This window comes from Arachis hypogaea, chromosome 20 (genome assembly GCF_003086295.3).
Source record: "Arachis hypogaea cultivar Tifrunner chromosome 20, arahy.Tifrunner.gnm2.J5K5, whole genome shotgun sequence".
Classification (NCBI taxonomy): Eukaryota; Viridiplantae; Streptophyta; class Magnoliopsida; order Fabales; family Fabaceae; genus Arachis; species Arachis hypogaea.
The window spans coordinates 18,650,389-18,722,477 of NC_092055.1; the positions used below are offsets into that span (position 1 = coordinate 18,650,389).

A 72,089-nucleotide genomic window follows, 5' to 3' on the forward strand; every position below is an offset into this window, starting at 1 on the left:
CAAGCACAAACAAGCAGTTATTGCAAGTAGAACAATTAGCAATTAATCACATAGGCACACCAAGTATAATATGCACACCCAAACAATGTCACATAGATGCATATGATGCATGCCTGTCCCTAGTGGCTGATGATATCATCTGTCGGTTATATAGCCAACCCGACACGTCCTGGTAGCTAACCATGGACAGAAACACCCATCGCAGAGCAAGTAGGTTTGAGCTACAACCCCATTGCTACTACCCGCTCAACCCAGAGCCAGTGGAGTAACCACTACTGTGGCTACTACCCAGGCAGGTGTTTAACAGCTCAACCTGGAGCGAGTGGAATCACCACTACTACCGCTACTACCCAGGCGTCACAGTCTCTGACCTGGAGCAAGTGGGACGAACCACAACCCTTGCTACTACCCAGGTATCTCAAGCATATAATCATTCAGTCCCAGCCATGGATCAACATCCATCTCAGCCATCCGGCTTAAATTCATAATTCATAGTCAGCCATACGGCCCATAACTCATTCGGCAATCAGCCATAAATCAATATCATACACAGCCATTCCGGCTCACGGTTCAATCCAGAACCAGCCAATATTCATAATCATACACAGCCATTCCGGCCCATAACAAAACAGCACTTTCACCATTCAACATCATCAAATTCATAAAACCGGCATTTAAGCCTCAAATCACTTTTCTCAAGCCATTTCACTTTGAAATCAAATTTCAACTCTTTTCAGCCTTGGCTTTAAAGATCTCATTTCTCAAATCATCTCAGACTCATAAGCCAAATTTACTCAAAGTAAGTTCCCTTTTTAAAACAAAGCCGCTCTCGACATCCTCTTTCCAAGACTTCCAAAACCATGGAAAGTTAAAGATTCAATTTGGGAACAATCAAAATCACCCATTTCACAATGGGATTTTATAACAAAATTTCTCGGCAGAGTCCCAAGTCTTTAGGGGAGAATAACATAACTCATTTCGCCAAATTCATTTAAAATCATTAAAACGTTGGCTTTCTGATTTGAGTAAGAAAATAGGATTTAAGCCAAACCGAGTCATGTAATCATTCACTTCTTTCAAAGCCGTTTCCTTTACTTAGGCAAAACCAACTTCAACCCCCATGATAATTCTAGAACGTTTCAACTATTCAAAATTGTTTTAGTCTTGCAAGAATTCAGAATTCAAAGAGTACTTAAAACCTTTCTCAAAACATTTCAAAATGAAACTTGTCAATAGACATTCAGGTTCTTTCAAAGTCATTGAAACTTCTTTAATTGAAACCCCCAAGTCAAATTCAAAGGCATAAACCCTTTTCACATCCAAACAGCTTTAAAACACAAGTTTCATCTAAATAACTTTCTCCTGAAAGAGATACAATGCCTTTCTTAAGAAGCAAGACTAAATCACAATTTTCTCTTTATTAATTCATTTCGAAAGCATGAATCATCCTTTTCTCGATAATTCAAATAAAATAGTAGAAGTCTTTAACTCATCATTTTTCAGACAACATTTCAATAAAGACTCGGATTTTATAGAAATTTCGGCAGCACCTCCCCTAAAACTTGGACTTTTGCCACCCGGTTCGGGTCCCAACTAAACCGTTTCTCATTCCTTTTCAACAACTCAAACCAGAAATCAATTCAAAAGCAAGCTAAATCCAACAGTCGCCTCATTGGCATATCTCAAGAAACCATTTCAAAGTCAACTCAATATCAACCGATTTAACTCATTTCCAAAGCTTTAAAGAAACGGTTCAGTAACAAATCATTTATCCAAGATCAAGTCAATTAAGATAAACCAGGCTGAATTCAAAAGTGCATTCGACTTTTCACATCATCAAATAATTAACTCAAATCAAATCAATCCTCAACGGATTAAACTCAGATTTCAAATCTTTAAAGAATTAACTTCAAACATTACATTTCACAAGCCACACAACAATTCAGCCAAACCAACATCCATAGTCATTCGAGTCAATCAATTGATACATAAGGCAGATACAATCACCAAGTACACAATATCTCACATCAGTATCCATATGTAATAATTCCAATAATAAACTATAGTTTTTGGAAAGCGCCCCTACCTCAAAACGCAATTCCATAGCTCAAACGCGTCACATAATCCTTTCCGCCTTGACCCGAGGTCAACAATCAAAATCCCGACAGCCAAAACCTCGGTTCCAAGCCACTTTCGCAACGGTCTCAACAACTCTAATCGCAACATACAACAATCGAAACTCAATCGTATAGCAATTAATGCCACAAACCTCAGCGTATGATAACAGAACAGTAACAAAAGGGCTTTCAAATCAAAACGCTTACCGAACCGAAGAAAGAACGGTTGAACCGAAACAGTGGCGGTCTCCGAACCGGTTCGGCGGCAACCCGGCAGTCAGCCCCAAGCAGCAGCGGCGATCTGAACCACACGCAGCGACAATGAAGTTCCAGGAAACTCAACAGAAGGGAAACTCAACTTAAAAGCCTTACCGGCAGTGGAGCTCGGTGGCGGCAGCAGCGTTCCCGGCAGTTGAGGCTCGGCTAGAAGCTCCGGCAGCGGCGGATCTGAACCCTCTCCTGACTGCGGTTCAACTAACCCATCACCAGCAATGGCGAGCTCAGATGGTGGCAGTGGCTATGGCCGTTCCGACGGAGGCGGTGGTGTCCACGACGACGGCGCAGCTGTGGCGCTGGTTCTTCCCAGCTCGTCGAGGCTCAGGCCCAGTCTCTCCTTTCATCTGGACTCGACGGCGACACGGGCTTCAGGGAACGGCGACGGTTTCCCCTGCGGCGGTGAGGACACAGCTGGCTTTGAGACTCCCGCTCCCTCTTCGCGTCTGTCTCTGGCAGTGGACTGAGCGGCAACGACACGGCTCCATAGGATGGCGACGCTCCTCCTCGCACGATTCTGGAAGCGGCTCGTTGATAAACTGAATGACGGTGGCACCGAGACAGTGGCGTGGCGGCGAGACGTGGGTCGACGGCAAGGCGCAGGTCCATCTCTCCCTGTCTCGCGAGCTCTCTCTTCTCGTTCAGAGCTCCCCTCCCCTCAGTCAGCGACGGCGGCGACGGTGGCAGTGGCACCCACCGCGCCGCCTCCCTCTTCTCCCCTCTATTTCGTTTTTCTTTTGCTTCTGTTCCTTTCTTTCATGAAGAAAGAACAAAAGGAAACTGTGCGTGCTATGGCTGCTGGGCTCAGGGGGAAAAGGGTAGCTAGGTTAGGGTTTAGGCAAAATTAGGTTTAGGGGTAATTTGGTAATTTCAAATAAAATTGGGTATAATATAATAATTGAAACTCAAATTAAATCCAACACTAGTTGTATATAGAAAATACTATTTGCTCATCAATTTCACAAATTATTTTCAATAAAATGCCCAAATCTAAAAATTAGAAATAATATACTTAATTTCTTCATTTTTCCAAAATAGCAGTAATAATATTTAAATATTACTTATCTAATCCAAATCTTATAAAATCCTTATTATTTCATAACTATCAACCTTATACTTTAAATATAGAAAATAATCCAATAATTATAAAATTGGATAATAATCATAACTTATCTCAAGTTCAATAAATCAAAACTTGCCTTAATTATCCTTAATAAAATAATCTCTTAAATTAAGGCTATAAATAACTGTAGGATTTGAGACTTGATCATAATAAGACTTTTCAAAGATTCTGGATCTTACATTCTCTTATTTAAAAATTTGATGAAACCAATTTTCCTGATGGTTCTTTTAGTAATAGAACTGAATTTTCAATAGCTTTATATTTTGGTATTTCTGTTTTTACAATTTTCTGAAATAATTCATCGACATAAATTCTTTCTCTATTTTTAAATATTATACTATGATGGCTATTTGTTAAAGCATAATTTATTGCATATGTAATTGAAAATGGTTCATTATCTTGTTCCATTAGATTCTTTCTATGAAATTTATAAGCCAAACTTACAGATCTTCCAAGATTTTCAGTTGATAAAGGTATAGCATATCCAAGATGGGCTTTAAATTTAACATTTACGTTTGCCAAATTTCCATGAACAATTCCAATTATTTGATCTATTGGGTCATCAGTAATTCTTTTGTCACAGATTGCTAAACTTATTGGTGAATTAATTCCTTTCATATATGTAGATTTAATTAAGACTTGTATAGTACTAATATGAATCCATCCAATTTTAGATCTTTTTTGTTGATCCTTAATTTTCTCAATCTGTTTACTCAATTCTTCATTATTTATCAAAGCTATTTCAAGTTCTCCATTGGCAGATTTTATTTTTATAGGAGCTTCAAGTTGAATTTTTCCATAGTATATTATATTTTTTCTGTTAAAAACTTCTTTTAAAAGATTTTGTTTATTAAAATTTTCATTTGATTTGAGATTTAATTCTGTTTTTAGAACAGCCTGCTTTTCATTATCTAATAAAGCAGTTAATCTATAATAATCAGATTCTTCTGTTAATTCTAAACTTTCTAAATAATTCATAATTGAAAGACTAGAATGAAGATGTACCTTTCTGGAGAAAAACTTCCTTTATTCAGTATATTTTACATAAGGGGTTTTTATCTCCAGAGGGGAGATTGTAGATACTAACTCCAGAGGGGAGTTTAGAACTATTTTTCCCTAAGGGGATTCTTCCTCAGACTATAGAATCGCCTCGGCAGCTTCCTCCTTGCTCTCCTAGCATATGAGTACTCTTAGCCTCCTGCTTCCTATTGTCTGATGCCTTTACAATTGCCTAAGCAGCCTATTTATAATAGTTGGGTTTGATGGACAATTCCCATCCTTACCCTTCTTATGACGTCATTGCTTACGTCATTGTTTGTTCTCTTTCACCAGCTACATTGTTGGTGCTCTATGACCTAAGTGCTTACGTCACTATGCAATAATGTTGAGAGATGCTTCAGATGTGCTGTCCTCTTCTTTTATCATGTGACCGTCAGATGTATTGTCTTCTTCCTTCATCATGTGAGTTGATTCCGTTTCATTATTGCTTTCTTCAGATAACTCTGAGGCACATAGCTGGCACTTGTGGTCTTCTCTGTCTTTTATCAAATAGCAGAGATTCCTCTTTATCCCTTCAGGGAGCTTTTCTAAAAGTCCAGATAAGTTGTAGAATGCTGATTCAAATTCTACCAAGAGTCTCATCTCTCTTTCTTCAATTTCATTTCTTTTACTGGACACAAGCAGAGTATTTCTACTTTTATAATTAATCCTTGTGTGAGATTCCTTCGTTATTTTTTGAGTTCTTTCAAAGACCCTTGCTAATGTGCTGGCTAGCCTTCCTTCATGACTGTAAATTGTTAAATCTTGAATTTGATCAATTGGTTGAAAATTTCCTGGGAAGACGGACATGAATATTACTTGGTGTGCTGGAACCAAGCATTCTTCTTCTTCATTAAAAATAGGTTGACTGTTTGTAAATTTTAGGGATATATCCCTTGGATTTACATTATCAATCATATTTTTAAATCTCTTTACTGCATCAACGAATCCCGCAAGAAACTCACTAATAATTTTTAGATCATTAAAAATTAAGATTGTATCAAGTAATCCATACTGAAAAAACTGATAGGTGTCAGATGGGGACACTACAAAAAATTTTGGTAAAAACGGCGGTTTTTTTTTGTATTTACGGCGGTTTGAACCGCCATTATTACCAAGTACGGCGGTTTTGAAAAGCGACGTAATTCTGGGCGCCATTCTGGTTATTACGGCGGTTTTTTGAAAACCGCCACAATTCCCTGAGGTTAAAACGGCGGTTTTCTGCTGGGTTAAAACGGCGGTTCAAACCGCCATTATTTCCAGGTTAAAACGGCGGTTTTTTATTGGGTTAAAACGGCGGTTCAAACCGCCGTTATTTCTAGGTTAAAACGGCGGTTTAAGGGTTGGTTAAAATGGCAGTTTAAACCGCCATTATTACCCTCACAGAATGGCATTTTAGTCGGTTAAAATGGCATTTTTGAACCGCCGTTTTTACCCTAATAGTGGCATTTCAGTCGGTTAAAACGGCATTTTTGAACCGCCGTTTTAACCCTAACAGTGACACTTTTTTATCGTTTAAAAATGCAATTTTTACCCTCGTTTTTATCGTGTTAAACAAATAATATTTTTTATTAGAAATCATAATCCATAAACAAAATATTATATAACTCAGAAACAAAGTATTAAACATAATATATGATTTTTTAGTATTAGAAATCAAAAGTAATAACTCTTATACAAAGTATCAAACATAACATAATTTTTCAACTATAAATGTCATAACATGTAACTCTTAATACATAAAATCTCCATCATATTTCATGCTGCTCTATTGCTTGCTCCAGAAGACCTACTTCCTAACTCTTTTGGCGATGAAATCTCACTCTCTTGATTCAATTCCTACAACAAAAATATAATTTGAAAATATAATAAACAAAATTACCCTTCTGATATTCAAGGCTTCCTAGTAAAGCTCTAGCTTCCTATGAGAAAAGGGTCATTTACTCATTTAGTTTCATCTTATAATGAAGAGACATCTCAATCAATGAAATCATCAAGAATATATTAAGAAAGGAAGCAGATTTTCTCACACAACATTCTGCTAACACAACATTTCATAAATCATAACCATCACACTGAAAAGAAAAACAGGCCTTCAATAATGTCATTACAACAATCATGCCATCACCAGTTACCTACCAAGCCCGAAATTTTGCCTGTAAGTAATATGCATGCTCCCAAACATCTATGCCTCCTTCCTGTAAATAATGAAGCATTAAGCAAAAGAACTACTTAAATAATGAAGCATTAAGCAAAAGAACATCTATGCTCTCTGCAAATCAAGTTCTCAATTGGTTCAATTCATCAAAAAAAGATACTTCAACCAGAGACGATGTCTTTGTACTTATCACTGTCTTTTGTTCACTTAAATTGAAGAAAGCAACATACAGTTCACCTAAACACGTATATATAGTAAGGAATTAAGACTCTATTAAATGCTTGAATGATATATTGATTATTAAGATTCATCTAAAGTGTTGGTTGGCTATTCACCTCTTCTTCCTTTTGCAATCCAAGAGCAAATCCCACCAGGACTAATACCATCTGCATGAATGACCAATTTGGATTAAGAATAACAAAGAAGCACCGTAAAGACTTATAAAAGTGTTATCCAATTGAGAAATGTTTATAATTTCACAGTTTTACCTTTGGCAGATTCTACTATTACACACAGACCGGAGTAATTTTTTACCATGGTCTCATTTGGATTTAGCTTCCACATCTGTTGGAACACTGGATAGATCAGCTTTCAATAGAATCTATATATATCAATCAACAAATACAAATTGGGCCAATGCAGGCTTCTATACTTATTTCTAGAGATTAAGGGCCACATGCAAATCTTGTATGTGAAATATGGAGTAAAGCATACCTGATTTGCATCCCATCTTCTATACCTTGTTGCGCTTCTTCTTCTTCGTCGTCTTCAGAAAACATATTCATATTGCTGATCTCTGCAACATTATTTTAATAAGAACATGTAAGAATGCGTAGGATAAAAGGGATATATATAAATAACAAGAAAAACAAGGGCATGCAGGTGGAACTAACAAGACCTTTGGATTAAGGGGAATCTGCCAGTGAAGGTTGAGAAGGTGAGGAGAAAAATAGCAAGGGAGAAGTAGGAAGAGGAAGAGAAGCTAAAAAGAGACTGAGACATGGTTAAGGAGTTACCAAAGAAAATTATACTTGAAAAGTTGCAATAAAAATTTAGAATTCTTACTTGTATAATTAGGAGTAAGCTTAGTGCAGGGTAGAAAGCCATGATTTGGTGGAGGCTTCCACAGTTTCTCATAATCTGAATCCCATCTTGAATCATTCAACTGTAAAAAAAAGAATCAGAACACTGAAGTTGAAAGTTTTGTTTGCCATGATTTATAATATTCACCAAGATACACAACACTTCAAAATAGCTTAGAATCACAGCCTCAAAACAACTCAAATTTTAAAAGGTTTAATGAGTGAAATTTAACCAACTTTAATTTGTTTATAACAGTAACAGTGCATTCTAATACTTGTTATTAATTTGATCACATTCTCAGCATCCAAAAAAATCATAATAAATCAGCTAGAAAGGTTATTAATGACAAAAACCTTGGAAGCAGCAAATGATCCACAACTGATGGATACTAATAAGCATATGACTGATTTCTACAACTGAAAGTTCAGTAATGAATCTAAAGTGATGACAAAGCCAAACTTTCTAATTAATAAACAGTCACTGTACTACCAGGGTATGCTAATATACATGTATGAGTTACACTTAGCTAAGTCTAACTATTCATCTAGTATAACTAACTAAACAGCTTCTAACTACTTCTAATTCTAACTGAATGAGCTGGCAGTTGAGTAAACTACAATCCCTCAAACTATCATGAAATTATGATATAAATTGAAATTATTTACACTTAATACAGAATAAACTTCGAAAAAAGTTAATAAATCCTCACTTTAAACCAGTCTTGGGCATTAACTAAATCTGAACACTCTATTAAGATGTAAACCACTAATCAAGAGTATCAATTTTGTTTCAGGGCAGCATTTAGTTTAAGCTTTCAACAAATTAGATATTAAACAAATATTTAAATAGTATTCTAAAAGAAACTATAAAAAAAAATTATAATTACCTCTTGTCGCCGAAGCACGTGCACAAATTCTTCCTTTGTCAAATTCGTCATCTATTTATTATTTTACACAACACACCACCGTAATGTATCAAACTTGGAGAATAGAGATGCAAATCAAATGAATGAATTAATTAATTGATGAATCACCTGCTTCAAGTCTTCTTCGTAGTCTTCTATGTTGAAGTTAATGTCAGCCTCCACTCCGTGGAACTTAATTGCCGCTCTATCATAAGCACTGTCCAAAGCAGAAAAATGAATTAATACAAAAAGAAAGAAAGGTGAGGAGAGAGAAATATATATATGCTGGCTCGCTCACTCACCCAGCAGCTGCATGTGCGGTGTCAAATCCACCTGCACAAATTTTACCCAGACAAAAGAGAACCAATTACTTCAGCCAGCATATTCATTGCAAGCATAGATGCAATAAAACAATATCTTTGTGTATGCATCAGTTTATTGCCAAAAAATTTGGAGGAATTTGAAAGTTAAATAGAATGAAAAGTGGAAGCTAGTAAACTACTTGTCAGGGAACAACAAACCTGAATATGGTCATCAGGAAGTAAGACTTTCCGCGCATTTAGACATCTGCAGGTTGAAATATAACAGGATTCCAGATATAGCAAAAGTTAAATCCAACGATATAACAAATTAATAATATTGGAATAACCTTTCAAAAAGTTCTTTTGAATCTTTTAAATTGCAAGATGCTTGCAGGGTCAGAGCTAAAGATTCAGCTGCAACAACTAGACAACAAAATATATATTTAAATGATTCCAATTTCTAAGAAGCAAAATAACAAACACATAGAGTGCATTATTACAAAATAATGGAAAATAGGGTTATTATTGATGAGCCTTTGAACCTGAGGCATGAAGCCATTGAAGCTGAGCTTGAAGAGACAAAGAAAAACCTTCAAAAAGCTAAAGAAGAAACCATGTCAATGGCGCATTGTCTTTCTTCATTGCAAGAAGAGCTTGAACTCACAAGGCAAGAGCTTCAACAATTGAAGCAAGAATCCATGGGCAATAATAATAATAATAATAATAATAATAATAATAATAATAATAATAATAATAAGCATCATCCCATAATGCAAGAAGAAGAAGAAGAACCGGTTATTATTGAAGATGTCAAGGACATGGAGAATAATAAAAATAAAAATAATGTAACAAAGTTTGATGATGATGAATTGCAAAAGAAAAGGCATGTGACTTTTGCAAATACACCCTCATTAACTCATATTATTTCACCGTCACCACAACTGCTTACACTTGAAGTTGAAAAATTGAAGAGGCACCATTCATTTGGGAGTGAGAAGAAGAAGAATAAGATCAAGCCACTTATTCCACTCATTGGTTTTGGAGGTATCTTTTCAAAGAAAAAGAGAAATAATTATTAAGAGAAAAATAATGCTTTCCATAGACACCTTGAATTTTATAGCTTTCATTTGTGTATTGCAAATTGTCACCTACCAATTAAAATTCAGATAATAATGAAATATCACTCATGTCAAAATTATAGGAAAAAAGTAAAAAAAAAAAAAAATTGACGGTCTACATTAAGTAGTTTTTTTTTCATTCTCTCATGTCCTTTGTATTGTATTTTATATAGTAGAGGCAAAATTAAACTAATAATATTGAGTGAGAGTGAAATTGAATATATATGGCATATGATATGAATATACTTTTTCAACTTGGTCTTGTTTATACAGCTGCACCCTTTCAGAATATCATTACTTTGAGTGACTTTCATGCCACTTCAAATCATATATATTCAAGCTTAGCTTGTACTTATTATATATTAAATTCAATAAATCATTCATTCAGCGAAAAGAAAAGCATCACGACTTTTCTTTTATACATTTTTATTCTAGATATACACCAAGCCGAAAGAATCATATCATATTCATATTAATTCAGAATAAGAGAGAAACAAATTTATAATGTTAAATTAAGATATAATAATATGTCATAGTGTAGAGTCTATAGCTTCTTAATTAGAAGTGAAGCTTCCATTTTAATCGCAAGTAAAATAGAAGAGTGGACCAAAATCAAATTTACCTCTAAGCTTAGCGCTGAGGGCGCAAGTAAAATTAGTAACCTTAAACTACTTGTAAACAATAAATGTGACTCAGACCACATCAAATTGTTCCATTAATATATTTTTTTTATCTATACAATACTAATGCCATTGGCTCAAGAAGAACAAATACCTTCCTTGGGGCTATAAGAGTGACATCAACATCAAACAATGCAATCAAACCAGGTTTCCGGTAGCCATTTATTCTTATTAGACAGGTTGTGATTAACAAAAAAGATATAGAAGATATAGAAGATCCCACTGCTACGATAACAGAAAGTGTGGACGCTGCATTAAGGCCTCCAGAAAAGAGTCCAACGACTTTTTGTAACATCAAGTGGATAAAGTTAAAATGCATAGGCAAAATAACTTAGTGTACAAAGTAGCACATAGATCAAACCAGAAAGGACTAACTCACAGCTTGCTTAAGGCCAAGGCTGTGTGTCTCACTAACTTTCTCAAAGTAGCATGAAATTTCATAATCTTCTTGGGCAAAAGATCTTACTATTCTTATGGCACCAAATGATTTCTAAGCAGCATGCAAAATTAAGATTAGATTGGAAATGAATATCATCTCCTAATGTTGGTTTGATGGAAGAGAAATACGTCAGCAATTGAAGATGCTACTGCAGCTGCAGTTTGAATTTTGTGAGATAGTTCACGCAGCAAATGCCTAAATTTACAGACAGCAACAGAAATTACAGGCACAACAGCCAAAGCCAACACTATAAGATATTGAGGGAAGAGAGAGAAGTTAGGATTCGAACAATGGAATAAATGTATGTCTATAGTTTATGAAATAAACCTTCACTCTTCAACTACTCACATGTTAACTTCCAAGATGTTGCAAACATGAAGCTGAGACCCATAAGTGCTGTTGCTAGGTTCTTCATGGCCTCAGAAACATTGGTAGTTGCGGCATTCTTTATGATCTGTGTATCTTCCGACAACCTACTTAAGATTTCTCCCGTTCGAGTAACATCGAAGAAAGCAATCTCCTGAAAAATCGCGATTCCATAATAAACAAAAGCTTTCATTGAGCAGCAAGGACAGCTACAATCTGCAAGATTGAAAATTCCTACTCTCCAATTCATTGGACCAAAAATAGCACAGAGAAACACAATGCAAGAGTCATTGCAACAATATTAGACTCAAAGACAATAACACAAACACCTTATGGACAAGAAATTGCAAGAAACATGTTCAAACTCAACTGATGACAAAGATTACTAGAGAAATCATTTCAAAAGCAGTCAATTAACGCTACTGTTCTTTTAGATACTTCCTCTATGGCTCAGAAACAATCCATCTCAATCATATCAACAAAGCAAAAGTGAATGAATGATGACCCAAGCACAAAAAATGCATAAAGCATAAGCTCCTCAAAAGAAATATTAGACTCAAAGACAATAACACACCTTATGGACAAGAAATTGCAAGAAATTGTAAGAGCTAGTCACAACAAATATCAACTGAAAACAACTCTGAACTTTGAGTTGCACTAAAAGAAACGAAAATAGCACTCATCATTCCAAAATCTTAATGAGTCAGGGGTCCATTTCCATGTTTCAAGTTTAAACATCCTTACCAAAATCCCTGTTCTTCAATCAACTGTAACTGAAATGCAAAAATACAGCATATAAATTACGAGAAATCAAAACACTAACATTCAAATGCATTCTCATTCAATCACGTATTGTCTAGTCACAATTAGGTGCAAATGCTTGCCAAAAACCTAGGGTTCTTATTTCAATTGCAATAACAGTATCTCAATCATAATCATAATCACATCAATAGCAATCTAAAACCGCAATTACAAGTTTACAAAAAGACATAAACCAGATTCAACCACACATCTTATTCTTGTTGTTGCTGTTGATTTTGCTGCGCAAACAGTGGAACCACTCGCGATGAATCCTCGAAAACTACTTAAAAGAGGTAAGCCAACCTTTCTGATCCAGAACGAAAGGGAGGCGCTGATATTTTGGCGGAGAAGACGCAGGGGATGGCAAGGAGAGGAAGCTAGAGGGGACGTCATCGGAAGAGATCGCCGCTGGGAAAGCTGTCGCTGGAGGAGATGTCACCGGAGAAGATCTTCGTTGGAGGAGATCGTTAGAGAACACGAGAGAGAGGTCACTGCAGTAGCGTCGTACACGAGCTTCAACTTTCAACCAAGTGTTTCTGTAACTAGGAATGTTCAATGTGTGTTTTATATACAAGTGATAAAGGCGGTTCAAAACCGCCATAATGACTAAAACCGCCATCAAATACAAATTTATTACTGGCAGCGACCAAAAGTGCCATAATATCCAAATATTACGGCGGTTCTTTGAAACCGCTGTAATATAAATGCCATTTTAAACTTCTTTTTTTGTAGTGGGAAGCATCTGGAAATATAACCAGCTTTGTTAGCTGTTCTTTGGCAACAGGATAATATCCCAAAATTGCCCTTTTTTCTTCAGTCCAATTTAGGACTATGTTAAGGGTTTCTCTGAGATTAGATCTACAGACCCTTTTCTTTTCCTTGATTTCAGCCCTTGTAGGAATGTTTCTTATTATCCCTGTTCTCTGGGTTTGAATTGGAGCTTTATCTGCTCTTTTTAGGGTTTGCTCTGGATGAAGAGCTTCATATTCCTTGAAGGATTTCTTTGCCTCTTCCAGTGTTAGGAACCCTCCTTTATGAATTATCTTTGACTGGTGTGTGAATGGTGCTGCTTTTTCCCAGGCATCATATACTCCTTTCATGGGGCCATTATAAATTACATAATATTTTTTATCTTGGGTGGATTTTTTAATGATTTCAGCCATTATAAAACAGACTCAGAAACTGAGTAATAATGCTACATTTATGAGTCTGTCTCTGAGTCTGTTTTCGAGACATATTCAAAAATATAGTCTAAGTTATCATCAGATTCTTCTAATGGTTCCATAAAACAGGACTTAGCAATTTCTATTTGTTTAGTAAGATCCTTTTTATCCTTCTTTTTCGGACATTCATTTGCATAGTGTCCTTCTTCTTGGCAATACCAACACTTACAATTTTCTTTTTTATTCGGGCAATAATCACTTTTTTGTCTTTTGTTTTTATTGTTATTTCTTTTTCTAAAATACCTCTTTTTTCTCCAGTTTAGATAGTATTTTCTTTTTCTAAATTGATATTTTCTTTTTCTTTGAAAATTTTTATTAAGACCATATTTTTGAGGTATCTCTTCATTATCCTGACAGCAAATTCTAATTATATTTGCAAATCTTTTTTGAGTTGCTTCTTGCATACAACGTTCTTTTATTTTCTCTCTTATTGCAGAGGTTGCTCCACCAAAATTATTTTCAATTGTTCCTCTATTTATTTCTCTTATAAATCTTCCCATAATAAATTCATTAGCAGGATATGGAAGTTTTGTTATATACATACTAAGATAATGATTTTTATCTTCTTCATTTAATTTGTAATAATGTATTCTATATTCACATATATAAGACTCCACATTACATAGATCATATATCTGAATGTTAGCTAAATGATTTTTTGCTTCTTGATATTCTTTATTATAGACTTCTTGTTTATGATCTATAATATTTTTTCCAAAAAATTCTTTATATAGAATCATCATTATATATAATATCTTATCATAAGCTGTTGTTTTTGTTGCTAATTCTTCTATTATTTGGTTTTCTATTGATGTCATATAATCTCTTATAGCTCCTTTAGTATGAAACCCTATGTAATTCCAAATATCTCTTCCAGATAATTCATTAAGTTTTGGATTAGTAAAGGCTTCTAATAAGAAGGAATTCAACCAGTTTTCGAAAATTTCTTTTTCATTCTTTTTACAGTCTAAATCGAGCATTCTTTCTCCTTCCATTTCCTGGATTTTAGGAACGTATTTTGATGGTGTTTTTGTATATTTTGAATCTTTATTTATAAATCCTTTTTTAAAAGCATAATTATCAAAACCTGTTTCCCATTTAATTTGAGATTGATTATCCCTAGATGTTCCAGCTTCATTTTTTACTTGTATTGGAATTGCTGGTTCTTCGTCACTTGAATAATCTAGGATGTGTTCTTCATTTTCTATATTTTCAGAATTTACTAATTCTTCTTCTATCTGAAATCCCTGTTCCATAATATTATTTTCTTGAGCCATTTTTAATTGTTTAAAAAGCATTGTAACTTCTTCTAATTTTTCTTCAATATTCATAATTTTAGTGGTGGTTTTACTTTTAAATCTGTTATGTTGATTATATTTTGAAATTTTTCTTCTTTGGGATTTTCTTTTTCCTTATTTCTTTGAAATTTTATAGATACTAATATTTCTTCAAGCATATCTACTATAGAATTTAATTGTGGATTAAAAGTATGATAAAGATGTGGGGAATCATTTCCATGGTAACATTTCTTAGAAATTCCGTGTGAAAAATAAGTTTTTTCAGATTTTTGAAGTCCTTCAATAAAACTTATAGTAAAATAAAGATTTTGAGAAAAATCATTTTGTATTGATTTTAAGAATTCGGTGTCATTACAGTTAACATTAGTTAAAATCATTAATTTTTGATCTATTAATTTCGATAACTTAATTATTTCTTCTCTTAAATCTTCTAATTTACTTTTTTCCATTAGGTGACGTTTTTCTTTGTGAAGAGCTACGGTTTTAAGTGAAAAGTGTGGCTTTAGAAAGTGTAGTTTAAGAAAACAAATCTTTAAATCTGTACAGATTTAGATCTGTACCATATAATTTTCTTTTGTAAAAATAGTAACAAACGGAGAATTATTATCATGGATAGTAAAGTTTTCATCATTCATGCGGAACTAATATAATATTCGTTCTGATGAAGAGCTATACTGAATTTTATTAATTAATTAATTAATTAATTTATTAATCATTATTATTATTATTATTATTACAAAAAAATGATAAATAAGTCATTGACTTTTTTATCCACAAATATTTAAGTCTTTAAAGATTTGAAAATATATTTAATTTTCTGACTTATTAAAAATTTGGGCACATCGATCCCTCATATTCACTTGGGTTTGTCAGATTCAACGAAAAATCAAACGTGACTTCTGTTATACTGACTTGATTGATATAGATGTATACGTGAGAGAATTTTTAAAATAGGACAAATTAAATCCAGAGATCGATGTATCCAATTTTAAAAAAATTAAAAACTTAAATATATTTTCAAATTTTCAAAAACTTAAATGTTTACAAACTAAAAAATCAGAAACCAATTTATCTTTTCTCCATTATTATTTTGCATACATATGTACAAACGATTCATTGCCACCACTCAGTTTAATTTAGATTTCATGTCATTTAATTTTCACACCCAAGTCATTATTATACTATAATAATAATATTACTATCTGTTGTACGTTTTCTTTTCTTACTCGAGTCATACTATTATTTGTTACATTTTCTTAATTGATTTTTTTATCTATGTAATAACACTAGTGTGCTTCGGAAAATGCTAACTCCACTCTATTTTTTATAATGTTGATCATTTCACATATATATATTTTTTACAATGTATATTTGTATGGATTTATAGAATAAAATAGTCTATTTTTAATAAGAGTGGTAAATCGGGCCAAAGTCATCGAACCGACCAACCAAAATCGTTAAAAAAATAGACTTGGCTCAAATTTTGAATTTACGAACTCTGGCAAGATGAGACGGGCTAGCCCAACAACCCAACAACTCTTTTTTAGTAGGAAGAATGGATAAAAGTTCATATAAATTTTCACACAGTATAAACTAATATATACTCCAATATTTTAATGAGTCATGTGTATACGCTAATATCAAATTTTGTTAGTCCTTTCTATCCTTCCATCACTTGAATAACTTTTAGTATTAGCTGCCAGGTGGTACGTTATTTTTATGGTGGATATGTGCATTGTGTGATTTGGGATGGATTTAATAAATAAAAGAGTAAAGTATTATTTTTGCCCCAATGTTTGGGATAAGTCCCAAAGTTGTCCCTAACGTTTCAATTGTCCTATTTAAGTCCCTAACATTTCAAAACTGACTCAATGTTGTCCTGCCGTTAGGGATCCGTTAACAGAATTGACGGCAGGACAAAATTGAGACGATTTTGAAATGTTAGGGACTTAAATAGGACGAAAACGTTGGGGACAAAAATGATACATAAAAATAAATTTTAATTTTATCCTTCAATAATATCATTTTTTTTACTATACATAGTATTCAATTATTTTTTAATCACATCTAAGTAAATTACACTTAATCATATTACTTTTATTTTAAATAAATTATTTTTTTGATAATTTTACTCTTAAAGATTTTTAGTTATCATGAAATGTTTGTAGAATGACCAGTATATAAACTTCCAGAAAAGAAAAAAATAATATATATATATATACAATAAAATATAAATTATACCTTTTGTCTCTAATGTATCAAAATTCTTTAAAATTATAAAAAAATAAATTTATTTAAAATGAAAGTAATAATGTGATTAAGTGTAATTTATTTAGATGTAATTAAAAAATAATTGAATACTATGTACAGTAAAAAATTAATATTATTGAAGGATAAAATTAAATTAAAATTTATTTTTATGTATCGTTTTTGTCCCTAACGTTTTCGTCCTATTTAAGTCCCTAACGTTTCAAAATCGTCTCAATTTTGTCCCGCCGTCAATTCTGTTAACAGATCCCTAACGGCAGGACAACATTGAGTCAATTTTGAAACGTTAGGGACTTAAATAGGACGATTGAAACCTTAGGGACAACATTGGAACTTACCCCAAACGTTGGGGATAAAAACGATACTTTATTCTAAATAAAAATATACAAAAAAGTAAACGTTAAAGTGAAATCTTTTTAAATCTTCTTTACGTGAGTTCATATTGGGTATTTGTAAACTCTAATGTACTAGAATGTCACAATCTCAATAAAGAAATAACATACGCTAAACTTGTGCAAGTGCTTATGGTGGCTCCTCTTCTGCGAGGAATAGGAAGAACAAAAAGTTCGACTACAACAATGTCAAGTGTCTGCATGCCTTGACACAGTGGTGCTTGAGTCTGCGACGAAGTGGAATCTAGGGAGATTATTTTTTTGTTATCCATTATGGGAGGTATGTGATTTCTTATTCTGTTTACGATGATAAATGCTATGCAACTTATGTGAAATATTCTCGGATTCATGAATGTAGTAGGTTGAATTGAGGTGTGATTATTTTATTTGGACTGATGAAGTTGTTGATGCTAGAAAATTTGTGGAATTCAGGAGAAGAATGAAGAAAGCAAATGGAAGTATGTAGAAAAAAGCAAATGGAAGGATGAAGAAAAGATGAAAAAGATGCTGCAAATAATTGATGGGATTAATCAAGGATTGTAGAGCATTAGAAAATGAGATCACACAATACACAAAGCTACCAAGGCAAATAACGTGCCACCTAGCAGTCATTACTACTGCAAAAGTTACTTAGGTGACGAAAGAGTAAAAGTGGCTAACGAATTGAAGCTTGATATTAGTATATGCACATGATTCATTAAAACGTTAGAGTGTACATTAGTTCCATGTGAAAATTCATGTGTACTTTTGTCCATTCTCTATTCTTTTTATTTTGTAAAGGGTATCTAGAAAAAATGATAAAATGTAAAGAGTTGCACAGGCCACAGCGTATTAGCGTTTAGTTTTGTCACTTTCTCTTCTCTCAAATCTCATATCTCTCTTCTTCTCTTTTTGAAAATCTCAAATCTCTCTTCTTTTCTCTCAAATCTCAGTTGCCAGTCTCAGATCTCTTTTCTCTTTTGACGGTAACGCCCTTTTCTTTGCCACTCTCTTCACTTTTCGATGACGCCCTCCCAGAGTAATGTCCCTCTTTGTCAAAGTACCAGCAATGGCGGCAATGACATTCTTCATGGTGGCAGGCAGCGATGTTCTTCAAGCTCTCTCTCACCCCACTATAACTCGCCTCTCAACCTCTTCCCCAGCCCCTCACTCCAGCAATCCAGCTATCTTTCTCAACCACGAGTAGCACCGCAGTAGCTTCTCTACTAGTGCAAGCAACCATTGTTTTTTATTAAATGATTCTTTTCTCAAATTGAAATTAGTGATGATGTTCTTTTAATATTCTATGATTTTGTTATCCTGATTCCTAAGATATTCAAAAAGAGTAATGTTACATGATCAGCAAATATTTTTATTTTTGGCCAATACTTATTCAATAATTATTTGCACTTATATTTACTGGAATTTTGCACATAAAAAGTATATAGTTTGTACCTATATTTATCCGAATTTACACACATGAATTAATACAGTTTGACACACGTTTTTCAGAGTTTGCACACATAAATTAGTAAAATTTATTTTTTTTAAAGACAATTTAATATTTGTGTTGATTAAGTAATAGCAAAAACTACTAAAAATTAGTGGCACTCAATAATTTCTCATTCAAAAATGTGATTCATGATTTCTTGATTAATGAAATTTTGCTTATGATTCTTGAATTTTAGAGGGTGAATGGGTAATTTACTTTGTCTATGTTTTTATATTAATTTAAATAATTTAGAAAAATAATTTTACAGTATTTAGATGTAATATTTTGTCATTTGAATTATTTATATTTGTAATTAAAAAAAATTGTAAGTGGGCCGGTCTACTAACCTGCCAATCCACCTTATAGCAGGGCAGTTTAGCAAGTTCAGCTCATTAGTTTCGCAGGACGTGATAAGGCGAGACGAATAACCCGCTTTGCCACCTCATATTTTGTAGTCTTTATTAAGCTAATAAGTCGTCGAACACTTTACTTTTCATAATTTATTATTGTTCAATTACATGATGATGCATTTTGTTAAATTATAAGAAAAATATCTCTATTAAAAAACTTTAGTGTACTTGAAAATTTTTAAAGCAAAATTAAAAGTATTAAAAAATAAATTAAAAATCTTTATTTGAAAATAACAATTTTTATTTTTTTGAAAAATATTTTTTTTTACTTTAAAAAAATAGTTTAACATAATAAATAAATAAAATAATATTTTTATATTATTGTACTCAAATATAATTGATAAATAAAAATATTTTTATATCCAATGGTCAAATATTAAATTACTTTTATATGTTTAAAAGATCTTTTTAAAAAAAATTACTTAATAAATGTTCTTTTTGAAAAATTACCTATTTAAACACATTGACTAGACTAAGAATTTAGTTTTCCAAATGGCATTTTGTAGTTTATTTTTTAAATGGTTTATACTTTTGGAGAGACTATAACTTGATATCACAAAATTCTTAAAATTTAAACTAATGCCATATGTATCTTCTGAAACCAAATTACTAATTTAGTCTCACACATGAATGAGTTGGGGTTGGGTTGGACTTAAGTGATGAAAGGATTAAAAAAAAAATGTTACTTTACTACAGGTTAAAAACCGAGTCAAGTAGAAAAAAATAAAACAAATTAAGAACAACGGATAGAACCCTATCTCCAACCATGCTTCTGCACTGGTACCATCTTAAATTCCTAGCTACCTACGGGTATGTAGGTAAACATTCTTAAAAATTAAACAAACAATCAAAGTTACTATCATGATTTCCAAAGTTTAATATGACAAATGTTGACCCCGCACAAAATTCGATCTATAAAGAACAGGACCAGTGATACCGCGCCCAATACCACAAATGTTTGAGTAGGTTCTTTCAGTAAATTTGGAAAAAAAAACTGTTACAATAAAAAACAAAATAGGGATCAGAGGATGATCTTAACGGCTAAAAAATTTAGATATGGAAATGAGATGTGTGATATACTTTAATATCGTAATTTTAGGTGTTTTTTAAAACTGTGGAATGTACATAAATCGGATCCTCCGATTTGTGTAATCCCAAATTTTTTTAATTTTTTAAACACAAATCAGAGGGTCCGATTTGTGTACCAAAAAATCGGACGGTCCGATTTCTATACCTCTTACAAATCGGACGGTCCGATTTTAACTTCTGATGTAAGACCCGGAGCTTTTGAAAAAGTCTTATTATGATCAAGTCTCAAAATCATATGGTTATTTATAGCCTTAATTTCAGAAATTATTTTATTAAAGATAATTAAGGCAAGTTTTGATTTATTGGATTTGAGATAAGTTATGGTTATTATCCAATTTTATAATTATTGGATTATTTTCTATATTTAAAGTATAAGGTTGATAGTTATGAAATAATAAGGATTTTATATGAATTGGATTAGATAAGTAATATTTTAAATATTATTACTGCTATTTTGGAAAATGAAGAAATTAAGCATATTATTTCTAATTTTAGATTTGGGCATCTTATTGAAAATAATTTGTGAAATTGATAAGCAAATAGTATTTTCTATGTACAAATAATGTTGGATTTAATCTGGGTTTCAATTACTATATTATTCCCAATTTTAAGTGAAATTACTAAAATGCCCATACCCTTAACCCTAATTTTTGAAAATGAAGCCCTAACCCTAAAACCCTAACCCATGACCCGGTAACCCATTTTCTCCCAAGACCCAGCCATAGCACCCACAATGTGCCCTCATCAGCAGCAGTAGCATGCGTTGCTTTCCTTTCTTCTTGAACGAAACAGAAGGAATGGCAGAGGGAAGTGGAAGAAGAGAGATGTTTGCCGGCGCCACTAAGTCTCGCCACCACCGCCGATGCCTCCGAGTGAGACGCCGAGCTGCTACACGCGGGGAAGCGTCCTGCCACCGCGTCCTGCCCAGTTGAGGTCGCCACCGTTGTTCGCGGGCCGACTCTGTCACAAATCGGGGCTGAGGCGAGAGGGGAAGAGACTGACGGAAAGGCCTTGCGAGGAGGGTCCACGCCGTGCCGCCGCCTCTGTTCGTCACACCGTCACTCCTAGCCGCGCCGTCGCCAGTCGCGCGAGAGAGAGACGCGCCGTGAGGAGGGTAGCCACCGCGCTCAGCCGCCATCACTTCCTGCCACCATCGAAGCTCGCGTCACTGTCACTCATGGCCGTCACTCCTACTGTGCTCCATTCGGATTCTGGGTTGAGCGCGCCGCTGTTGCCGTTGGAAGCCGCTGCTGAGGCCGGGTTGCTATGGTGGTTGCTGTCCTTGTCAGTAGCGGGAAAGGATGAGACGCGATGATGGTGGGTGGTTCCCCGCCCTTGCTGCCGTGCCGTCAAAATCTGCTGCCATGGCTGCCGGAGCTCCGGGCTGAGTTTCTACCACTTGAGACCCTGCTGCCACCGTGTTCCACTGCCGGTAAGTTCTTTGAGTTTGGTTTCTGTTCTGTTGGAATTTCGGAAAGGTTGTTAACGCCGCGTGGTTGTTACAGTTACCGTCACCGGGGTTTTTGCTCGCGATTGTCACTTGGGGTTACTGACGGAGCCACTGCCGGGTTAATAGGGAGCTGCGACTGCTTCGTTTTGTGATTTCAGTGAGTATTTTGATTTTCGAAAGCCCTGCGTTAGTGCTCTGTTCCGTGTAATAAAGTATTTGCGATGTTAATGGTTTTAGGAGTTAGAATCCGGTTTGCTTATGCCGCTTGTAGCGGTTTCTGCTTTCGAGAGAGCAAGCCGAGTCGGGTTCTGATTGTCGGTGATTTCGGGCAGAGCGAAAAGAGTTCAGTTGACACGCTTGGGTTAAGTTTTTCTTGTTGAGGTAGGGGCGCTTTCCAAAAACTATAGTTTATTATTGGAATTATTACATATGGGTACTGATGTGAGATATTGTGTACTTGGTGATTGTATCTGCCTTATGTATCAATTGATTGACTCGAATGACTATGGATGTTGGTTTGGCTGAATTGTTGTGTGGCTTGTGAAATGTAATGTTTGAAGTTGATTCTTTAAATATTTGAAATGAGTTTAATCCGTTGAGGATTGGTTTGAATTGAGTCAATTATTTTGATGATGTGAAAGATAGAATGCTCTTGAAATTCAGCCTGGGTTGCTTTAATTGCTCTGGCTTTGATAAATGATTTATTGCTGAACCGATTCTTTAAAGCTTTATAAATGAGTTAAATCGGTTGATATTGAGTTGATTTTTGAAACTTCCTTGAGATATGCCACTGAGGCGACTGTTGGATTTAGCTTGCTTTTGAATTGATTTCTGGTTTTGAGCTGTTGAAAAGGAATGAGAAACGGTTTAGTTGGGACCCGAACCGGGTGGCAAAAGTCCAAGTTTTAGGGGAGGTGCTGCCGAAATTTCTATAGAATCCGAGTCCTTATTTAAAATGTTAATTGGGGAATTTTAAGTTTAATGCCTTTCCTATCTATTTTGCGGATTGTGAAATTATGGCTTCTTTTATTACCTTTACTTAGAACAATTAAGAAAGCAATGAAGTTATGCGTTGAAAGAATTATTGAAAAGAGAATCATGATTTCTCCTTATTTTCCAAGAAGAACAGTATGTCTTTGGGTACAAGTCATTTGAAAGAGAATTTTGCTTTGAGGCTGTTTTAAAAGGTAAAACGGGTTTATGTTTTTCTCTATTAAACACAAAGATTGTCCCTTGGGAGAGTTTTCGTGATTTTAAAAGGAATTGGATTTCGAGTGATGAGCCTCATTATTTTGACGTTTTAAATAAGATTCAAAGTATCTTTTGAACTCTAGTTTAATACAACAAAAAGGATTCTCTTATCAGTTTGAAACGCTTCAGATTTAATTATGGAATTGAAGCCGGTTTTGTTTAAGTAAAGGAAATGGTTTTGAAAGAAGTAAAGATTACGTGACTCGGTTTGGCTTAGATCCCATTTTCTTACTCAAATCAGAAAGCCAATGTTTTAATGATTTTAAATGAATTTGGTGAAATGAGATATGTTATTCTCCCCTAAAGACTTGGGACTCTGCCGAGAAACTTTTGTTATAAAATCCCATTGTTGGATGGGTGATTTTGAATATCTCAAAGAGGCTTTTAACTTGCCATGATTATGGAAGTTTTGGAAAGAGGATGCCGAGAGTGGCATTGTTTTGAAAGGAGAATTTACCTTGAGTAAAAGTGGCTTATGAGCCTGAGATGATTTGAGAAATGAGATCTTTAAAGCCAAGGCTGAAAAGAGTTGAAACTTGATTTCAAAGTGAAATGAGTTGAGAAAATGATTTATGGCTTAAATGCCGATTTCATGAATTTGATGATTTTGAATGTGGAAGTGCTGTTTTATTGAGAGCCGGAATGGCTGTGTATGTTTATACATATTGATTGGTTCTGGATTGAACCGTGAGCCGGAATGGCTGTGTATGATATGAATATTGGCTGGTTCTAGAATGAACCGTGAGCCGGATGGCTGAGATGGATGTTGATCCATGGATGAGATTGATTGCATGTTTATGCTAAATCATTGATAAATGTGAATGTTGCACTTCCACTATCTGAGATACGAGTTCCCTGGGTAGTAGCAGTGGCTAGCCACCACGTGCTCCAGGTTGAGACTTGATACTCTGTTGACCCTATGTCGTAAGTGTGGTCGGGCACTGTGAAAGCCCCGGATGAGCTCGCCCCGTAAATATTCACCAGTGAGGGTGATGGATATGGATCATGATTATGATCAAGTTTATGATGAGTATAACTCGAGTTGGGGATGCGCGACAGAGGGACAGTCCAATGGTTAGCTACCAGGACTTGTCGGGTTGGCTCTATAACCGACAGATGATATCATCAGCCACTAGGGACAGGCATGCATCATATGCATTTATGTGACATTGTTTGGGTGTGCATATTATACTTGGTTTGCCTATGTGATTAATTACTAATTGTTCTACTTGTAATAACTGTTTGTTTGTGTTTGCATCTTCCTATTTGTGTTTGCTACTGGGACTCTGTTGGACTGTGGTGATTGGTTGATGGTTGGATTGTTTGGGCCTAGGGCCGTGGTTGGAATGAGATGAACCGATGGTTGATTTTGGTTTTGTGTTTCTGGTTTGGAATAAAATATGAAAGGCTATTTTGGTTCAGCATAGATAAACCGTTTTGAAAGGCTTTTGAGTTTTTGAGAATTGAACTGTTCCTCTTTCAGAAAAGATTTCCGATTCCTCTTTTATTGTAAACCGTTGTTTTTGAAAAGAGGCATAAGACGGTTATTAATCACTGGTACGGTTTATCTTCATGTATCCTATTACAGTAATTCCCAAAAACCCTCTACTGAGAACCCTTTCGAGGATGATGTTCTCACCCCCCTACATTTTTCCCCTTTCAGGATATGGGCGCAGAAGTTACGAAGAGTTTATTTAGTTATTGATATGTTCTGTATTGATATAGATTATTTATTGTACCCTCGCCTTTATCTTGATATATTCTGTGAGAGGGATAGGGATTGTGTTGGTTAATGCTTGTAAATATATATATATATATATGTATATATGGATGTACTCTTTATGAGTTTTGTAAGTTGTATGGTATTTATGGATGTACGTTATTGAACGAAAGAATTTTTTGGGAGCGGTATTGCGGTTAAAGTTTTAAACAGGCTCATATTTTAGTATTAAATAGCATAAGTGTCGTCGTAATGTCCGAGCTATCAGAGTCGCGCAGCCGGAAGTGTGAGCTTTGGTAGTTAGGGTGTTACATTATGGTATCAGAGCAGTCCTTCCTGTAGAGCCTGAGGAATGGACCGACTATGCTTCAGTTGCATACTCTGAGTGTTTGTCATGCATTAGGTCTTGTCGAAAGACGAGAATTAGAGCTTTATGCACATGACAGTCTATTGATTAACGCCGTTAGTCTTGCGTTGCATAATTCCTGATATTAAGTTTGGCCGGCTTAATATTAGAGAATTATGTATATGAGAGCACTAATGGGTTATCATAGATGATATACGAGTTTTGAGTAAAGCGAATCGCGGGTTTTAGGAACGCTAGAAACTATATCTCGAGGCTATTCAGTGGTGTGTCTTGAATTCTGTTCGAGTCGACCTGTTCTTTCGTATCCTAGCTTGAAGTTCTTGGTTGTTAATCCTTTTGAAAAGTAGTTTGATTTTTCAACTTTATTCCTCTATTCATATGCATTCTTGTTTAATCTTAATTGCATATGCTTGTTTGGAATCCTTGTTGCATCTATCTTCCTCTGTTTGAGTTCTTCTTGATTCAAGTATTCTTTGATATAGCTTTGAACTTGTCCTAATGCGCTGTGCATTTTAACTCTGGGATTCTGAGTCCCTTATTAGAGAGATTGTTGATTCAGTTTTTCTCTTATTTGACAGTGAGCACAGCCAATTTTGAGATTTTTATGAAAATTGCTGTTAAAAAGATATATACTTTTCTATAGGTGCAACTTCGAAGATTTCTTATACAGTTTAACAACTATCTATTTCTAATACCTCGTCTGTACTTTTACTTGTTTACGGAACTGCATTCACTTTAAAATTACAATTTGACTTTCTAGTAATTTTACTATAGTTCCAATGCACATTTTCATTTGATTATGTATTTGGATATTTTTCAAAATTTTGGGAAGAAAGAATTTTTCATTTTTATCCCGATTGAGTTTCGTTTGATAAGCTTTACTTAACTTATTCTGAATTGAGTTTGGTTTAGCATACTACATAGTTTATGCCATTGTTGTTCTTTTGAAAATGTTGGACTCATAGCTTTCTTCTTATGAACGGACTAGTTCCTTCTTAAGCTTTTCACCTCTATGAATGTCATATGTGAATCTGTTTCTAACTGATCTTTTACATCTTGTGAACATTACCGTTGACCTTGGTTTGTCCCCTCTTGTGAATCTCATCCTTATGTGGGTCAGTTGATTCGTTTCAAGTTAGTGCATTGTTTATTCTCCCATTATCTCTACAAGAGTTTTTAGTCAAAGATTTATCATTGAAAAATTACAAATGATTGAGTTGTCTTTTTCTATGACTTCTGTATTCTTTTGGATCAATTGAAAGCTTATTTGATGCCCCATGCCTAGTGTATCTTGTTTGAACTATTTAAGATCCTTTCTTGCAAGGCTTGACTCCTTTTTAGTACATCTTAAACTTCTTGAATGTTCTCCTGAGATGGTGATTTTAAGAACACTTTTGGAGTCTTGTTTTGAACCTTTTAAAGAAGTTTCGAATTCTCTTTGACGAAATATTAAACGGAATTTATTTTCTGTTGTTTGATTGAGATTAAAACCATTGTCCAATTTTTACGAAATCAATTTAAAGTTGGCATGCGCCATTTTAAATGAAGTTTTGGAAAGCTTCCTTGTTTAGTGGAAACCGGTTTGTTTGAAACACACCATTTATTTCCTTACCAGATTGTGTGCAAATTTTTACCTTGGAGTTTCTTTTCTAAAAGGAGTTTAATTTTCTCTTTCATCCTTGCTACAAATGTTATACACGCTTGTTTGAATATGAACTTTGAGAATTTTTGAACAAGCCTTTGATTTCTCTCCCGAGTTTTATAAACTGCTTTTGGTTAAGTTGCGCATCTAATTATCTTTCTAAAATATTTGAAGAAATATTTTAGCCTTTAGCCAAACCCGTGTACACCTTGTTTTTAGAACTCGACAAAATCTATTTCAACATGAACTTGCATTAAAGCAAAGCCACAATTATGCTTTTATTACTCTCTTGAAGGATGTTGTTAATTAACCTTTCTTTTAGATTGCGAAGTGGTTTTTATGCAAGTTTCGGTTCCTTTATGAACAATGTATTTGGAAGTACTTTTAATCGTGCTCTTGAGTTTTGTGAGCTTTGTCTTGGGTTTGAAATATTCTTTTCTGTAAACCTCATGCTTCCTCGACTCAGCTTGAGTTTGTTTCAAACTGATGCGTTGGTTTTCTTCTTATTGATCCTATTGAACTTCTTTGATCTAAGGGTTATCTTTGAAGTTGTCAATTGAATTATGTCTAGCAAACTTTATTGCTTGAACATCCTTGTTTATCTGGGATTGGATATATTCTTTCAAATCTATGACTATTGTCTTTGACATCCGTCTCTCCTTTCTAAGATCTCATATTCTTCTGAGTAGACTCGAGAATGGTTTTGATATCACGTGTGACTTGTAGACGTAGTAACGCGATACGTTAGTTCTTTAAGATGTGATGTGTATACGGAAGTTGAAGCGGTAGGTGTGCAACGTATGAGTTGTGGGCATTTTGTTCCTTGCGAACGGGTTTGTGATTGTCAGGCTTGTGATCAAATTTGGGGTTTGTAAGGTGCTTGATGGAATTGGAAAGTTGAAACCTTGAGGTTGATATAAGATTAGTGTGCGGAGATTGAGCACATCGTTTTAACTCCATCCTGTTTGATAGCCTTTGATGCCTTGCCCCACTATCACATGATTGACCCATGTTAGCTTTTGCATTGAGCCGATCTTGTAACTTTTGCTTTGCAATCACACTCCTACCTTTACATCCTTATGCTTATGACAATCAAAGTATTTGAAAATCGTATATATGATTATATTTTGAGATATTTTTGCTTCTTCCTTAAATGTGTTCAAGGGTGAACTGTTATGGAACTTCTTTCGTTTTGTATCAATTTTCGAGGGCGAAAATTTTTATAAGGTGGGTAGGATGTAAGACCCGGAGCTTTTGAAAAAGTCTTATTATGATCAAGTCTCAAAATCATATGGTTATTTATAGCCTTAATTTCAGAAATTATTTTATTAAAGATAATTAAGGCAAGTTTTGATTTATTGGATTTGAGATAAGTTATGGTTATTATCCAATTTTATAATTATTGGATTATTTTCTATATTTAAAGTATAAGGTTGATAGTTATGAAATAATAAGGATTTTATATGAATTGGATTAGATAAGTAATATTTTAAATATTATTACTGCTATTTTGGAAAATGAAGAAATTAAGCATATTATTTCTAATTTTAGATTTGGGCATCTTATTGAAAATAATTTGTGAAATTGATAAGCAAATAGTATTTTCTATGTACAAATAATGTTGGATTTAATCTGGGTTTCAATTACTATATTATTCCCAATTTTAAGTGAAATTACTAAAATGCCCATACCCTTAACCCTAATTTTTGAAAATGAAGCCCTAACCCTAAAACCCTAACCCATGACCCGGTAACCCATTTTCTCCCAAGACCCAGCCATAGCACCCACAATGTGCCCTCATCAGCAGCAGTAGCATGCGTTGCTTTCCTTTCTTCTTGAACGAAACAGAAGGAATGGCAGAGGGAAGTGGAAGAAGAGAGATGTTTGCCGGCGCCACTAAGTCTCGCCACCACCGCCGATGCCTCCGAGTGAGACGCCGAGCTGCTACACGCGGGGAAGCGTCCTGCCACCGCGTCCTGCCCAGTTGAGGTCGCCACCGTTGTTCGCGGGCCGACTCTGTCACAAATCGGGGCTGAGGCGAGAGGGGAAGAGACTGACGGAAAGGCCTTGCGAGGAGGGTCCACGCCGTGCCGCCGCCTCTGTTCGTCACACCGTCACTCCTAGCCGCGCCGTCGCCAGTCGCGCGAGAGAGAGACGCGCCGTGAGGAGGGTAGCCACCGCGCTCAGCCGCCATCACTTCCTGCCACCATCGAAGCTCGCGTCACTGTCACTCATGGCCGTCACTCCTACTGTGCTCCATTCGGATTCTGGGTTGAGCGCGCCGCTGTTGCCGTTGGAAGCCGCTGCTGACGCCGGGTTGCTATGGTGGTTGCTGTCCTTGTCAGTAGCGGGAAAGGATGAGACGCGATGATGGTGGGTGGTTCCCCGCCCTTGCTGCCGTGCCATCAAAATCTGCTGCCATGGCTGCCGGAGCTCCGGGCTGAGTTTCTACCACTTGAGACCCTGCTGCCACCGTGTTCCACTGCCGGTAAGTTCTTTGAGTTTGGTTTCTGTTCTGTTGGAATTTCGGAAAGGTTGTTAACGCCGCGTGGTTGTTACAGTTACCGTCACCGGGGTTTTTGCTCGCGATTGTCACTTGGGGTTACTGACGGAGCCACTGCCGGGTTGATAGGGAGCTGCGACTGCTTCGTTTTGTGATTTCAGTGAGTATTTTGATTTTTGAAAGCCCTGCGTTAGTGCTCTGTTTCGTGTAATAAAGTATTTGCGATGTTAATGGTTTTAGGAGTTAGAATCCGGTTTGCTTATGCCGCTTGTAGCGGTTTCTGCTTTCGAGAGAGCAAGCCGAGTCGGGTTCTGATTGTCGGTGATTTCGGGCAGAGCGAAAAGAGTTCAGTTGACACGCTTGGGTTAAGTTTTTCTTGCTGAGGTAGGGGCGCTTTCCAAAAACTATAGTTTATTATTGGAATTATTACATATGGGTACTGATGTGAGATATTGTGTACTTGGTGATTGTATCTGCCTTATGTATCAATTGATTGACTCGAATGACTATGGATGTTGGTTTGGCTGAATTGTTGTGTGGCTTGTGAAATGTAATGTTTGAAGTTGATTCTTTAAATATTTGAAATGAGTTTAATCCGTTGAGGATTGGTTTGAATTGAGTCAATTATTTTGATGATGTGAAAGATAGAATGCTCTTGAAATTCAGCCTGGGTTGCTTTAATTGCTCTGGCTTTGATAAATGATTTATTGCTGAACCGATTCTTTAAAGCTTTATAAATGAGTTAAATCGGTTGATATTGAGTTGATTTTTGAAATGGCTTCCTTGAGATATGCCACTGAGGCGACTGTTGGATTTAGCTTGCTTTTGAATTGATTTCTTGTTTTGAGCTGTTGAAAAGGAATGAGAAACGGTTTAGTTGGGACCCGAACCGGGTGGCAAAAGTCCAAGTTTTAGGGGAGGTGCTGCCGAAATTTCTATAGAATCCGAGTCCTTATTTAAAATGTTAATTGGGGAATTTTAAGTTTAATGCCTTTCCTATCTATTTTGCGGATTGTGAAATTATGGCTTTTTTTATTACCTTTACTTAGAACAATTAAGAAAGCAATGAAGTTATGCGTTGAAAGAATTATTGAAAAGAGAATCATGATTTCTCCTTATTTTCCAAGAAGAACAGTATGTCTTTGGGTACAAGTCATTCGAAAGAGAATTTTGCTTTGAGGCTGTTTTAAAAGGTAAAACGGGTTTATGTTTTTCTCTATTAAACACAAAGATTGTCCCTTGGGAGAGTTTTCGTGATTTTAAAAGGAATTGGATTTCGAGTGATGAGCCTCATTATTTTGACGTTTTAAATAAGATTCAAAGTATCTTTTGAACTCTAGTTTAATACAACAAAAAGGATTCTCTTATCAGTTTGAAACGCTTCAGATTTAATTATGGAATTGAAGCCGGTTTTGTTTAAGTAAAGGAAATGGTTTTGAAAGAAGTAAAGATTACGTGACTCGGTTTGGCTTAGATCCCATTTTCTTACTCAAATCAGAAAGCCAATGTTTTAATGATTTTAAATGAATTTGGTGAAATGAGATATGTTATTCTCCCCTAAAGACTTGGGACTCTGCCGAGAAACTTTTGTTATAAAATCCCATTGTTGGATGGGTGATTTTGAATATCTCAAAGAGGCTTTTAACTTGCCATGATTATGGAAGTTTTGGAAAGAGGATGCCGAGAGTGGCATTGTTTTGAAAGGAGAATTTACCTTGAGTAAAAGTGGCTTATGAGCCTGAGATGATTTGAGAAATGAGATCTTTAAAGCCAAGGCTGAAAAGAGTTGAAACTTGATTTCAAAGTGAAATGAGTTGAGAAAATGATTTATGGCTTAAATGCCGATTTCATGAATTTGATGATTTTGAATGTGGAAGTGCTGTTTTATTGAGAGCCGGAATGGCTGTGTATGTTTATACATATTGATTGGTTCTGGATTGAACCGTGAGCCGGAATGGCTGTGTATGATATGAATATTGGCTGGTTCTAGAATGAACCGTGAGCCGGATGGCTGAGATGGATGTTGATCCATGGATGAGATTGATTGCATGTTTATGCTAAATCATTGATAAATGTGAATGTTGCACTTCCACTATCTGAGATACGAGTTCCCTGGGTAGTAGCAGTGGCTAGCCACCACGTGCTCCAGGTTGAGACTTGATACTCTGTTGACCCTATGTCGTAAGTGTGGCCGGGCACTGTGAAAGCCCCGGATGAGCTCGCCCCCGTAAATATTCACCAGTGAGGGTGATGGATATGGATCATGATTATGATCAAGTTTATGATGAGTATAACTCGAGTTGGGGATGCGCGACAGAGGGACAGTCCAATGGTTAGCTACCAGGACTTGTCGGGTTGGCTCTATAACCGACAGATGATATCATCAGCCACTAGGGACAGGCATGCATCATATGCATTTATGTGACATTGTTTGGGTGTGCATATTATACTTGGTTTGCCTATGTGATTAATTGCTAATTGTTCTACTTGTAATAACTGTTTGTTTGTGTTTGCATCTTCCTATTTGTGTTTGCTACTGGGACTCTGTTGGACTGTGGTGATTGGTTGATGGTTGGATTGTTTGGGCCTAGGGCCGTGGTTGGAATGAGATGAACCGATGGTTGATTTTGGTTTTGTGTTTCTGGTTTGGAATAAAATATGAAAGGCTATTTTGGTTCAGCATAGATAAACCGTTTTGAAAGGCTTTTGAGTTTTTGAGAATTGAACTGTTCCTCTTTCAGAAAAGATTTTCGATTCCTCTTTTATTGTAAACCGTTGTTTTTGAAAAGAGGCATAAGACGGTTATTAATCACTGGTACGGTTTATCTTCATGTATCCTATTACAGTAATTCCCAAAAACCCTCTACTGAGAACCCTTTCGAGGATGATGTTCTCACCCCCCTACATTTTTCCCCTTTCAGGATATGGGCGCAGAAGTTACGAAGAGTTTATTTAGTTATTGATATGTTCTGTATTGATATAGATTATTTATTGTACCCTCGCCTTTATCTTGATATATTCTGTGAGAGGGATAGGGATTGTGTTGGTTAATGCTTGTAAATATATATATATGTATATATGGATGTACTCTTTATGAGTTTTGTAAGTTGTATGGTATTTATGGATGTACGTTATTGAATGAAAGAATTTTTTGGGAGCGGTATTGCGGTTAAAGTTTTAAACAGGCTCATATTTTAGTATTAAATAGCATAAGTGTCGTCGTAATGTCCGAGCTATCAGAGTCGCGCAGCCGGAAGTGTGAGCTTTGGTAGTTAGGGTGTTACATCTGACACCAAAGTTGCGTAAAGCACCTATATACTCCATAACTACATCCTATATCATTCTCTCTTTCATATCTAAATTAAAAAGTGGATCTTAATTATTAGGCTAATTATATATACAAGACTCTAAAATAAAAGTTCGGTTTATTTAAGGGATGTTTGGTATAAGAAATTTGATTCTTTTATTATTAACTTTAATTTGGATACAACATACTTATTAGTTTAGATCATTGTACTTATTATAAGAGGTCTAATAATAATAATTTTACTATTTTGCTATCATATGTAAATGACATGTTAGTAATAGACCCCAACAAAGATCAAATTCAAGAATTGAAGACATAGTAGTTAAAGAATTTGATATAAAAAATTTGGGATCAACAAACAAAATTTTAGGAATGTAAATTCACATAAAGATTTGGCTATCTCAAAAGAATTATTTTAAAAAGATCTTGCAACATTTCAACATGTAAGAATGTAAGTCAATTTCAACTCCACTTCATTTGAATTTTAAATTATCCTCAAGTATGTGTCCTAGTAGTAAAGCAAAGAGGATTAAAATTTCTCGAGTACCATATGCATCAGCAGTGAAAAGCCTTATGTATACCATAATTTGTACAAGGTTAGATATTACCCAATCAGTTGCGATGGTAAATCAATTTATGACAAATTCGAGTAAAAAGCATTGAAATGCTGTTAAAAGGATCCTAAGATACATCAATGGGATCTCAAATGTTGCATTATATTTTGGAAGACCAGAGCTCATTGTCAATGAAAAATGTTGATTCAGACTATATAGGTGATTTTGATAAACACAAAAGTCTACTACAGACTATATGTTCACACTTGTAGGAGGAGCTGTAAGTTGGCTATCTAAGTTACATACGATTGTAGCTCTATCTACTATAGAAGCTGAATATATGACCACTACTCAAGTTTGCAAGAAAACTATTTGGATCCAAAAGTTAATGGAAGAACTCGGACACAAATAGCAAAAGATTCTTATATATTGTAACTATCAGGGTGCCTTGCATTTTGCAAAGAATCCAGCCTTTTATTCAAGAACAAAGTATATTGGAGTACAATATCACCTTATTTGGGAAGTAGTAGAAGAAGAGAGTGTGGATATATAGAAGATTTACACTAAAGATAATCTAACAGATGCTATGATAAAGCCAATCAACACTAAAAAATGATGCTAATCTTGTTATGGCCTATTGAATACATGAGTAATATGAATTTTAAAAATTTATCAAAATTAACTTTAAGTGAGAGATTGTAAAAATAATAAGCTAATTTTTATAAAAAAAATTAAAATAAGTCATTGAACAAAATAAAAAGAAAAAATTCTCCTACAAAAATTTTAAAATAAGTCATTGAACAAAATAAAAAGAAAAAAAATTTCTACTTATAAATCATTGAACATTGATGGTGGAAAGTAATATGCATTATCCATCTAAAGTTGTTGTACAATTAAGGTGAGAAAAATTTGGGATAAGTATTGTTTTGGTCTCTAACGTTGAGGGTCAGAATCAAAACCGTTCCTGATATAATTTTTGATTTAGAATCATTCTTAATATTACATTTCATTTTAAAATCGTCATTTCTAATAAAATTTTTTTATAAATGACAAAACTACCTTTTTTTATAAATAGTTCTTTTAAATAAAAAAATATAAAATTAAAAAAAAAACATGAGGGGGAGGGGAGACACAAGGGGGAAAGGGGAAAGGACGCGGGAGGGGGGAGGAAAAGGGGAAAGGGCGAGGGGGAAGGGGAAGGGGGGAGGGGGATGGCGGCCCGATGAAGCTTGGACCTGCCGTCGCCATTGCTGGAGCCAGGGAAAGAGCCTCGGCTTCTACACCGCTGCTCCTCACCGCCGCGTTCTCGCCACTGCTTCTCGCTGCCTCGCCGCTGCTCCTCGCCGTTGCTCCTCGCTACCTCGCCGCTTCTGCTTCTTGCTTTAATCTCAGTTTCTGCTTCGTCTTCTACTTCTTATGGGTTTGCTTGAGTTCTTCTGCTTCTGCATCTTCTGCTTCATTTTCTACTTTCTGCTTCTGCTTGAGTGCTTCTGCATCATCTGCTTCTGCATCTTCTGCTTCGTTTTCTACTTTCTGCTTCTGCTTAAGTGCTTCTGCTTCTACATCTTCTACTTCTGCATCTTCTGCTTCGTCTTCTACTTTTTGCTTCTGCTTGAGTGCTTCTACTTTTGCATCTTCTGGGTCTGCTTCTGCTTCTACTTCTAATCTGATTTTAATTTGTTATTTTCTTATTTTATCATTGTTGTATGTTGATTTGTTGAATTTGAATTTGAATAATGGATTTGTTCATCATAATCCCTAATTTCCTAATTTTTATTGTTGGTTTTGTTCTTGTTTTGATTTCTGAATTGCTGTTGCTTTTTTTATTTTTGGATTTCTTGAATTTCTGATTTTGAGTTGTGTGTTCTTTTTTTTTGTTAATCTGTATTTTTAATTTGTTAATGGAAGAAAAATTTGTTCTTCTGGAAGGAGAAGAACAAGAGAATTTCTTCTCCTGGAAGAAGAAGAACAAAAAGAATGAAATGGTGAAAAAGGGTATTTTTGTCATTTAGAAAAAAATTATTAGAAAGGATGATTTTAAAATGAAATGCAACATTAAGGACGATTCTAAATAAAAAATTACATCAGGGATGGTTTCGATTCTGACCCTCAACGTTAGGGACCAAAACAATACTTATCCCAAAAAATTTTAATATAAAAAGTTATTTCATTTAATAAGAAAAATTGTCGAACAAGAGAGAAATTATTTAGAGAGAAAAGTATAAAAATTTCTCTGAGATGTATTCTTCTATATATTTAGAAGAAAGTATGTTCTTCATTCGTCAAAAGAGAATGTTATTGTAATCTTCTTGCAATAGAGAGAAGTTGTAAACCTCAAAAAAATTTTTTTAGTCCTTTTCATATTTTATACGGATTTTTAATTGTTTATCTTTATATTTGAGCTGTGTTATTTATCTAGTACCTAATAGATTCTAAATCGTGTGATGGTGGTGGCAGTAAATTAAAAGAAGGAAGTGGCGACAGTAGTAGTACTTAAAAATGAGAGTTGGATGAGAAATCATTTAGGTTTGGTGGTAAATGATTAGGGATTAAGTATTATAGTGATGGGTTGAATATTAGAGGTGGGATAAGTCGAGTTAGGAAGGAAAATTTAAAAATTTTGGATAATTTTTAAAATTTTAGTAATTTTTTTCTCTGAAATTTATTTTTTATAAATACAAAGTCAGTTTTATCTTTCATGAATAGATTTATTAATATTATTCTGACCAATTTAAATAAAAATATATTATGTTGCTTATAAATACGATGGCATGAAATACGGCAAGTTTACAAAAGATGATTATAGAGGGTAAATGACATAAATAAATTAATCTCCTCTCATGACTTATCGCGGTTAAGGTAAAAAACTAAAATTTGGAAAACTCAAAAACTACTTAGAGGTGTCACGGTTCATGAAAAAATTAACGTGGACTAGAATCGCTGAGGGTCGTTGCGGTTTACAAAAGCCATAAAACACCAGGGGTTATCGCGATTTACATTCAATGGTGTTAAAAATCCACAATAGTAAGCTATGGCTTATGTATTGGAGTCACTTGTGAGATTTGTATTTGGGAGATTCCACAAAGAAGCACACAAGGATCACGCACGGATGGGATCATGAAAGAAGAAGATCATGTGTATCGACTAAACAGCGTTACTCACATTGTTAAAAGTGTCAACAAAGAGGTTAGTGCAATAACTTGTTCTCTGTTTGATTAAAAAAAAAGTAGTGCTATTGTTGATTAGAAATATATTTGGAATGGTAGTATGTAAAATATTGATTATACTGTGTTATATGTAAGGTTCTGATAACTAAATCGGTCATCAAACTGTTTTAGTTACTATTTCACTAATTTAGTAGTTCAACTGTAGCTCAATCGAAATAATTAAATTGTAATAAATAATATATAAAATTATAAATAAATCTACAAAATCACACAAATAAAAAATACATCATATCCAAATTAAAAATTTATAATTTAAGCTAAGTATCACAAAAGTCAAATGATAGAAGAAATAATAATAATAATTCAGTTTTAAGTGGGGATAAATAAGTAAATCAAATTAATAAATCAAGTGATCAAATCAAAATAAGACAAATTAAAATAGAAAGATTTAATCAAACATAATGACACGTTATGAACCAAATTCTTTTAACCGGAAGAAAAATTAAAATAAAAAGATTTAATTGAATATAATGATACATTATGGAGCAGAAATTATAATAACTGATGGTAATGCTAAAGAAGGAAAGTTGAATCAAGTTAATTTCAAAAAACTAATTTCTTTAAGTTGTTCTCGCAAAAGTTGAAGTTGTAGGAGATTATTTGTATTTTGTCTCTAAAACCAGAATAGAATAGAGTAGAAAATGAGAGAATCACACAAGTATATATCTTGGTTCGTTTTTATGTGCAATGAAATCTACATCTAGTCTCTAGCACAATTATGGTTGACTTTTAACTATAATTAAATAGATTGCATGCACCAATACCAATAAATTACAACCTAATTCATCTAGTATGAATTACTAAGCTTCTAACCCAAGTTTAGTAACCATCAAGTGTTATTCCAACTTGGTAAAGGGAACCCAACCTGGTTCAACAGCCACCAAGTGCTATCCTAACTTGACAAAAGGGAATTCAACTGATTCAATGATCACCAAGTGCTATCCCAACTTAGTAAAGGGAACTAATCCTAGTTCAATCAAACCAAATACACAGAAAATAAATTTGGCTTTTTCAATCTATCTCTTTGGTCTTTTTTCACTTATGACTTTTTTATTTTTCACTTCACCGTGATTTACCTTTTTTCCATTTACAGAAAGATAGATATCAAAAAACCATAACAATGAAATCTTAAATGTAACTCAAAGATGAAGGAAAATATTTTAGACTCATGTGTATGAGATGATGCTCAAGTGTCATTCTATTTTTCTTTCTTTCAAATGTTGTTATGGGTCCAAATTTCTTCATTGCCTCTTCATTTTTTTTTTTGTTGATTTTGTCCATTGCAATAGTTTTTCTTGGCATGCAATGTTTTTCATTTTGCTCCACTATATCTGTTGTTGTTGTACTACATTTTTGTTTTACTTCACGAACTTCTGCTGTTCTTGCATTTTGTTTTACTTTACCAACCTCTGTTGTCCTTGTTGTCTCTTATTCTCCATGATGTTGCCAAATGTCCTATTTTACTTTTTCTTCCTTGGTATCATTGTTTGGCAATTACAGAATCATCCCTCTTGGCTTAATGAGTTTGATTTTTCTCATCTTATACATTTGGTTGAAACTTTGATTTAAGTATTGTGAATTGTTTGCTGAAGCTATGCGTTGTTGGACTTGTTTGGATCTTGGTTTTGGGCCTGCATCACTAACACATTAAACCATACTTGGGCTATTAACCCAATTAATGTTTATCATCATATTAATATATATCAAAATCAACTCTAACTCAACAATCTCTATCTTGATGATAAACATGATAAAAGATGATAAGTCAAGTGGAAAGAATTTTAAATGAGTAGAGTATAGATCACTTCTCTTTGATGACCATTTGAATTGAGTAAGGATATGAAGTACTCCCCCTTAATGTCAGCATTTCTCTCCCTTAATCATGACTTCCTCTTGAAATAGAGATGCTCAAAACAAGTAAAAACCAGCACCAAAGCAGTATGGCGTAGCAACAATAGTACAAAACTAATAATCATTCAACAAAAGTACCATTATATATGCAAAAGGTGCAGCAGATTTAACAATGAACACATAATGCCTATCATGCAAAGATTATAGCAAAAGTAATATCAAGCATAAGCATTAAGCATCAAATGCCTCATAATTGATTTCTTTTCTTTTCTCCCACTTTTGTCATTTAGGAGAAAAAATAAAGAGCCTGCAAAAGAATGTTAGAGGCATATCAGTAGTAGTCATAAGTAGCAACCAAAAAAAATTTAAAGTGTGTACAATCATCCAACATAAGCAAAATAAAACAAGTCTAAAAAGTCTCTAAACGAAATTAGAGAAGGTTTGAAAAAAAGTCTAGATCAGATATGAGATAAGTCAGACATCAGAGTTGGAGTCATCAGAGGCATCATCCTCCTCATTGTCAGTAGTATTGGAACAAGCTTTAATATCTTCAACAAAGTTATTAAGGATGCGAATGCGGCCTTTAGTCTTCTTGAGAGCAGTTTCAACCATTCCTTCAGCTGTCTTTCTTTCAACTCCAAAATTAATGAGAAGATTAGTCAAGTTCACAAACTCTTAAAGTACATCTTTCACAATTCCAGTTAAAATTTTGATCTTGGCAGAATTGGATTTAGGACACAAGGATATAGGACATTTTTTAGATCTTCAGTCTCCTCATCAGTGTGCGACGCTTGCTTGCGGGTTTTTTTTACTACAGCACCCCTTTTTATGAAAGAGTTATACTCCAAAATCAACATTATTATTGTATTTTATACAGCTATGAAAAAAGTTACATGCAGTTCACAATGTATAAGAAAAATGCATTTAATTAGAAAGATGACATGAAAATAATGATTTTAAATACAAGTTCAAAACTGGTCTAACAAAATCAGACACACATAAACCATTTTTAAATAAAGAAACAAACACAAAGAGTACACAATATCTGATATGTCCACTGGTTCCAAATTACCAACTTAGAAAATAAAACCCACTCATCATTTGTCCAAATGATCTCATAGCGACCTGCGAGACAAAAACACTAATCAGAGCATTAGATTGATTAGGAAGAATTAGAGGAACCCAAAGCAGTATGCAGTTTGCAGAATCTCTCCTCAATCAATGGTTTGGTAAAAATATTAGCCAGCTGATATTCAGATTTAACAAATTGAATGTCTAAATTTTTATTTTGCACATATTCTCTAATAGCGTAAAATCTAACTTCAATGTGCTTAGTTCTAGAGTGCAAAATATGATTTTTTGAAATATTTATGACACTCATATTATCACAAAATAATGGAATATTAGTAGCATTCAACTTGGAATAAGCCAACTGAGTTTTTCAACCACAATAATTGAGAGCAACATGAAGAGGCTGCAATGTACTCAACTTCGACTGTGGACAGGACAATAGTTGCTTGCTTCTTGCTTGACCACACATTGAGAGATTTGCCATGAAAGCAACAAATGCCACTTGTACTTCTTCTATCAACCGATCCCTAGCAAAATCTGCATCGCAATAACCCACTAATTGAAAGAAATCAGTTTTCGGATATCATAAACCATAAATAGTGGTACCAAACACATATCGGATAATTCTCTTCACTGCTGAGAGATGAGATTCCTTAGGCTTTGATTGGAATCTTGAGCACACTCTAACACTTTGAATATATCTGTCCTTGAGGATGTGAGATACATTAAAGAGCCAATCATTCCTCTATATCTAGTCTCATCTATATCTCTAGCATGCTCATCTTTGTCTAACTTAATGTATGGATGCATAGGAGTTTTCATGGGTTTAACACATTCCAATCCAAACTTCTTGACAAGTTTCTTAGTATACTTCTCTTGATGAACAAAGATGTCATTAGAAATTTGTTTAATTTGCAAGCCTAGAAAGAAAGCGAGCTCTCCCATCATGTTCATATCAAATTCGCTAATCATGAACTTAGCAAAATCTGCACACAAATCTTCATCAGCAGAATCAAAAATGATATAATCAACATAAACTTGCACAAAAATAAAATGATCATTGAAATTTTTAATAAATAAACTGGTGTTAGTGGCTCCTCTTGAAAATTATTTTTCAGCAAAAATGAGCTAAGCTTCTCATACCAAACTCTAGGAGTTTGTCTCAACATATATAAGGCTTTAGTAAGTTTGAAAATAAAATTTAAAAAAGTTTTGTTCTCAAATCTAGGAGGTTGAGCCACATAGAACTCTCTATCTATTATTCCATTTAATTAGAAATACACACTTCACATCTATTTGAAATGGTTTGAAGCCACAATGAGCCGCATAAGCTAGGAGCAATATGATGGCTTCCATTCGTGCTATAGGTGCAAAGGATTCATCAAAATCAATTTCCTCTTCTTGATCATAACCTTGAGCAACGAGTCTAGCTATGTTTTGGACAATGCTTCCCTATTCACCCAATTTATTTCTGAAAATCCATTTTGTACCAATGACTTTCTTTTCATTCAAATCAGGTACAAAGTGTCCAGACTTGATTCTTTTCAAATTGATGCAATTCTTTCTCCATAGCCTTTACCCAAGATGAATTAGCAAGTGCTTCTTGGATATTTTCAGGTTCAATCTTTGATATGAGAGCTATATTGTTTAATTAATCTCTTTTCAAAGATGATCTTGTAGTTACACCTTTGGAGGAATCACCAATGATGAATTTAACTGGATAGTTTTTCAAAAACTTTCACTCTCTGGGCCTTTTTGTTTGAGTTAATGATTCAGGTTTATCTTGGTCAGCATTTGCCTCAGTTTTAGAATTTGAGGCTGTGACAGGAGATAATTTCAAATTGTCTACTGTAGAATTGCGATTCTTAGCGCTTTCAGGTGCAGTTTCTTGTGAGTTCGAATTTGATTGATCTGTCTCAAATGTCTTTGTCATTTCAACTCCAATATCTGAACTATCTTCAATGTAAAAACTAGAAATGTTGTTAGATTCACAAAATGTGACATGCATAGTCTCCTCAACAGTCTTAGAGTTTTTGTTATAGACTCCACAAGCTTTGCTATTAGTGGAGTAACCAAGAAAAATACCCTCATGTGTCTTTGAATCAAAATTTTCCAATTTTTTTTTTAAAGTTCAGTATAAAACACTTGCATCCAAAGACATGAAAATAATTGAGGTTGGGAGGGTGTCATTTCCAAAGTTAATAAGGTGTTTTCTTCAAAAACTTTTTTATGAGTGACTGATAAACCCATATTTTATGATATATATTGTGCTCAATTCAAGAGATTTATTCAATCCTTCACCCACTTATTCATAAAAATTGCATGGTTTTACTTTCCCTTCCTTATTATGTGATATATGTGAAATACATGTTTCCTATGAAATTATTATTTTAATCACCCTCTATTACCATTCGATGCCGTGATTTGTGTGTTAAGTAGTTTCAGATCTTCTAAGGCAGGAATAAGTTAAAGGATGGAAAGAAAACATACAAAAATGGAAGGAAAGCACAAAATGGAGTTTTTGAAGAAACTGGCAGCGACGCGAATGCATGGACGACGCGGCTGCATGCCTAGCGCGAAAAGACAGCGACGCGAACGCATGACTGACGCGGACGCGCGCCATGAGCAGAACACAGACGACGCGGACGCATGACCGAAGTGAACGCGTGATAAGAAAAACTCCAGATGACGCGACCGCGTGACCCACGCAGACGCGTGACAGACGCCACGCACCAGAAATTACAGAAAATGCTTCCAGCGATTTCTGAAGCCCTTTTTGGCCCAGATCCAAGTCCAGAAGGCACAGATTAGGGGTTATGAAGTGGGGGAATGCATCCATATGGGGGAGCTCCAATTATTCACTTTTCATAGTTTAGATGTAGTTTTTAGAGAGAGAGGTTCTCTCCTCTCTCTTAGGTTTTAAGATTAGGATTTCTCTAAATTTTAGGATTACTTCTTTTCAAGTGCATGTTCAATGTTTCTCTTATTTATTTTCTACTTTTATTATATACCTTTAATTATCATTTATCTTTTCAATTTGGCTTATGCTACATTCATGTTATGATTTTCTTAATTAATATTACTTGAGGTATTTCAGCTTATGGTTGTTTTATTCTATTTATGAATGCTCTTAATTTAATTTAGATATTTTCTTTCTTTTGGATTTGGTTAAGTAATTGGTAACACTTGAGTTGTCAAACTCAGCAGTGGTTGAAATTGGCAGATTCCTAATTAATCTAGATTGCTCTAAAGCTAGTCGTCCCACAGGGATTGACTAGGACTTGAGGATCAATCTAATTAGTCCACTTGACTTAACTAAGTGGGATTAAAATCCAATTCTCATCACACCTGATAAGGATAACTAGGATAGAAATTCCAATTTCTCATACCTTTCCAAGAGTTTATTTTACAGTTATCTATTTATTTTATTTGTCATTTAAATTACTTGTCCCTCACTTTCAAAACTCCAATTTACAAAACTCATAATCAATAAGAACATACCTCCCTGCAGTTCCTTGAGAAGACGACCCGAGGTTTAAATACTTCGGTTATCAATTTATTTAGGGGTTTGTTACTTGTGACAACCAAAACGTTTGTACGAAAGGATTTTCTGTTGGTTCAGAAACTATACTTACAACGCGATTACTTTTATTCTTTACCGATAGAAAATTCCGATTGTCAAAATGGTGCCGTTGCTGGGGAAATGCAATCGTGTACCTTATTATTGGTTATTGTAAATATTTTTCTTTTATTTGTTTAATTGTTTTTGTTTTTCCCCTTTTTACTTCTTTTAGCTACTATGAATTCTCACCCCTCTCGCTTTGAGTTTGGTTCTAATATTGTTGAAGGAAACAGAAGTTATAGCAGGAATATCCATCAAAGTCTAAGCAATCAAAGATGGATGGAGCCAAGAGGATTTGATCAACCCTTTAGGCAGCAACACCCTCCAAGATATCATGGACAAAGACCATTCTACAATGCATACCAAGCTGATAGATATGGTGGACAACCTTGTAACTACCAACAAGCCCCACCCTATGCCTATAGACCATCCTCTCAACATAACTTTGAACCACCACACTCATAAGCTCCTTTTCACCATTCACCACCATACGATCCTTATTTACCCCGATTCCAATCCAATTACTCCTAAACACCACCACTTCCCTATGTACCATGTCCAAATCCATCACCTCGAGAATCACAGGCTCGCCTCAAGGAAACAGTAGATCAACTTCATACAACCCTTCATCAGCTGGAGCAAGCAATACATCAATTATCTTCCAGACGTTTAGGCACTCAAGGAACTCCAATAGTCTTATGTGGAGAATCTAATAACGAACGTAGCATGAAGGAGACACTAGAAACCCCAGAGGGCAGTAATGAGCATAACTTTGTTTTGGAACAATTGGAGGAAGCTCAAATTATCTAAGAAGAAGAAATACTGATTGAATATTTAGGAGATTCTGAACCTCCATGGGAATCCAGAGTTGTGAAGAATTTCGTCAAGGACGTTACAATTGATGCTAAGGAGGATATTGCACGGCCCCCAAAGCAGGTATTTTATGAAGAACTAGACGGAATAACCCAAGATGCAAGTTTCCTTGATGATGGTAGCCTCAAGTCAAGTTCTCCTAGTAATGAACTTGCATCCGCAAGTGAATTCTCCGAGATTGAAGAATCTCCCCCAAGTGAATACGAAGATGATGCGGAGGTAGATTTCTCTAAACCTCCAGCTTATGACTTGAGTGATGAGGAAGACATAGAAGACTTTGATCAGGACGATGTTGCATTTGAAGAATTTTGCAAGGAAGTGGAGAAATTCACAGAAGATTACAAGGGAGTAGAACTTACAGAACCACTGGAAACACCTATCCCAAGGCCATTACCACCCAATACAAGCTTCAAGTGGGTACAATCTTTAACCTTTAACTTTACTTTTCCACTTGAATATGGTTTGCTTGAAACAGATGGCCAGCTTAGAGCTTTCTGTGGCTTTAAGAGTAAGAGGGAAATGGCTCGTACTCAGAGCTGGTGCACAAGGTTCAATAAGGTTCCACGCTTCAACTCGAAGTGCACGGATTGATATCATGTTCAATCGAATGGATCTCGGAAAATATTTGGTCATCTTGGTAAGAATTTAATTTCTGAACCGCCCGGATGGAAGCATATAGATTAAGACAAAGGCGGATTTAAAAGCAAAGTTTGGGATCCTGGAATCTATTCTGACATTCGTCACCCCAGGAGCCTGAGAATCTGTTTGAAGCTGCTCAAAAGTTTTACATGCCTAGTTTGGGACCCCGGAGGCTGTTGGCATTCCAAACATTGGTGGAGACAACCATAACAGGAAGCTCATCCAATGTTTAACTTAAGGACTTTAACTAAAAGTGCTAGGTGGGAGACAACCCACCATGGTATGATCGTTCCTGTTTCCATTTTATTTTGTTTTGTTTATTTTTATATTGTTTTATTTTCATTGAACCTGGATAGTATTCATAAGCTTTTGCATTAGCATTACATACTACATAACTGCATAATTGCATAAATAAAAAAAAGAAGAAAGGAAGGCGTGCGTCGCGATCGCATCGCTAAAGCGTTCGCGTCAGTTGCGACAACCACCTCCCACGCGTTCGCGTCATTCACGCGGCCGCGTGATCTGAAAATCGGCGTAAAAATCCAATGCCCAGAAATCTGGGCTGGAATCGTACGGCTGTCGTGCGTCTAGCACAAACGGCCCATGCGTTAGCGTCCCCGACGCGAACGCATCACTTGCACAAAACCTATCCCACGCGAAAGCGTGAGCGACGCGTGGATTGCACAACACCCCAAAGGAGACAGAGAGTTGCGCTGAAACGATGCTGGAATTGTGCGTTTCGCACAAATTCCAGCGACGCGGTCGCATGCTTCATGCGACCGCGTCATTCATCCTTGTACCCACTCCATGCGATCGCATCACTCACGCGATCGCGTCAACCCCCCGTCCACCCTAGCCACGCGACTGCGTGCCCCACGCGTTCGCGTGGATTCAAATTTATTAACCCCCTGTGACGCGAAACCCTACCCCGTCGCGCCCCCCATTCCCCTTCTTCTCCCTTTCTTCTCTGCAACCCTCCCCTGCGCCCATCACCACCACCCCAGCCACCCCCATCGGCTGCACCACCATTGACCACCCAGCCACGACTGCGACGCCACCAACCCCCTTCTTCCTTCCTTCTCTTTCTTCTCTTTCTCTTCTCTTCTTCCCTTCACCACCGTGGCTAGCCACCACCACCGCACCATCACCGCCGCACCTCCCACCAACAACCACCCCCTCCCTTCCTTCCCCCTTAACCACCCCAGCCCTCCCCCAACACCACAACACCATCCCTGCCGCCACCAAGGTTCACTGCCGCGCCGCCCTACGTCGCCGCAGCACCACCGCAACCACACCCCCGCCATCTCTCAGTTCCTTAGCTTAGCTCATACGCCTAGCAGGTTCCGCCGAACGCCACCTTTCTTTCATTCCTAGTTATTTTCATATTTTTTTTTTCAGTTTATGTTTAAATTTAGGCTAGTTAGAGTTGCATGTTTGTAGTGGATTCTAGGTGGTTAGGTAGCTAGGATGTGGTTAGTGGATTTAGGCCTAATTAATTGCGCTGTTCTTGCTACTTGTTTTATAATTTTCGCAATTCTGCTGTTGATGTGCTGTTAGTATTGTTCATATGATGTTCTTACTGTTCATGCTGCTATTGCGACTGCTCTTTCATGTTCATATTATTGATGTTTATTTGCGGCTTTATTTTAATTTATATGAACTATTCTGCTTGCTGTTTATTTTCCGGGAACATCCAATTTTAGCCGGAATACTGCCCAATTTTCTGTAAATCGTTTTGATTCTCATTCATGTATTGGTTTTGGCATTTTCAATTTTGCTTTCCTTAGCTTTCACCAAACCAATTCCTGAATGCACGGGCCAGCATTCTTATTCCTTTTGTTTTCCCGGTTAATAAATCACATTATTGATGATTTGATTTCACATTTTCGTTATTGGTATATCTATATGAATCATCAACAACTTGATTTCCTTGCTTGAATATGAGTTGTCTGTTGCTTCAAATTGTGAAATTCTTGTTACTTAGAAACCAATCATCATGCCACTTACTCTAACTTTCTTTTTACTAACTCACTGATTTTTGCTTTCTAACCTCTTTTTCAATTTATAACCACTTTTAACTTTCTAACAATCCCCTCTGCTTTTTGACTAACTCCTTACTTTTACTTTTTAACTCAAGGCCTGATTATGGTTTTCCCTAATTAACATGAATTCTATTTATATTACATTTTAGATTGAACTCTCTCATCTCCGTTTTTTAAACTCCAAAACACTCCAAAATGCATAATTATTCAACTCATTTAATTATTTTACTGCTCCTTTGCCACTATGTGCTTATCTTGTTAATTGCCTACTTGTTTTCTTGCTTTTATTATATCCTAGATTTCTATTTTTCAGGATGTCTGACACTCAAAGAAAGGGAAAAGGCAAGGCAACAACTGGCAAACGGAAAAGAGGTGAATCCTCTATGTCTCTCCTAGAGCTTATGCATGATGACTCCTAGCGGGAGAAGCACTTTACCCCGCAGGAAAAGGCTGACCAGCTCCTCCCTGCCACTGATCCAATTAAGTTTGCAAACCAATAATATGAGCTGAAGTATCCAGTGTTTGCTACCTCCAGAAATCTGTACCTGGAGAGGACTTTGAAAATCCCAGAAGAACTACAGCAGTACACCTCCGATCAGATCAAACAAAGAGGCTGGTTTGGTGCCCGAAATTGTGATCATCAACAATGGCGCCAAAGACTTGGAGCTCTCAAATGTGAATCACATTTTGTCACAATTCCGCACAACTAACCAGCAAGTGCACTGGGTCGTCCAAGTAATACCTTACGTGAGTAAGGGTCGATCCCATGGAGACTGTCGGCTTGAAGCAAGCTATGGTCTTCTTGTAAATCTCAGTCAGGCAGATTTAAATGGTTATGGAGGATTGATAATTAAAAGATGAATAAAACATAAAATAAAGATAGAGATACTTATGTAATTCATTGGTGAGAATTTCAGATAAGCGTATGAAGATGCTTTGTTCCTCCTGAACCTCTGCTTTCCCATTGCCTTCTTCCAATCATTCATACTCCTTTCCATGGCAAGCTTTATGTTGGGCATCACCGTTGTCAATGGCTACTTCCCGTCCTCTCAGTGAAAATATTCTACGCACGCTGTCACCGCACAGCTAATCATCTGTCGATTCTCGATCATGTTGGAATAGGATCCATTGATCCTTTTGCGTCTGTCACACGCCCAACACTCGCGAGTTTGAAGCTCGTCACAGTCATCCCTTCCCAGATCCTACTCAGAATACCACAGACAAGGTTTAGACATTCTGGATCTCAGGAATGGCCGCCAATAATTCTAGCCTATACCACGAAGGTTCTAATCTTAGATTAGAAACCCAAGAGATACACATTCAAGCTCGTTTGCATGTAGAACGGAAGTGGTTGTCAGGCACGCGTTCATAGGTGAGAATGGTGATGAGTGTCACATAATCATCACATTCATCATGTTCTTGGGTGCGAATGAATATCTTGGAGAAGAAATAGACTTGAGTTGAATAGAAAAATAATAGTACTTTGCATTAATTCATGAAGAACAGCAGAGCTCCACAGCTTATTCTATGGTGTGTAGAAACTCCACCGTTGAAAATACATAAGAACAAGGTCTAGGCATGGCCGTGAGGCCAGCCCCCAAACGTGAAAAGGTCTATCAAAAGTATCAAAATACAATAGCAAAAGGTCCTATTTATAGAAAACTAGTAGCCTAGGGTTACAGAAATAAGTAATTAATGCAGAAATCTTCTTCCGGGCTCACTTGGTGTGTGCTTGGGCTGAGCATTGAAGCTTCCATGTGTAGAGACTTTTCTTGGAGTTAAACGCCATCTTTTGTGCCAGTTTGGGCGTTTAACTCCAGCTTTTGTGCCAGTTCTGGCGTTTTGGCGCCAGAATTCTTAAGCTGACTTGGAACGCCGGTTTGGGCCATCAAATCTCAGGTAAAGTATGGACTATTATATATTTCTGGAAAGCCCAGGATTTCTACTTTCCAACACAATTGAGAGCGCGCCAATTGGGCTTATGTAGCTCCAGAAAATCCACTTTGAGTGCAGGGAGGTCAGAATCCAACAGCATCTGCAGTCCTTTTTCAGCCTCTGAATCAGATTTTGCTCAGGTCCCTCAATTTCAGCCAGAAAATACCTGAAATCACAGAAAAACACATAAACTCATAGTAAAGTCCAGAAATGTAATTTTTATTTAAAAACTAATAAAAACATAATAAAAACTAACTAAAATATACTAAAAACATACTAAAAACAATGCCAAAAAGCGTATAAATTATCCGCTCATCACAACACCAAACTTAAATTGTTGCTTGTCCCCAAGCAACTGAAAATCAAATAGGATAAAAAGAAGAGAATATACAATGAATTCCAAAAACATCTATGAAGATCAGTATTAATTAGATGAGCGGGGCTTTTAGCTTTTTGCCTCTGAACAGTTTTGGCATCTCACTTTATCCTTTGAAGTTCAGAATGATTGGCTTCTATAGGAACTCAGAATCCAGATAGTGTTATTGATTCTCCTAGTTAAGTATGTTGATTCTTGAACACAGCTACTTTATGAGTCTTGGCCGTGACCCAAAGCATTTTGTTTTCCAGTATTATCACCAGATACATAAATGCCACAGACACATAACTGGGTGAACCTTTTCAGATTGTGACTCAGCTTTGCTAGAGTCCCCAATTAGAGGTGTCCAGAGCTCTTAAGCACACTCTTTTTTGCTTTTGGACCACGACTTTAACCGCTCAGTCTCAAGTTTTCACTTGACACCTTCACGCCACAAGCACATGTTTAGGGACAGCTTGGTTTAGCTGCTTAGGCCAGGATTTTATTCCTGTGGGCCCTCCTATCCACTGATGCTCAAAGCCTTGGATCCTTTTTATTTTACCCTTGCCTTTTGGTTTAAAGGGTTATTGGCTTTTTCTGCTTGCTTTTCTTTCTTTTTTTTTTGGCAAGCTTTTCACTGCTTTTTCTTGCTTCAAGAATCAATTTTATGATTTTTCAGATTATCAAATAACATTTCTCCTTTTCCATCATTCTTTCAAGAGCCAACAATTTTAACATTCATGAATCAACAAATTCAAAAAAATATGCACTGTTCAAGCATTCATTCAGAAAAACAATAGTATTGCCACCACATCAAATTAACTAAACTGTTTTAAAATTTGAAATTCATGCACTTCTTCTTCTTTTTCAATTAAAAACATTTTTCATTTAGGAAAGGTGATGGATTCATTTTCATTGCTTTAAGGCATAGACACTTAGACACTAGTGATCATGTAATAAAGACACAAACATAAATAAACATAAAGCATAAAAATTCGAAAAACAGGAAATAAAGAACAAGGAGATTAAAGAACGGGTCCACCTTAGTGATGGCAGCTTGTTCTTCCTCTTGAAGATCTAATGGAGTGCTTGAGCTCCTCAATGTCTCTTCCTTGCCTTTGTTGCTCCTCTCTCATGACTCTTTGGTCTTCTCTAATTTCATAAAGGAGGATAGAATGTTCTTGGTGCTCCACCCTTAGTTGTCCCATGTTGGAACTTAATTTTCCTAGGGAGGTGTTGATTTGCTCCCAATAGTTTTGTGGAGGAAAATGCATCTCTTGAGGTATCTCAGGGATTTCATGGTGAGGAATTTCCTCATGTCCATGAGTGGGATCTCTTGTTTGCTCCATCTTTTTCTTAGTGATGGGCTTATCCTCATCAATGAGGATGTCTTCCTCTATGTCAATTCCAGCTGAATTGTAGAGGTGACAAATGAGATGAGGAAAGGCTAACCTTGCCAAAGTAGAGGACTTGTCCACCACCTTGTAGAGTTCTTGGGATATAACTTCATGAACTTCTGCTTCCTCCTTAATCATGATGCTATGGATCATGATAGCCCGGTCTATAGTAACTTCAGACTGGTTGCTAGTGGGAATGATTGAGTGTTGGATGAATTCCAACCATCCCCTAGCCACGGGCTTGAGGTCATGCTTTCTTAGTTGAACCGGCTTCCCTCTTGAATATCTCTTCCATTGAGCGCCCTCTTCACAGATGTCTATGAGGACTTGGTCCAATCTTTGATCAAAGTTGACCCTTCTAGTGTAGGGGTGTGCATCTCCTTGCATCATGGGCAAGTTGAATGCCAACCTTACATTCTCCGGACTAAAATCTAAGCATTTCCCCCGAACCATTGTAAGCCAATTCTTTGGGTCAGGGTTCACACTTTGATCATGGTTCTTGGTGATCTATGCATTGGCATAGAACTCTTAAACCATTAAGATTCCGACTTGTTGAATGGGGTTGGTGAGAACTTCCCAACCTCTTCTTCGAATCTCATGTCGGATCTCCAGATATTCACCCTTTTTGAGTTTGAGAGGGACCTCGGGGATCACCTTCTTCTTGGCCACAACTTCATAGAAGTGGTCTTGGTGCACCCTTGAGATGAATCTCTTCATCTCCCATGACTCGGAGGTGGAAGCTTTTGCCTTCCCTTTCCTCTTTCTAGAGGTTTCTCCGGCCTTAGGTGCCATAAATGGTTATGGAAAAACAAAAAGCAACGCTTTTACCACACCAAACTTAGAAGGTTTACTCGTCCTCGAGCAAAAGAAGAAAGAAGAGAGTAGAAGAAGAAGAAATAGAGGAGATGGAGGGGGCTTAGTGTTTCGGCCAAGGGGGAGAAGTAGTGTGTATGTTGTGTGAAAATGAAAGAGTGAAGATGGGTTTATATAGGAGTGGAGAGGGGGGTATGGTTCGGCCATTATGGGTGGATTTGGGTGGAAAAGTGGTTTGAATTTGAATGGTGAGGTAGGTGGGGTTTTATGAAGGATGGATGTGAGTGGTGAAGAGAATGGTGGGATTTGATAGGTGAGGGGTTTTTGGGGAAGAGGTATTGAGGTGATTGGTGAATGGATGAAGAAGAGAGAGAGAGGTGGGGTAGGTGGGGATCCTGTGGGGTCCACAGATCCTGAGGTGTCAAGGATATCTCATCCCTGCACCAAGTGGCATGTAAAAATGCCTCTTTCTGCCAATCCTGGCGTTAAACGCCAGGTTGCTGCCCATTTTTGGCGTTTAACGCCAGCTTCTTGCCCTTTTTTGGCGTTAAACGCTAGCTCTGTGCCCATTTCTGGCGTTAAACGCCCAGAATGGTGCCAGGCTGGGCGTTTAACGCCCATTCTGCTACCCTTATTGGCGTTTAAACGCCAGTAAGCTTCTCCTCCAGGGTGTTCTATTTTTCATTCTGTTTTTCAGTCTGTTTTTACTTTTTCAATTGTTTTTGTGACTTCACATGATCAGCAACCTACAGAAAACATAAAATAACAAAAGAAAATAGAAATTTAACATAGATAATTAAAGATTGGGTTGCCTCCAAATAAGCGCTTCTTTAATGTCAATAGCTTGACAGTGGGCTCTCATGGAGCCTCACAGATGTTCAGAGTGATGTTGAAACCTCCCAACACCAAACTTTATAGTTTGAATGTGGGGGTTGATGCGGGCGGAAATTGGCGAGTTAAGAATGATTATAAAATATGCGTTGCAAGTATAGTTCTCAACCAACCAGAAATCCGCTTTATCAATTTAAAAAGGGTGTCACAGAAATTAAAATAAAAATACTGGGAGTATGAGTCCCAGGTCGTCTCCCAATGAGTTGCAGAAAAGTGTGCTATTTTATTAATCAGATGTTTTCAAAAAGGTTTGAGTTGAACGGCAGAAATTAAATTAGAGAATTTATATAAATTTAAATAAAGGCCTTGACTGGGAGTTGATTAGTTGGAAGCTCTATTCTTGTTGCAGTACTCTCAAGATTAATTGATAATTGGGGGTTATTCTGTTTAGTTGTCCCTCACTAAGTAAGGGAAAGTTAAACAAGTTGGAATGCTATTTCTATCCACAAGTTCCAATCCGCTCTTGGGAGGATTGGTGTTAGTGACTAGAGAGCAATCCAACAATAAACCCAACTACAATCTTTCTCTTGAGCATCCCAACTTCAAGGGTTTCTTTCAATCAACTCCCCATCAAGTTAGGAAACTACTCGCTCATTGTAAATGTAAAATTCATAACATAAGAAAAGGAATTAAAGAAAGACATGATAAATAATGATCAAAAGATTAATTGAAAATAAAAGTAATTCTTGTATTAATAAATGCTAAAATAATCCAATAGTAAAATTAAGTAAATTAAGGAACATGGAAGAGTAAGAGACAAGTAAAGAGAACGAACTAGAGTGTCGAAGTCTTGATGAGGCAATAACTCTTCTCAATATCCCAATGCAAAAACAATGAAAATAACAAATCCTAAAAACTATGAATGTGTAGAGAGAAAACCTAGATGAGAGGAAAACTAGATCTAAAAAAACTTAAAACTATGTGGAATGAATGTTGTTTTTCGTTTCTGCATGTTCTCTGGCTCTAGTCTGCTTTTCTGGGCCAAAAACTGGGTCAAAATAAGGCCCGAAATTGCCCCCAGCGATTCTGCAGATTATGCAGATCGCGCATGTCACGCGGACGCGTCGTCCATGCGGCCGCGTCACTGCGATTTCCACTCTTTCGCGCGGTCGCGTCATCCATGCGGCCGCGTCGCTTCTCGCTGGTCATCTCCTCAATTTCTTGTGTTCCTTCCATTTTTGCAAGCTTCCTTTCCAATCTCTAACTCATTCATGCCCTATAAAGCCTGAAACACTTAACACACATATCACGGCATCGAATGGAATATAGGAGAAACAAAAATACATAATTAAAGTCCCTAGGAAGCAAGTTTTCAATCATACAATAACTTTAGGAAGGAATTATAAATGCATGCTTATTTAATGAATAAGTGGGTAAAGATCATGATAAAACCACACAATTAAACACAATATAAACCATGAAATAGTGTTTTATCAACCTCCCCACACTTAAACATTAGCATGTCCTCGTGCTTAGTTGAAGGAGATAAAATGAATGAGTAAGAACATGTAAAACCTGTGCAATGCAATGAAACCTATATGTATGAATGCAACTATATGATTTTTGTCCACTTGATCAAAAGTAAGTAAGCTCTTCAAAACAATTACAAATCAAATTTCACTAACTCAATTCTTATACAGTAAGAACAGATAAAAATGCAAGAAGATAGCTTATGAAAGCAGGGAACATAGAAATTCAAGCATGGAACCCTCACTGATGGTGTATGTACACTCTAGTCTCTCTAGGGTATAGGGTCATCACTCTATCCTTCTCTAATCATCCTCTCTAATTTTTGTTCTTCTCCTAACCAATCAACAACATTTATTATACCAATGCAAACATCATGAGGTCTTTTCAAGGTTGTAATGGGGCCAAGGTAAGGGTAAGGATGCATATATGGCTAAGTAAGCTTATAAATTGAATCTTTAATTAACCCAAGCTTTAACATAACCTATATATATATATATATATATATATATATATATATTCTATATAACTTTAGAATTCATACTTAGCTACCCAGAAATCTCTTTCACATCCATACTCATGTATCAACCTTTTATTTTGATTTTATCATACATGCATTGATCCTTGAATTCTTAATTCAACATTGGGGTAATTTTGTCCCCTTATTTATTTATTTATTTTTTTTTTTCAACATAAACATAAACATAAACATAGCTTATCAATGCACATAGATTTTTAATTCTTATAGTTTCACATGAGTAGGTATCCAAATTCCCATAATATTATCATGACTCATTCCCTTATTATCCTTTGTTCCCACAATTTCCCATACTTAAATAACATACATAATTCTATCTTAAGCTAACCAAAGATTCAATTTGGGAAATATAATTGTTTTTCCGCTTAAGGCTAGTAATGTGGTAAAATATAGAACAAATGAGATTTAAAGGCTCAAAGTGGCTAACAAAGGTAATTGAAAGGGTAGGCTTAATTTGGATAAGTGAGTTAAACAAATAATGGCCTCAATCATGTGCAAACATATAAATATAATAAACATTGGACATATAGGATGAAACAAAATGTAGATTGCAATCAGAGAGAAGTAAACACACAAGAATAAAATAATTATGGTTAAATAATGTAACCATTCATAAAGGCTCAAATCTCACAGGTTGTGTGTTCTTTAGCTCAAAAATCATCTTCCAAATACAACTTCAAGCAAATTTAACATAAAATAATTAATTAAAATTAGTGAAATTTTGTTCCAAAGATAGAGTCTTAGAAGAAATTCATTGTCTTTTCAATCAAGCAGAACATGCATGCAACTAATCTATTACTATGCGATTTATCCTATTCTAAAAAAAGAAAAATCTAACTAAATATCCTAATTTATTGGTGCTAGGGAAGAGAAATAACCTCAGGAAGTCAGGTACTGACCGACCTCCCCACACTTAAGGCTTTGCACCGTCCTCGGTGCCATCTGTCAAGAACAAAGGTGGGCTGGTAGCAGTATCTCCACAGTCGGGACCATCATGGCTCCCTGTACTGGTAAAGGAAGTGGAGTCCGGGGTATCTGAGTCCTTGAATTTTCCCATGATCAGCTCTTTGAGGTATGTGAATCGGCGCTCTCTCATCTTAGCTTTGTGTTCTTACCGATCCAACTTTTCAAGTATCTGCTGGAGCAGTTGGGCTGTTGTAGGTGCTTGTGGTGTTGAAGAAGGAATATCTTCAACTGGTTCAGTAGGCTGGCTGACAGTGGCTGCTGGAAGTCTAAGGTATTTCCCGTTGGATACAAACTGATCATCCCGTGGAAGCATGGCTTTGGTGTCCCCAGCTCTGTAGGAGACTCCGACTGCTGAGACAAGATCTGAGACCAGGGCAGGAAAAGGTAAGTTGCCCGCGATTTGTACGTGTCCCATGGTATTCCGGATATGTCTTGGTAGATTCAGAGGTTGGTCTGTAAGGATGCACCATAGTAGAACGGCCATGTCCGCAGTGAAGGAGGACTCGTGAGTGCTCGGAAAGACGTAATGGGACATGATTTGTGCCTATACGCGAGCCTCCAAGGTAAGTGCTGAAGCTGAAATTCCCTTAGGGTGGGTACGATGGTATCCGTAGATCCATCTGCTGCCAGGTAGTGCGATAACTCTGAGAACGGCGTCCCAGTCAAATTGGTACAACTGGCGCTTGAGTGCGGCTTCTTGAAAGGCATCCAATCCTTTTGGAATAGGGGGAAGACTTAGAACTTTTTGAATGGCCTCTTCTGTAATGGGGACTTGCTTCTGACGGACATAGACAGACTGCAGGGTTGGTAGGTGGTAGTTGGAGTAGAACTTGACTACCCAAGAAAGATTGACCTGCCTTGGCTGTCTCTGTAGGAATTCCCATTGTCTTCGGGCAATTTGTAGCTCAACAAAGGTAGCAATATTGGGCGGGAGGAGAAGAAGGTATTCGTTGTTGTAACTCCTTTCTACCAGGGTGGGGAACATCTGCTCACAGTAGCGATTGGGGAATCGCGCAGTGTCCTTTGCTGGGAATGCTCTTTCTTTATCATCAACCTTTATAATCCTCTTAATTTTCTTTGTTGAGGGCTTAACTGCAGTTAAAGAAGGCTCTGCCACTAATGCTCTCTTTGTTCCTCTTCTTGCTGCTGATTTAGGAATGGCTTTCTCTTTTCCTTTCTTGGTGGCCATCCTGAAAAAGGGAAGCGAAAGTAAATTAAATTTAAAGAGATAGAGCAAGGAAGAGAATGGAAAGGATGGTTATAAATGCACATAAAAAAGGTAAATGATATTAACACACGCTCATGAGTACATGTGAAAACTCATTAATGGAAAATAACTAGTGCATATGATGACAAGTGAATGCAAGGTGTTTATTGGCATGCCGGCAAAGGGCATGAGTAGCATAGATCAAGCATCACTCGTAACAAACCATCACGTTTGTATTGACAATTAAATTCAATGAATAAAATGGTAAAAGGAATTTGTGAAAAGCAAGCATTGAATATTAGAGTAGAAAAATGTAGAGAAGTTCATAATGCCATATGGGCTTTTTCACAAACACATAGCATACATGTAGAAGAAGCTTTTGAAAATAAGGATTCAAACATGCAAGTAATCCCTTAAAAAGCAATATATAATTGTCAAACAAATTTACAACAATCCACAAGCATATAATAATAAATAATGACTCACATAAATTGATAACACCAAGTAAAAAGGAAAAAGAAAGAAAAAGAAAATATGAATAATGAAAGTAAAACAAAAAGAAAAGAAGATAACATATAAAAATAAGAAGAAAAATAGAAAAGTAAGGAAAGAATGAAACAAGAAAACCTTGTTAATGGAGGTGAGAGAGAGAAAGTGTAAAAAATGAGAAAGAAGGAAGAATGGAGGAAGGGAGGGAGAAGAAATAAGGAGGGAAAAGAGAAAATAGGATTTGGGGAGAAAAAGATAAGATAATTGGCAAATCAGGAAAACTGTGCGGTGTAAGCGACGCGGTCGTGTGACCTGTTTTAGGCTAATGGCGCGAGGGTAGCCTCGCACTCGTACAACTCTCTGCTCAAAATTATACAATGCCAAATTTTAAGTGACGCGATCACGTGGGGCATGCGATCGCATGAGTGGGCTTTCAGAAGGATGTGGCGCGGACGCGTGAGGCACGCGATCGCGTGAGAGGGACTGTGTGTCCAGCGCCAGTCCAGCACCACTCTAGCACAACTTTCGGGTGTGCACCACTTTGACGTCGAAATCCTGGTCACGCGGCCGCGTGGGGCACGCGGTCGCGTGGGAGGCTATTATTCCCATATGACGCGGTCGCGTGGGGTGATTTGTGCCATTGGCACGCCTCCAGCCCTGCTCCTGCGTAACTCTCTGTTCATATTATTATTGTCTCCCAGCTCCCTGCGACGCGGACGCGTCAATGAGGCGATCGCGTTGCGTGATTTTTTTTTAAATATGTGAAAGGAACGATCATACCATGGTGGGTTGTCTCCCGCCTAGCACTTTGCTTTAACGTCCATAAGTTGGACACTCCACTAACTCAGTCTTCAGCTATGTGGGGATCTTCCAAGAGGAAGATCTCGAGCTCCTTGTTTTTCTTCAGCTTCTTGCCATGGTACAGCTTTAAACGATGTCCATTAACTTTGATTGGTTCAGAGCTTGAAGGATGGCTTAGGTGATAAACTTCGTACGGTTCGTCCTTCTCTACTCTGTATGGACCTTCCTATCTTGATCTCAACTTGCCTGGCATGAGCCTTAGTCGAGATTTATAAAGGAGGACTAAGTCCCCAGGTTGGAACTCTTTCCTCTTGATGTGCTGATCATGTACAGCCTTCATCTTCTCATTGTATAGTCTTGAGTTCTCATAAGCTTCTAGGCGAAGGCTCTCCAGTTCCTGCAGTTGCAACTTCCTTTCAGCTCCGGCTTTGTCAATTCCCATGTTGCATTCCTTTACTGCCCAAAAGGCTTTGTGCTCAACTTCAACAGGGAGATGACAAGCTTTTCCATAAACTAAGCGGAAAGGACTCATCCCAATGGGTGTTTTGTATGCTGTTCTGTATGCCAGAGTGTATCTTGTAGCCTGGTGCTCCAGTCTCTTCTATGAGGTTTGACTATCTTCTGCAAGATACGCTTTATCTCTCTATTTGACACCTCAGCTTGCCCATTAGTCTGAGGATGGTAGGCTGTTGCAACTTTATGAATTATCCTATGCTTCTTCATTAGTCCTGTTAGTCTCCTGTTACAAAAATGGGTGCCTTGATCGTTCACGATTGCTCGTGGTGATCCAAAGCGACAAATAATATGGTTTCTCACAAAGGAAACAACAGTGTTAGCATCATCAGTGCGGGTAGGAATTGCTTCCACCCATTTGAAAACGTAATCCACAGCTAACAATATATAGAAATAACCATTAGAATTTGGAAATGAACCCATGAAGTCAATGCCCCAAACATCAAAAATTTCACAAAAAAGTATAATTTGTTGAGGCATCTCATCCCTCCTGGATATATTACCAATTTTCTGGCATGGGAAACAAGATCTACAAAATTTAGCATCGTCCTTAAAAAGAGTAGGCCACCAGAATCCACAGTCTAAGATTTTTCTAGCAGTTCTTTGAGGGCCAAAATGTCCTCCACTCTCAGATGAGTGACAGGCCTCTAAGATGGACTGGAATTCTGATTGAGGCACACACCGTCTAATTACCTGGTCAGTGCCACATCTCCATAAATATGGGTCATCCCATATATAATATTTAGACTCGCTTTTCAGCTTGTCCCTTTGATGCTTAGAAAAGTTTGGAGGAAATGTGCGGCTAACTAGATAATTAGCTACAGGTGCATACCAAGGGACTATCTCAGATACTGCTTGCAGGTTATCAAATGGAAAATTATCAGCTATAGGAGTGGAATCATCCTTAATGTGCTCAAGGTGACTCAAGTGGTCTGCCACTAGATTCTGGTTACCACTCCTATCCTTAATTTCTAAATCAAATTCTTGTAATAGCAGTATCCAACGTATAAGCCTGGGTTTGGACTCCTTTTTAGATAATAAATACTTTAGAGCCGCGTGGTCTGAATACACTAATACTTTAGTACCAAGTAAATAGGCTCGGAATTTATCCAGAGAAAAAACAATAGCAAGAAGCTCTTTCTCAGTAGTGTAATTTGACTGAGCGGCATCTAAAGTTTTAGACGCGTAAGTGGTGTGCGAAATCGTGATCGTTCCTTCCTTGGTAACGGCGCTAAAAACTAAATACGCACGTTCATATTCTTAATTCTATTTCACAACTTCGTACAACTAACCAGCAAGTGCACTGGGTCGTCCAAGTAATAAACCTTACGTGAGTAAGGGTCGATCCCACAGAGATTGTCGGCTTGAAGCAAGCTATGGTCACCTTGTAAATCTCAGTCAGGCAGATTCAAATGTATTAAGAGATTATAATATACTAAAAGATAATTAAAATAGGATAGAGATACTTATGTAATTCATTGGTGAGAATTTCAGATAAGCGTATAGAGATGCCTTTCGTTCCTCTAAAGCTCTGCTTTCCTACTGTCTTCATCTAACCAGTCCCACTCCCTTCCATGGCAAGCTTTATGTAGGGCATCACCGTTGTCAATGGCTACATCCAACCTCTCTGTGAAAAAGGTCCAAATGCTCTGTCACGGCATGGCTAATCATCTGTCGATTCTCGATCATACTGGAATAGGATCCATTGATCCTTTTGCGTCTGTCACTACGCCCAGAACTCGCGAGTTTGAAGCTCGTCACAGCCATCCCTTCCCAGATCCTACTCGGAATACCACAGACAAGGTTTAGACTTTCCGGATCTCAAGAATGGCCATCCATGGGTTCTAACTTATACCACGGAGATTCTAATATCTCGGACTCGGTCCCATGTATTAGATATCTAAGAGATACTCATTCTAGCTTGTTTGCATGTAGAACGGAAGTGTTTGTCAGGCACGCGTTCATAAGTGAGAATGATGATGAGCATCACATAGTCATCACATTCATCATATTCTTGGGTGCGAATGGATATCTTAGAAGTGGAATAACTTGAATTGAATAGAAAAACAGTAGTACTTTGCATTAATCCATTAGGAACAGTAGAGCTCCACACCTTAATCTATGGTGTGTAGAAACTCTACCATTGAAAATACATAAGTGATGAAGGTCCAGGCATGGCCGAGAGGCCAGCCCCTAAATGTGATCTAAAGATAAAACTAAAGATGTAAATACAATAGTAAAAAGTCCTATTTATAAAAACTAGTTACTAGGGTTTACAGAGATAAGTAAATGATGTAGAAATCCACTTCCGGGGCCCACTTGGTGTGTGCTTGGGCTGAGCATGAAGCTTTCACGTGGAGAGGTCATTCTTTGAGTTGAACGCCAGTTTGTAACATGTTTCTGGCGTTTAACTCCACTTTGCAACCTGTTTCTGGCGTTTAACTCCAGAATGCAGCATGGAACTGGCGTTCAACACCAGTTTGCGTCATCTAAACTCGGGCAAAGTACAGACTATTATATATTGCTGGAAAGCCCTGGATGTCTAATTTCCAATGCAATTGAGAGCGCGCCATTTGGAGTTCTGTAGCTCCAGAAAATCCACTTTGAGTGCAAAGAGGTCAGAATCCAACAGCATCAGCAGTCCTTTGTCAGCCTCTGAATCAGATCTTTGCTCAGGTCCCTCAATTTCAGCCAAAAAATACCTGAAATCACAGAAAAACACACAAACTCATAGTAAAGTCCAGAAATGTGAATTTTATTTAAAAACTAATAGAAATATACTAAAAACTAACTAAATCATACTAAAAACTATGTAGAAACAATGCCAAAAAGCGTATAAATTATCCGCTCATCAGTAAGCAATAACAAAAGGATCCTTACCTTCACGCTGAGCCAGTGCTGCTCCTACTGCATGGTTGGAAGCATCGCACATTATTTCAAATAGTTGGCTCCAATCTGGTCCTCTTATAATTGGAGCTTGAGTCAGTGCAGTCTTCAGCTTATCAAACGCTTGTTTGCAATTTTCACTGAACTCAAACTCAATATCTTTCTGCAGTAGCCTGGATAAGGGAAGTGCTACCTTATTGAAGTCCTTAATGAACCTCTTGTAAAAACCTGCATGGCCAAGGAAAGAACGGACCTCTCTCACAGAAGAGGGGTAAGGTAAACTAGAAATAACATCCACCTTTGCTGGATCTACAGAAATGCCAGTGTTAGACACAACTTGTCCTAGTACAATCCCTTGCTTAACCATAAAGTGACATTTTTCAAAATTTAATACCAGGTTTGTACTGACACATCTATCTAATACTCTAGATAATCCATCTAAGCAAAGGCTAAAGGAATCACCATAAACACTAAAATCATCCATAAAAACTTCCATGCAGTCCTCAATAAGATCAGAGAAAAGACTCATCATGCACCTTTAGAAAGTAGCTGGTGCATTGCACAAGCCAAAGGGCATTCTCTTGTAAGCATAAGTCCCAAAAGGACATGTAAAAGTAGTCTTTTCCTGATCCTCAGGAGCTATATGAATCTGGAAATAACCTGTGTAACCATCTAAAAAATAATAATGCGATTTACCTGACAGGCGATGGATTCATTTTCATAGCTTTAAGGCATAGACACTTAGACACTAATGATCATATAATAAAGACACAAACATAAATAAACATAAGGCATAATTTTTCGAAAAACAGTAAAATAAATAGACAAGGAGATTAAGGAATGAGTCCACCTTAGTGAGGGTGGCGTCTTCCTCTTCTTGAAGAACCAATGGTGCCTTTTGAGCTCCTCTATGTCTCTTCCTTGTCTTTCTTGCTCCTCCCTCATAGCTCTTTGATCTTCTCTAATTTCATGGAGGATGATGGAGTGCTCTTGATGCTCCACCCTTAGTTGTCCCATGTTAGAACTTAATTCTCCTAGGGAAGTGTTGATTTGTTCCCAATAATTCTATGGAGGAAAGTGCATCCCCTGAGGCATATCAGGAATTTCATGGTGAGGAATTTCCTCATGCTCATGTTGAGATCCATGCTCTCTTGTTTGTTCCATTCTTTTCTTAGTGATGGGCTTGTCCTCTTCAATGAGGATGTCTCTGGCCTTAGGTGCCATAAATGGTTATGGAAAAACAAAAAGCAATGTTTTTACCACACCAAACTCAGAAGTTTTGCTTGTCCTCGAGAAAAAGAAGAAAGAAGTGAGTAGAAGAAGAAGAAAATGGAAGAGATAGAGGTGTGTGAATGGTTCGGTCAGGGGGGTTTAGGTGGTTATGATGTGTGAAAAGGAAGGAGTGATGGTTTGAATTTGAGTGGGTGGGTGTAGGTGGGTTATATGATGGTTTTAGAGGAGTAATGGAGGTGATTGGTGGATGTTAATTGAGGAAGAATGTTATGAAAAAGGTGTGAAAAGGAGAGAAGAAGGTAGGTGGGGATCCTGTGGGGTCCACAGATCCTGAGGGGTCAAGGACTTAACATCCCTGCTCCAATTAGGCGTGTAAAACGCCCTTGCTGTACAATCCTGGCATTTAACGCCAGACTTTAGCATGTTTCTGGCGTTAAACGCCACTTCCTTGCTTGTTTTGGGCGTTCAACGCCAGTCTATAGCACGTTTCTGGCGTTGAACGCCAGTATGGTGCATGTTTCTGGCGTTAAATGCCAGTCTGATGCTTGTTTCTGGCGTTTAACGCCAGCTTTCCTCTGGGTGCAATCCTGGCATTTAAACGCCAGACTGCTGCTTGTTTCTGGCGTTTAACGCCAGTTTCATGCTCTGTTCTGGCGTTAAACGCCAGCCAGATGCTCCTTACTGGCGTTTAAACGCCAGTAAGCCCTTCCTCCAGGGTGTGCTATTTTCAATGCTGTTTTTCATTCTGTTTTCGATTTTTCAGTAGTTTTTGTGACTCCACATGATCATCAACCTAATAAAAAATGAAATAACAAAGAGAAAATAAAATAAAAATAATTAAATAACATTGGGTTGCCTCCCAACAAGTGCTTCTTTAATGTCAATAGCTTGACAGTGAGCTCTCATGGAGCCTCACAGATAATCAAAGCAAGGTTGGGACCTCCCAACACCAAACTTAGAGTTTGGTTGTGGGGGTTCAACACCAAACTTAGAGTTTGACTTTGGGGGCTTTGGTTGACTCTGTAGTGAGAGAAGCTTTTCATGCTTCCTCTCCATAGTTATAGAAGGAGATCCTTGAGTTTCAAACACAAGGTTGTCCTCATTAAGTTGAAGGACTAACTCTCCTCTGTCCACATCCATCACAGCTCTTGCTGTAGCTAGGAAGGGTCTTCCAAGGATGATGGATTCATCCTCATCCTTCCCAGTGTCTAGGATTATGCACGTTCTCTACTTGTCTATAAGCCTGTTTTCTTGAGTTGTCTGCCATCTCTAATGAGATTCTGGCATCTTGCACCTCAAAGATTCCCAGTTTCTCCATTACAGAGAGTGGCATGAGGTTTATCCCTGACCCAAGGTCACACAGAGCCTTTTCAAAGGTCATGGTGCCTATGGTACAAGGTATTAAGAATTTTCCAGGATCCCGTTTCTTCTGAGGCAATGTCAGTTGATCCAGATCACTCAGTTCATTGATGAGCAAGGGAGGTTCATCTTCCCAAGTCTCATTACCAAATAATTTGGCATTCAGCTTCATGATTGCACCAAGGTACTTGGCAACTTGCTCTTCAGTAACATCCTCATTCTCTTCAGAAGAAGAATACTTATCAGAGTTCATGAAGGGCATAAGGAGGTTCAATGGAATCTCTATGGTCTCTAGATGAGCCTCAGATTCCTTTGGTTCCTCAAAGGGGAACTCTTTGTTGATCACTGGACGTCCCAGGAGGTCTTCCTCACTGGGATTCACGTCCTCTCCCTCCCCTGTAGGTTCGGCCATGATGGTTAATTCAATGGCCTTGCACTCTCTTTTTGGATTTTCTTCTGTATTGCTTGGGAGAGTACTAGGAGGAGTTTCAGTGACCTTTTTACTCAGCTGACCCACTTGTGCCTCCAAATTTCTAATGGAGGACCTTGTTTCATTCATGAAACTCAAAGTGGCCTTAGATAGATCAGAGACTAAATTTTCTAAGTAGAATGATTCTGCTCAGAATTTTCTGTCTGTTGCTGAGTGGATGATGGAAAAGGTTTACTATTGTTAAACCTGTTTCTTCCACCATTATTAAAGCCTTGTTGAGGCTTTTGTTGATCCTTCCATGAGAAATTTGGATAATTTCTCCATGAGGGGTTATAGGTGTTTCCATGGGGTTCACCCATGGAATTCACCTCTGCTATTGCAGGGTTCTCAGGATCATAAGCTTCTTCTTCAGAAGATGCCTCTTTAGTACTGTTGGATGATTCCTTCAATCCATTCAGACTCTGGGAGATCATATTGACTTGCTGAGTCAATATTTTATTCTGATCCAATATGGCATTCAGAGTATCAATTTCAAGAACTCCCTTCCTCATAGGCGTCCCATTACTCACAGGATTCCTTTCAGAAGTGTACATAAACTGGTTATTTGCAACCATGTCAATGAGTTCTTGAGCTTCTGCAGGCGTTTTCTTTAGGTGAATGGATCCACCTGCAGAGTGGTCCAGTGACATCTTTGATAACTCAAACAGATCATCGTAGAATATATCCAGGATGGTCCATTCTGAAAGCATGTCAGAAGGACACTTTTTGGTCAGTTGCTTGTATCTCTCCCAAGCTTCATAGAGGGATTCAACTTCCTTTTGTCTGAAGGTTTGAACATCCACTCTAAGCTTGCTAAGCTTTTGAGGAGGAAAGAACTTGGCTAAGAAAGCCGTGACCAGCTTATCCCAAGAGTTTAGGCTGTCTTTAGGTTGAGAGTCCAACCATATTCTAGCTCTGTCTCTTACAGCAAACGGGAAAAGCATGAGCCTGTAGACCTCGGGTTCGACCCCATTGGTTTTAACAGTATCACATATCTACAAGAATTCAGTTAAGAACTGAAAAGGATCTTCAAATGGAAGTCCATGAAACTTGCAGTTTTGTTGCATCAGAGAAACTAGTTAAGGCTTAAGGTCAAAATTGTTTGCTCCAATGGTAGGGATGGAGATGCTTCTTCCATGTAAATTGGAATTTGGTGCAGTAAAGTCACCAAGAATCTTCATTGCATTGTTATTATTTTCGGCTGCCATCTCCTCTTCCTTTTCAAAAATTTCTGTAAGGTTGTCTCTGGATTGTTGTAATTTAGCTTCTCTCAGTTTCCTCTTCAGAGTCCTTTCAAGTTCAGGATCTGCTTCAACAAGAATGTTCTTGTCCGTGCTTCTGCTCATATGAAAAAGAAGGGAACAGAAAATAATAATAGGGATCCTTTTTACCATAGTATAGAGGTTCCCTTGTGTGAGTAGAAGAAAAGAAGAAAGAGAATGAAGAAGAGAAGAATTCGAACTCAGAGGAGAAGAAGGGGTTCGAATTTTTGGGTGAGGAGAAGTGTTAGTAGATGAATAAATAAATAGAAGGAGATGAGAGAGAGGGACTTTCGAAAAAATAAAAATAAAATTTAAATTTAAATTTCGAAAATTAAAATTGAAATTAAATTAAATTAAAATAATTAGTTAATTAAAAAGGAAATTTGAAAAAGAGGGAAGGGATTTTCGAAAATTAGAGCGAGAGAGTTAGTTAGGTAGTTTTGAAAAAGATAAAAATCAAACAAAAAGTAAAGTGGTTAATTGAAAAAGATTTGAAAATCAAATTTGAAAAGATAAGAAGTTAGAAAAGATTTTTAAATTAAATTTTGAAAAAAATGTGATTGAAATTCATTTTGAAAAAGATTTGAAAAAAGAATTTTAAAAAGATTTGATTTTGAAAATTAAAGTTGATTACTTGACTAACAAGAAACTAAAAAGATATGATTCTAGAGTTTAAAGATTGAACCTTTCTTACTAGGCAAGTAACAAACTTAATATTTTTGAATCAATCACATTAAATGCTAATAAGATTTTTGAAAATTATGAAAAAGATTTTGAAAATTAATTTGAAATTTTTGAAAGTAAGAAAGAAAATTTGAAAAAGATTTGATTTTTGAAAAAGATTTGAAATGGATAAGATTTTTAAATTGAAAATTTGATTTGACTCATAAGAAACAACTAGATTTTAAAAATTTTTGAAAAAGTCAACTCAAACTTTCGAATTTTATGAGAAGAAAAAGGGAAAGATATTTTTTTGATTTTTGAATTTTAATGATGAGAGAGAAAAACATGAAAAAGACTCAATGCATGAAAATTTTGGATCAAAACAAATAATGCATGCAAGAACACTATGAATGTCAAGATGAACACCAAGAACACTTTGAATGTCAAGATGAACATCAAGAACTTATTTTTGAAAAATTTTCAAGAAAAGAAAACATGCAAGACACCAAATTTAGAAATTTTTTATTTTTAAACACTATGAATGCAAGAATGTATATGAAAAACAAGAAAAGATGCAAAACAAGAGAATACAAAGATCAAACAAGGAAATTCATCAACAACTTAAAGATCATGAAGAATGCAATGCATGAATTTTTGAAAAATGCAAGAAACATAGAAACATGCAATTGACACCAAACTTATGACTTGACACTAGACTCAAGCAAGAAACAAAAAATATTTTTGATTTTATGATTTTATGATTTTTTTTTAGATTTTTCGAAAATTAATTTGGAAAAAGAAAAAAATAAGGATTTCAAAATTTTTAATAGGAATTACAGGAATCTTGCACTGTTAGTCTAAAGCTCCAGTCCAGGAATTAGACATGGCTCACTAGCCAGCCAAGCTTCAGCAGGAAATTACATCCATTGAAGTGATTAGTTGAAGCCTCAGTCCAAAGGAATTTAGACATGGCTTTACAGCCAGCCAGGATTCAACAAATCATCATGAAATACTAGAATTCATTCTTAAAAATTCTGGAAAAAAAATATATTTTTTTGAAAATATTTTATTTTTTTATTTTTTTATTTTTTCGAAACCTTTTTGAAAACAAAATAAAAGTTGAAACAAGAAGAAAATTACCTAATCTGAGCAACAAGATGAACCGTCAGTTGTCCAAACTCGAACAATCCCCGGCAACGGCGCCAAAAACTTGGTGTGTGAAATCGTGATCGTTCCTTCCTTGGTAACGACGCTAAAAACTAAATACACACGTTCATATTCTTAATTCTATTTCACAACTTCGTACAACTAACCAGCAAGTGCACTGGGTCGTCCAAGTAATAAACCTTACGTGAGTAAGGGTCGATCCCACAGAGATTGTCGGCTTGAAGCAAGCTATGGTCACCTTATAAATCTCAGTCAGGCGGATTCAAATGTATTAAGAGATTATAGTATACTAAAAGATAATTAAAATAGGATAGATATACTTATGTAATTCATTGGTGAGAATTTCAGATAAGCGTATAGGGATGCCTTTCGTTCCTCTAAACCTCTGCTTTCCTGCTGTCTTCATCCAACCAGTCCCACTCCCTTCCATGGCAAGCTTTATGTAGGGCATCACCGTTGTCAATGGCTACATCCTATCCTCTCTATGAAAAAGGTCCAAATGCTCTGTCACGACACGGCTAATCATCTGTCGGTTCTCGATCATACTGGAATAGGATCCATTGATCCTTTTGCGTCTGTCACTACGCCCAGCACTCGCGAGTTTGAAGCTCGTCACAGCCATCCCTTCCCAGATCCTACTCGGAATACCACAGGCAAGGTTTAGACTTTCCGGATCTTAAGAATGGCCATCCATGGGTTCTAAATTATACCACGAAGATTCTACTATCTCGGACTCGGTCCCCTGTATTAGATATCTAAGAGATACTCATTCTAGCTTGTTTGCATGTAGAACGGAAGTGTTTGTCAGACACACGCGTTCATAAGTGAGAATGATGATGAGCGTCACATAATCATCACATTCATCATGTTCTTGGGTGCGAATGGATATCTTAGAAGCCAAATAAGTTGAATGGAATAGAAAAATAGTAGTACTTTGCATTAATCCATGAGGAACAGCAGAGCTCCACACCTTAATCTATGGTGTGTAGAAACTCTACCGTTGAAAATACATAAGTGATGAAGGTCCAGGCATGGCCGAGAGGCCAGCCCCCAAACGTGATCTAAAGATAAAACTAAAGATGTAAATACAATAGTAAAAAGTCCTATTTATAAAAACTAGTTACTAGGGTTTACAGAGATAAGTAAATGATGCAGAAATCCACTTTCGGGGCCCACTTGGTGTGTGCTTGGGCTGAGCATAAAGCTTTCACGCGGAGAGGTCATTCTTGGAGTTGAACGCCAGTTTGTAACGTGTTTCTGGCGTTTAACTCCACTTTGCAACCTGTTTCTGGCGTTTAACTCCAGAATGCAGCATGAAACTGGCGTTCAACGCCAGTTTGCATCATCTAAACTCGAGCAAAGTATGGACTATTATATATTACTGGAAAGCCCTGGATGTCTACTTTCTAACGCAATTGAGAGTACGCCATTTGGAGTTCTGTAGCTCTAGAAAATTCACTTTGAGTGCAGACAGGTCAGAATCCAACAGCATCAGCAGTCCTTTGTCAGCCTCTGAATCAGATCTTTGCTCAGGTCCCTCAATTTCAGCCAGAAAATACCTGAAATCACAGAAAAACACACAAAATCATAGTAAAGTCCAGAAATGTGAATTTTATTTAAAAACTAATAGAAATATACTAAAAACTAACTAAATCATACTAAAAACTATGTAGAAACAATGCCAAAAAGCGTATAAATTATCCGCTCATCAGTAAGCAATAACAAAAGGATCCTTACCTTCACGCTGAGCTAGTGCTGCTCCTATTGCATGGTTGGAAGCATCGCACATTATTTCAAATGGTTGGCTCCAATCTGGTCCTCTTATAATTGGAGCTTGAGTCAGTGCAGTCTTCAACTTATCAAATGCTTGTTTGCAATTTTCACTGAACTCAAACTCAATATCTTTCTACAGTAGCCTGGATAAGGGAAGTGCTACCTTATTGAAGTCCTTAATGAACCTCCTGTAAAAACCTGCATGGCCAAGGAAAGAACGGACCTCTCTCATAGAAGAGGGGTAAGGTAAACTAGAAATAACATCCACCTTTGCTAGATCTACAGAAATGCCAGTGTTAGACACAACATGTCCTAGTACAATCCCTTGCTTAACCATAAAGTGACATTTTTCAAAATTTAATACCAGGTTTGTACTGACACATCTATCTAATACTCTAGATAATCCATCTAAGCAAAGGCTAAAGGAATCACCATAAACACTAAAATCATCCATAAAAACTTCCATGCAGTCCTCAATAAGATCAGAGAAAAGACTCATCATGCACCTTTGGAAAGTAGCTGGTGCATTGCACAAGCCAAAGGGCATTCTCTTGTAAGCATAAGTCCCAAAAGGACATGTAAAAGTAGTCTTTTCCTGATCTTCAGGAGCTATATGAATCTGGAAATAACCTGTGTAACCATCTAAAAAATAATAATGCGATTTACCTGACAGACGATCCAGCATTTGATCAATGAATGGAAGAGGATAGTGATCCTTACGGGTTGCTTGGTTGAGGCGTCTGTAGTCAATGCAGACCCTCCAGGCGTTCTGAACTCTGGTTGCTATGAGCTCTCCATGCTCATTCTTCACTGTAGTGACTCCAGACTTCTTTGGCACTACTTGTACTGGGCTTACCCATTCACTGTCTGAGATGGGATAGATGATATCTACCTCTAGTAGTCTAGTCACTTCCTTTTTGACAACCTCTAGGATAGTGGGGTTTAGTCTTCTCTGGGGTTGACGGACAGGTCTTCCTCCCTCTTCTAAAAATATTCTATACTCACAGACTTGAGGGTTTATGCCTACTATGTCTGCCAAACTCCAACCAATTGCCTTCTTATGCCTCCTCAGCACACCAAGTAGCTGCTCTTCCTGTTGAGAAGTGAGTTCCCTTGCAATGATAACTGGAAACTTCTGCCCGTCTTCAAGGTAAGCATATTTGAGGTGTGGGGGAAGGAGTTTTAATTCTAACTTCTGATCATGTTCAGGCTCTGGGTTGTCTGGAGCTGGTAACAGTGGTAAGGTACTGTCATTGTCCTCTGAGAGTGTCCCCACACTTGGACCTTGTTCTGTGTGCTTCTCTTCAAATTCCTCCTGGTGAACTTCAGCCACGGTTTCATCTATAATGTCACACTTGAGGATAGAGTGATCCTCTGGAGGATGCTTCATAACTCCATTCAGATTGAAGATTACTACTCTGCCATCTATTTCAAAAGAGTATGTTCCTGAAAAAGCATGTAATTTAAACTTTGAGGTCTTCAAGAATGGCCTTCCGAGTAAGATTGATGATGGCTTGTCTGAGTCATTTTGGGACATTTCCAGGATATAAAAATCAGTGGAGAACGTGAGTCCCTTAAAGCCCACTAAGACATCTTCAGCGACTCCAGCCACTGTAATAATGCTTTTATCTGCTAACACAAAACGAGCTGCCGACCTTTTTAAGGGAGGGAGCCTCAAAATATCATATATAGACAAAGGCATTATACTCACACATGCTCTTAAATCACACATGCAATCAAAAAATACTACACCACCAATAGTACAATTAACCATACAAGGACCTGGGTCACTACACTTTTCAGGTAAACCTCCCATTAAAGCAGATATGGAACTTCCTAAAGGAATAGTTTCTAATTCATTAATTTTGTCTTTATGTATACATAAATCTTTTAGAAACTTTGCATATTTAGGTACCTGTTGAATAACATCAAAAAGGGGAACAGTTACCTCAACCTTTTTGAATATCTCTACCATTTTTGGGGTCAGGTTCCAGCTGCTTCCTGGGCTTCCTTGCAAGTTGTGGAAATGGAATAGGAGAGGTGTCTTCTGCAGTGTCTGCGCCTTTTAGTGCTTCCTCTCGTGGTTGCACTTCTTCTTCTTCAGCTATGTCCTGTATGTCCTCTTCCTCTTCAACATCTTCTATTTTCACTACCTCTTCAGCTGAGGTGTGTTCTGGTGGGCTTGGCTCCTCCTGGTTCCTCTCCTGCAGTGTGGTTCCGGACCTTAGGGTGATGGCATTAATACCACCCTTGGGATTGGGTAATGGTTGAGAGGGAATTCTACTGGAGCTCGAAGGTTGGTTATTGGAGTTGGTCATTGATCCAATCTGGGAGACAAGAGCTTGCAAAGTAACGGTCAGACCATTTAGAGTGGCATTAATGTTATTTTCCATGGTCTGCTGTCTCCGATCCATAGATTGTAGTAAGTCATCATTAGCAGATGAAGAAGGATAGGTAAATTGAGAGGTTTGCTGTAGGGTATTCTGTGGTCCTTGGGATTGCCTTAGGTGAGGTGCTCTGTAAGGCTGATTCTGATTCTGCTGCCTGTTGTTGTTGTTATTCCACCTCTGATTTCCCTGATTATCTCTGCCTCCTCTGTTGTTGTTGTTGTCCCTCCAATTCTGGTTAGAATTGTCTTGCCATCCGTGGTTGTGATTGCCACCTTGATTGTACCCTTGGTTGGGGCGGTCATAGAAGTTATGTGTGGCTGCCACGGTGTTGTCTTCCTGCTGGAGCTGCGGACATTCATCAGTATAGTGGCTATAATCAGCGCAGATTCTGCAAACTCTCTGTGGGACTAACTGTTGGTTTTTTTGTGGTGGAGAAGGTTGAGCTTGCTGAACTTGTTGTTGATTCAATTGCATCTGCTTCAACAAGTTGGTCATTTCACAGATACTCTGAGTTAGAGCAGTAGTCTCTCTGCTAGAGGATACTTCTGCAACGTCTTTTGAGCGGCCTTGTTTCTGCCTGTGATTCCTAGTAGATTCAGCTAAGTCACTGATCAATTGCCATGCCTCATCAGTGGTCTTGTATTTTTTCATAGACCCATTGCTAGCACTTTCCAATGTGGTCTTATCTTGGGGCATCATGCCTTGTGTGACATAACCGAGTAACACTATTTTGTCAATCATATGGTGGGGGCAAGCTTCCAGAATATTATTGAAGCGCTCCCAATACTCATAGAGAGTTTCAAAATCATCCTGAACAATCATGGAAATATCTTTCCTCAGTTT

At 36.8% G+C, this 72,089-nt stretch overlaps 1 protein-coding gene, 1 long non-coding RNA gene and 2 other non-coding genes across 20 annotated transcripts; 3 read left to right on the forward strand and 1 right to left on the reverse strand.

Annotated features, from left to right (window-relative positions):
* Positions 1-6,173: 6,173 nt before the first annotated feature.
* Positions 6,174-12,942, reverse strand: LOC114926055 (ABC transporter B family member 25). Of its 17 annotated transcripts, XM_072229233.1 has the most exons (17): positions 12,706-12,940; positions 12,346-12,374; positions 11,584-11,755; positions 10,891-11,430; positions 9,541-9,598; positions 9,346-9,421; positions 9,218-9,263; positions 8,999-9,029; positions 8,826-8,913; positions 8,679-8,729; positions 7,775-7,874; positions 7,608-7,691; positions 7,424-7,505; positions 7,198-7,273; positions 7,045-7,095; positions 6,691-6,749; positions 6,174-6,390 (listed from the first exon to the last, which is right to left on the reverse strand). In XM_072229233.1, exons 4-9 carry the CDS (start codon positions 11,113-11,115, stop codon positions 8,852-8,854), a joined length of 498 nt encoding a protein of 165 aa, XP_072085334.1. In that variant the 5' UTR covers positions 11,116-11,430; positions 11,584-11,755; positions 12,346-12,374; positions 12,706-12,940; the 3' UTR covers positions 6,174-6,390; positions 6,691-6,749; positions 7,045-7,095; positions 7,198-7,273; positions 7,424-7,505; positions 7,608-7,691; positions 7,775-7,874; positions 8,679-8,729; positions 8,826-8,851. The 17 variants fall into 17 exon arrangements, 15 of the variants coding, with proteins under 15 accessions (XP_072085334.1, XP_072085331.1, XP_072085330.1 ...); XM_072229230.1 differs by lacking the exon at positions 12,346-12,374 and having other exon boundaries at positions 12,706-12,942; XM_072229229.1 differs by lacking the exon at positions 12,346-12,374 and having other exon boundaries at positions 10,891-11,482; positions 12,706-12,942.
* A 16,625-nt stretch (positions 12,943-29,567) lies between these two features.
* Positions 29,568-32,536, forward strand: LOC114926043 (uncharacterized). The gene is made up of 3 exons (XR_003816188.2): positions 29,568-29,646; positions 29,727-29,870; positions 32,408-32,536. It is a non-coding gene; the product is annotated as an uncharacterized lncRNA (long non-coding RNA).
* Positions 32,537-64,695: 32,159 nt separating this feature from the next.
* Positions 64,696-64,803, forward strand: LOC112788095 (small nucleolar RNA R71). Its single transcript, XR_003195475.1, has one exon. It is a non-coding gene; the product is annotated as a small nucleolar RNA R71 (small nucleolar RNA).
* Positions 64,804-71,981: 7,178 nt separating this feature from the next.
* LOC112788594 (small nucleolar RNA R71) lies at positions 71,982-72,089 on the forward strand. Its single transcript, XR_003195954.1, has one exon. It is a non-coding gene; the product is annotated as a small nucleolar RNA R71 (small nucleolar RNA).

Coding starts and splice junctions, on each gene's coding strand:
- LOC114926055 (XM_072229230.1), bottom strand. CDS start 11,115: ATGCATTTTAACTTTATCCACTTGATGTTACAAAAAGTCGTTGGACTC. Junction 9,264..9,345: donor TCAAAAGAACTTTTTGAAAG/GTTATTCCAATA, acceptor TTCAACCTGCAG/ATGTCTAAATGCGCGGAAAG. Junction 9,030..9,217: donor TTCCTGATGACCATATTCAG/GTTTGTTGTTCC, acceptor AAATTTGTGCAG/GTGGATTTGACACCGCACAT.